This window comes from Manihot esculenta, chromosome 18 (genome assembly GCF_001659605.2).
Source record: "Manihot esculenta cultivar AM560-2 chromosome 18, M.esculenta_v8, whole genome shotgun sequence".
Lineage (NCBI taxonomy): Eukaryota > Viridiplantae > Streptophyta > Magnoliopsida > Malpighiales > Euphorbiaceae > Manihot > Manihot esculenta.
The window spans coordinates 11,902,638-11,963,585 of NC_035178.2; the positions used below are offsets into that span (position 1 = coordinate 11,902,638).

General features: G+C 30.1%; 4 protein-coding genes across 4 annotated transcripts; 2 read left to right on the forward strand and 2 right to left on the reverse strand.

Annotated features, from left to right (window-relative positions):
- The first annotated feature begins 16,282 nt into the window (after positions 1–16,282).
- LOC110606467 (wax ester synthase/diacylglycerol acyltransferase 11) lies at positions 16,283–18,526 on the forward strand. The gene is made up of 7 exons (XM_043953177.1): positions 16,283–16,576; positions 16,639–17,217; positions 17,288–17,354; positions 17,491–17,606; positions 17,714–17,923; positions 17,991–18,113; positions 18,240–18,526. Exons 1-7 carry the CDS (start codon positions 16,283–16,285, stop codon positions 18,417–18,419), a joined length of 1,569 nt encoding a protein of 522 aa, XP_043809112.1. The 3' UTR covers positions 18,420–18,526.
- Positions 18,527–25,099: 6,573 nt separating this feature from the next.
- On the forward strand, positions 25,100–27,647 carry LOC122722470 (wax ester synthase/diacylglycerol acyltransferase 11-like). Its single transcript, XM_043953176.1, has 7 exons — positions 25,100–25,341; positions 25,404–25,982; positions 26,053–26,119; positions 26,577–26,692; positions 26,796–27,005; positions 27,095–27,217; positions 27,344–27,647. Exons 1-7 carry the CDS (start codon positions 25,135–25,137, stop codon positions 27,521–27,523), a joined length of 1,482 nt encoding a protein of 493 aa, XP_043809111.1. The 5' UTR covers positions 25,100–25,134; the 3' UTR covers positions 27,524–27,647.
- Positions 27,648–39,085: 11,438 nt separating this feature from the next.
- Positions 39,086–47,590, reverse strand: LOC110606669. Its single transcript, XM_021745587.1, has 2 exons — positions 46,525–47,590; positions 39,086–39,591 (listed from the first exon to the last, which is right to left on the reverse strand). The coding sequence occupies exons 1-2, from the start codon at positions 47,437–47,439 to the stop codon at positions 39,460–39,462; spliced, it is 1,047 nt and encodes a 348-aa protein (XP_021601279.1). The 5' UTR covers positions 47,440–47,590; the 3' UTR covers positions 39,086–39,459.
- A 7,731-nt stretch (positions 47,591–55,321) lies between these two features.
- Positions 55,322–57,787, reverse strand: LOC110606945 (probable protein phosphatase 2C 74). The gene is made up of 5 exons (XM_021745962.2): positions 56,921–57,787; positions 56,651–56,833; positions 55,902–56,072; positions 55,604–55,783; positions 55,322–55,514 (listed from the first exon to the last, which is right to left on the reverse strand). Exons 1-5 carry the CDS (start codon positions 57,509–57,511, stop codon positions 55,365–55,367), a joined length of 1,275 nt encoding a protein of 424 aa, XP_021601654.1. The 5' UTR covers positions 57,512–57,787; the 3' UTR covers positions 55,322–55,364.
- Between the last annotated feature and the right edge of the window lie 3,161 nt (positions 57,788–60,948).

The window sequence follows — 60,948 nt, forward strand, 5'->3', positions numbered from 1 at the left end:
ATATGTCATGCATCATAAGATTATAATAATAGGATGATTGCATTAGTTTCACGAAGATGACGCATTGCATAATACGATGTATATGAGGCTGTGGATAGACCAAGGTGACTTCAATAGCCCAAGCTCTGTTATAAGACCTGGCCGGGCCAGGCAGCCATCTGTAGGTAAGACCTGACTAGATCAGGCAGCAGAGATAGTAAGACCTGGCTGGGCCAGGCAGGCAGAGTTGTAAGACCTGGCCGGGCCAGGCAGACTGAGGTTATAAGACCTGGCTAGGCCAGGCATCCTTTCATTGGGATTTTTGGTGGTCATGTCTATCCCTGAGATGATGTGCTGTAATGCATTTCACGAGATCATGTTTTCAAATTATGGTTTATAGTTCTGCTCATTGGGCTTGTATAGCTCATCCCTCTCCCCTATCCCCCAGGTTTGCAGGTTCAGAGTCCAGAGGGAGTGCAGCAGGGTATGGAAGAAGAAGAGTTATGTAATAGCTAGTGTGGACATGTACATGTAAAGAGATTGTAGTTGTGTAATAAGATGTATAGACTTGTGCTTGATCAGGTAGAGTAATCCCTTGTTGTAGACACATGATCAGTTTATGTATGTTTCTTTTATTGTTAATGTATATGAGAAAACCAGGCTTAACATTATGAGTTGATAGAACAGAAATAGTGCATGCACAAGTTAAGCCCTGGAGTAAAGAAAAGTTTTAATGGTTTGACAGAAAATGTATGATCATGTATGGGATTTCACAGGTACACAGACAGTATAGCAGGCTTACTACGGGTCCCGGCGACCTTAAGTCGATCTGGATCCTAGTGCCGGTAGCAGTTCGGTTTCCGGGCTGTTACAGAGACATAGAGACCTCAGGAAGGTAGAAGACCGGGATCCCCAAGATCTCCCGGAGCTACAAGTAACCGAACTGAGACATAGAGACCTCAGGGAGGTAGAAGACCGGGATCCCCAAGATCTCCCGGCACCAACATAAACCGAACTGAGACATAAAGACCTCAGGGAGGTGGAAGATCGGGATCCCCAAGATCTCCCGGCACCAACATAAACCGAACTGAGACATTCCCCAAGATCTCCCGGCACCAACACCAACACCAACCGAACTGAGACATAGAGACCTCAGGGAGGTGGAAGACCGGGATCCCCAAGGTCTCCCGGCACCAACATAAACTGAACTGAGACATTGAGACCTCAGGGAGGTAGAGCACCAGGATCCCCAAGATCTCCTGGCATAACAAGACTAGGATCCCCAAGATCTCTCAGTGCGGGAAGTCGAGCGAAGAAGACAAAGACAACAAGAGGCCAAAAGTGCCGACCTGAAAACACGAATTCAGAAAGCCAAGCAAAAGAGAGCCGAGCTCAGAAAGCTCAAAAACAAACTAAAGAGAACACACCTCCTATAAGCTAAGAAGAAGTTCAATGGTGTAAGCAGATAAGGCCTCAATTTCAAATCTTGTCATAAAAATAAGAAGGCCATCCCTGCTCACCAAGTTAAAAGGTACATATTTTTTCTTATCATTGTGATATGAAGGCTCTAGGCCCTAGATTACATCTTAATCGATTTTTAGGAATTTAACTCATGATGAAAATCTGATATGTTTGAGTCCTGCGGGAGATTAATTAAACATTTTACTCTTAAGGTTAGTCCAGCTCAGAAAAAGCTTACAGATAAGAATGGCTTAGTGAAATAGATAAATTTATAAGTTAAAAGTTCAGTCAATTGATAGAATTTTAGTTCTGATGGGCTTGAAGGCAAAAAGGAAAAAACAGTATAGTGGATTCCTTAGAGAAATTACGAAGCACATAGTTTAAGTGTTTTATTCTTGACAAGTTATATTGTTTAACAGAATAAGTAGCCCGATGAAGCTGAAAAAGCAAGCAAAGTAAATGAAAATGAAATTTCATTAAAAGAAAAGTACATTACAGCCTATTCTAATTATCTACACGGGATGGAGGGAAAACTGTCCTTAAAGGACTTACACGCCTAGGGGCATTATCATCTACCCTAGCATCTGCATTGTCTACACCAACATTATTTACACTGCTGCCCATGGGAGGCCCAGCACAAAGATCTCCCGGAGCAAAAACGGCTGGCGAAGATCTCAAAGATCTCCCGGAGCAAAAACGACCGACGAAGATCTCAAAGATCTCCCGGAGCAAAAATGGCCGGCGAAGATCTCAAAGATCTCCCGGAGCAAAAACGGCCGGCGAAGATCTCAAAGATCTCCCGGAGCAAAAAACGGCCGGCGAGATCCCCAAGATCTCCCGGAGCAACAAAGACCGGGATCCCCAAAGATCTTCCGGTGTCACATGCTCACAGCAAACAGTGGTATACAATGACAACACGCAAAAAAAACTCATAAAAACATAGTTCCGACCTCACATAAAAGATTGGGGCACGAGACCATAAATGAAAAGCTAAACTCCGACCTCCCAAAGGAGCTCGAGTCATAAGGTAAAGAGACTTTGATCTCGCACAACAGCCAAAAGTGCCAAAGTGCCGTGCTAACCTCAAGAGGGTGCTGGAATAGAAATAAAAGAATTTGAATCCAACCTCTCGAAAGAGCTCGGATTACAGGCTAATAAGACCCCGATCTCGCAAAGTAACCAGCATATAACGAAATTAAACTAAGTCATCCCAACGCCTGTATCGTGTAACAATGCGACCTGCTAAAGGCCGATGCAACGCTCACGGCGCCAAAGCGCCAAAGCACCATACCGATCTCAAGAAAATGAGCATGGTACTGGTAAATCCAATAGGCAGACCGAATTAAGGCGAGGCGAATTCTAAGCAAAATGCATACCAAAATACAGAACCAAACAAAGAATCAGGGACAATCATAAGAGGCACCGACCTTGAAAATTGACCGCTAGCACTAAACCAGCTCAATTAGCCTAGACAGAGGTCTAAGCAGCAAAGAGCCCGCAAAACGCTCTAGGGTAGACAGCCCAGAGAACACTCGGGGGGAAAAAACCCAACTAACCACGAGAGCCAAATGCTCAGATAAAGAATCAAGGAGACAGGAGCAACGTAAAAAGCCAAATAAACCATTCTGAACGACCGAATGGGGCAGTAGAAAGCCCTGACTCATTAGGATACAAAAGAATCGAGCTCCCTCTATGAAAAGGCCCATGAATGCAGGAACGCATAAAAGGATAAACGAAGGTAAAGGACCGTACTCACAGCTCGGATTAATTTGCAATAAACAAACATCTAGCAAGAATAACCCAGGAAGAGGAAAACGACAAAAGAACGAGCTCTCTATCCCAGTGGAGCACACAGCTCAAACCGTACTGACTGCCAGAAGGTTATCTCAAGAGGAACAAGGTATCCGAGCTCGTAACAAGAACAAGGTTTAAAATCGTCTAAAGTGGGGCACTTATACAACTAAGACATTTCTCTAGGTATTATATTTCCGAGCTCGCAACACTGACGAGACCGTGAGTCAAAAACAGAAATGCCCTCATGAGAATAAGAAAAACTCGCAAGTCAGAAGCTTAACCAGACTCCGAGCTCTTAGCTCAGATCAGTTCGACTAGCAAAGTCTCAGTAGAGCCTGCCTGGTCCATCAATTAAGTAAAATTGACAAAGCCAGAAGACAGTCTAAGTGAAAAATAATGATGAGGTACATGCTGAGGTGAAATATCATTCATCATCGAATACACATCTCCATATCGCCATACGTTCAAACATCAAAGTAAAGAGACAAAAAAATAAAAAGGCAAGGAAAGGACACTTTCGACAAGAGCAGTTCTCAGGCCACACGATCATGAATAGAATTTAAGGATTTACCCCCTCGCCAGTCATAGAATAACTGCCGAGGAGGTAAAGGGGCAATTGATAACCGCCTGGCTTTCCTGGCTCAGGAATAAGGACAGATCCAAAAGAAGGCCACAAGTCCAAAGCCCGTCAGAGTATACGCTCGAAAGACGGTCCGATTTCACAAGCCCGGGACCAGCAACCTAGGTCAATTCGGATAAGATACGAGTACAGGCCCAATAGGGAAGCATGCCCAGTCACTCACCAACCCTGTTCGCATGCATGACAGGGAGAATTAAATGGCTGTCTGGCGTGGAGAAGGGATCTGACACGTCCGTATGTACGGGCCTGAGTGACATGGACAGGTAGCACTATAGACTGGGGGGTCTTCTCTTTCAAGGGGGCTTCCTTCCTGCTCCTCTAGGGACTCCATTTTTTTTATTTTCTCTCTGCAGCTCTTGCCTAAATATACTACTCTAATCCATAAAATCTGACTTGAACGTCGGAGGGTCTCCACCGGGGGCATCCCCGGTAGACCCCTGACCATTTTTCCCTATTTTGCAGGTCCCTTCGTCAAATAGAACATTGAGAGACCCCTTTGATGGACCCATATGATGGACCAAGAAGAAAACCAGATCTATCATGGAGAAAAAGATTTATCAATTTTATTAATAATAATTGTGAAATTATTATATTAATATTATTAAAATATTAATTTAAAATTATTATAAAAAATAAAATTTTCTTATTATAAATAATTATGTATTATAACAAATAGTTTATTTTATACTATAAAAAATAAAATTTTCTTCTTATAAATAATTACGTATTATAATAAATAATTTATTTTATATTTAATAAAAATATAATATTAATAATATTTTTTATCTATTATAAAATAATAAATAATTTATAGTTTTATGTTGTGTGATGTTACATAAGAATAGCTCAAAGTAAGTCATGAGTTGTCACTATATGCAAGAATCAGATAAGTGGACAACGCGGTCTCACTCGAAAAAAAAAGACTCGAACACCTCAACACCCGATTTATTATCAAGACTCATCCAGCGTGCCCACGTTACGCCTGTAATTACAGAATTCCCGACCAGTTAACTGAGCAGAATCCCTTATCAGATTATCCGGCCATATCATCGGCATATCATTAGAAAATGTTATATTTATCTTCATTCTCTTACAATATAAAAGGGGAACAATCACAAAAATAAAGGTGCACAATTCTTACACAACTACATTTGAGTTCTAAACAATTCATTACATTTCCTCTATTCTCCAGTATACTGACTTGAGTGTCGGAGTGGCTGCCGTGGGTACCCACCACCTCACGTTCTCTTTCTTGCAAGTCTAGCCAATCATAGCACAGCTCTGTTTTTCGGCCGCATCATTTGGTTCCATTACCGGGAGATCCATTAAATTATCTATGTTCATTTGGATTACGATCGGTCTTCTACTCTTTTTCTCGTACAAAAAAATCTCTCTCTTCTCTCTCTCAAAATGGCCTGTAGTTCACGAGTTATTACTAGAGGTGAGCATTCGATCAATTCGGTAGCCGAATAAATTGCAAATCAAAATTTTAGTATCTATAAAAATATAATCGAATCGATTTTAGTTAGAAATCAAATCGAACTGAACCGGTCTAATTCGATTCGATTACATTCTGTTTGATCGGTTTTGATTTTTAATAAATTTTTTATTTTTTACACTTTAATTTTAATATTTTAAAATTTAATTAAAATGTTGACAGAAAAAATTGATAGAGAACTTATAAACGTGCTGAGTAGAAAAGTGAAGTAGCTATTAAAAACTCGGGGGGAAAAAAAACAAACTTTAAAAAATCATAATAATAAGATAAGGCAGTTGCTACCTACTCTTATGAATTGTAGCTGCTACCTACTCATAAAAGATAATAGCTACAATATTTAATAATAATAATAATAATAATAACAATAATAATAATAAATACTGATCAGTATTTTGAGTAATAATAAATAAATAAATAAATAAATAAATATATATATATATATATATATATATATATATATATATATATATATATATTAGTTTTATTTAAGTTGTGTTACACGTTTTTATATTTATTTGATGCGATCGAAATGAAACTGTACAGCAATTGGTCACTTTGCAAAAAAAATAAAATGTGAGGCAGTTGACGTCTATAACGGTAACTCTGACGTTTAAGTCAAAAAATTGAAAAAAAAAACTGTAAAATAGAATTTTTTCAATTTTTTAACTTGAACGTCAGAGTAATTGTGTAAGATTGTGTACCTTGATTTATGCGATCATTAACTTTTATACGATAAAAAAATAGAGTTAATTATTTCATCTTTAGAAAATTGCTAATTGATAGGGGATTTCATAACTATAGGCGTAATGGAGATCTGCTGGATTGTATCGGATAACAATAAGTTTATGTGAAGACTCGATCTATTCAAGGAATGGCAAGTCTTGATGAAAAACTGGATGTTACGGTGTTCAGGTCTTCCTTTCTACAGGTGGGATCGCGTGTCGACTCATTAGACTCTTGCGACGTGACTCTGACTTATGGTCACAACTCATGACTTATTTTGAGCGATTGTTGTATTATATTAGAAGTCTCTCTGTTGCCGTTCGATACTTCAAATTCGAATGTGATAGTTGTCTTCATGATTTTGTACACATGGCATATCTAGATTAACTTTCCACACTCGTATTGCTCTGCCTGCCCTTAATCATAAATGATAATAGTCCTGTTCTTCAAGTCGCATTCAAAACCAGTTGTCGAAACCGTCATATAAAAACCCTTCTTCTTCTTGAAAATTATTTTTGCTTACAACTGATTTTTATGCTTTAAAAAAAAACTCGATCACTCCTCATATTCTCTTACTCAAGGTAATTCCTTTTCGTATTTCCTCTTCTTCTGCTTTTGGTAGAAGCCTAGTCTCAAGCTTCTCCTCCGGTAGTCCTATTCGCGCTTCTGCTCCCATCATTCCGTTTAGGGTGGTCCATAAGAATAAAAGCACCCTAGTTAACAACATTCCTTCCGTACTAACTAAGAAAGATGTAGACCGCCTACACGATCAATACCACATTTCTCGAGAAATCTTTTGTGTTTTCGCTCTATCTTCAAGCGTTCGTGTGGATGACCAAATCTCCATAGAGAATACCATCATGGTTTACGCGGAGCAATTAATAAAATTATTATCTTTTTATTAAATTTAATTCATATAGAATAACTAAAATTATATATTAAAACAATTTTATTAATAAAACTATAAAAAAAAATTAAGTAACATGATATAGTAATTACGTTAAATATTTTTTTTATTTTTAGTATTTAGATAATACTAAAATTAATTTGAAATTAGGATAATTTTTAAAATTAAAATAATATTTTTTGAATATAAACTCTAAAATTAATTTAATTAATAAAAGGGAGATTTACAATTTAGTCCCTGAGTATTGCCACTATTAACAAGTCAGTCCCTGTATTTTTAGAAACCTATTAAAATGTTCTTATCTTTTCTTTCCGTCAACGAAATAGTCCTTCGGTCATCTTTTCAGTTAAAATTAGATAAAGGAGGAGAGAGAATTTTTAAAATTCAATTTTACCCTTAAATAAAACCCCTTATTTAGTCCTTGGATATTGCTATTATTAACAAGTCAGTCCCTACATTTTCAAAAATCTGTTAAAACGTTTTTATCTTTTTTTTATATCTATTAAAACATCATTATCGTTTCTTTCCGTCAATGAAATAGTCCTTATCTTTTCTCATATCTATTAAAACGTCTTTATCGTTTCTTTCCGTCAACGAAATAGTCCCTCCTCATCGTTTCTTTCCATCAACGAAATCGTTCCTCCCCATATTTTCAGAAATCTATTAAAACGTCCTTATCGTTTCTTTTTGTCAACGAAATAGTCCCTATCTTTTCTCACATCTATTAAAACATCCTTATTGTTTCTTTCCGTCAACAAAATAGTCCATCCTCCTCCTCCTCCTCCTCCTCCTCCTCCTCCTCCTCCTCTTCAAAAAAGAAGAAGATGATGAAGGAGAAGAAGAAGAGGAAGAAGAAGAAAAAGAAGAAGGAGAAGAAGAAGTAGAAGAAGAAGAAGAAGAAGCAGAAGTAGAAGAAGCAGAAGCAAAGAAGAAGCAAAAGAAGAAGAAGCAGAAGCAGAAAAAAAAAGAAGCAAAAGTAGAAGAAGAAGCAGAAGAAGGAGGAAGAATTGATGAAGAAGAAAAAAGAGGAGAAAAAGACGGGGTAATTTGATCTTTTACTATATTTTTAACGGCAAAAATAGACGGAAGGACTATTTCGTTGACGGAGAGAAAAGATAAGGATGTTTTAATAGGTTTGTAAAAATACAGGGACTGACTTATTAATAATGACAATACTCATGGACTAAATTATAAATCTCCCTTAATAAAATTTAAATTAAATTAATTTGAATTTTTTAAAAATTATCTATCTAATAAATTTTTTTTATTAAATCTAATCTATATTGAATAACTAAAATTATCAATTAAAAAAAATTAATCTGTAAAACTACAAGGATCACAATATTTAAATAATATGATATAATAAATATGTTAACTATTTAAATAATATTAAGTTTAAAATTAGAATATTTTTAAAATTAAAAAATATCTTTTAGATATTATTTTAGACTTATAAAAAACTAAAATAATCACATCAAGAAAATTATAAAAATATTTAAATAAATTTGGGGTAAAATTATCTATTAAAACAATTTAATTTATAAAACTATAAGGATCTCAATATTTCACTAACATGATATAATTATTATGTCAAGTATTTGGATAAATATTAAGTTTAAAATTAAGATAATTTTAAAATTAAAACAATATCTTTCCAATATTATTTTAAATTCATAAAAAAATTAAAACAATCTCGTCAATCAAACTATAAACACCTCAATCCTCATCCACTTATTAGTCTCCAGTCCATTTGTCTCAATCCCTCTGCATAGGGAAGTATAGTAATTTTCTCGTAAAAATCTTTTATCTGAGAAAAAATTATAATTAGAAATTGGAAAAGAGAGAGAGAAAGGGACGGGCTTCTTTGTTTGTTGTCCTCGTAGCTTTGCAACTTGATTTGAAGATTAAGAAACTTTAGATTTTTCTTAAAGCTCCTTTGAAGATTCCATTAATGTGCATTCCCTGATGTGTGCTCCAAGAGTCATATATGTCCTTACCATAAATTACTAATTTTCTACATTGGCAGCTTGAGTGACCTGAGTTGCGATATAATTGTTGATACGGAGCAACGAGTCTTGAATTTTACGGCAGATTTAGACCGGATCTAATTTTGTTGCCGACGTCTGATGGAGACCCATAATAACTTTTAAAAAAAAGAATTTTGAGATGCACGATTTTAAAAAATATGACAAGGGCCATAAATCTAGTCACAAAATTCGACATGAAAATTTCACTGTTTAGAGGGTGAATTTTGTATTTTAATTATTTTTTTTAATATTTTTATAATTTTTCATATTAGAGTTTTTTCTATTATAAATAGTATTTTCTTATTTATTTGAAACTCACTTTTCAATCTTTGAATAATTTTAATAAGACTTTTCGACTTCTAGTCTATTATTTCTTTTATATTGTCTTAACCAAATGATATTGGTTAAAACTCCTGAAGAAATCTAATCAGTCTTTTATCAATTGTGTTACTGTTTATGCTACTTTCTGCTCCTCTTTGAAACAAATGATCTTCAAGACCCAATTGGCATACCTTTTTTTATAAAAATAAGAGCAAAATATCTATAAACACTAAATATCAAATAAATAAGTAAAATTAGTTATTTACATGAGCAAAATGAATGCAAAATGTGCTTAAAAAATATATAAAAATTGAGGTTAACAAATATCCCTAAACTCAAACATTTTCCAAAGCAAATTAAAACAAATATAAAAATCAAAGATCTTGTCTCAAGAATTGTAAAATTACTAGCCACCAACATACTAATATCCCTCGTTCAAGGTAACAAAGAATAAGTAATTGCTTTAGTAATCATCTCTTAGATAAAGATTAAGATAATTAACTCAAAATATGCAATCATTAATAAGAACAAGAGGCAATTGTACCAAATAAACTCATAAGCAATCAATGACCAAAGTGTCTCAAAATAAATAATGGATAAGAATAAATTAGATGGAATTCCAAACTCATATGCAAACCTCATATCCTAATCTCCACTAATGGAGCAAACACTATCAAGAGATTATTAGGACTTTAAGGGTTAATAATGGGGCTAAGGGGTTTGATGTAGTTAACAAGAAAAGGAAATAGATTCAAGCATGAGAGCATTAATTTATAAAAAAAATTCTATTCTTTTTTTTTCTCCCTTTTTTTTATTGGCAGAACTTTCACTTTTTTTTTTTTTTTTTATATATATACTAGCATATTAGAGACTTGGAAATTTTTCATCTAGTTAGAAATTAAATGTATTAGTCCCCACTTTGATTCCACCCCTAAACTCATTTCTTGAACACCTGGATGGATTTTTTTTTTTTATATATTCATGCAATACTAGCTTTTTTTTTTTCCTTTTTAATACTTTCTTTTCTTTTTATTTTTTATTTTCTTTCTTTCACTTTTTTCTTATAAACTAATACTTTTATGAGAGTAGATAAACAATGATGTATTAAGGCTCAAAATGGTTGCTAGAGAATTGTTATAGAAAAGGGTAGGTAAGGCTATTTAAGTGAGTTTAAATAAAAAATGCCTAAATTCTATCTCTTTTCAAGTGCAAGTTAAAAATTTCGCCTCAATAAATCTATGAGATTTGTTCTAGGAATGGTGAAACATCAATTAATCAAATATTGACTAGAGCACTCAAAATAATTTGTTACTCATTAATAAAAAGATACCTAGATCAATTCACTAACCTTTAATCAAGAAATAAAAACTAAAACAATCACTCAATATCTTTGCACCTATTAGGTGCAATCAATCCGACTAATCCCGTAAGAGCAAGAAAGATTATATTTCAAAGCATTTAAACTCTTCTAAAGACAATAAAAACAATGAAATCTATCATGAAATGCAAGTCTAAAAATAATAGAGAAATAAAATTGTAAAAAGAAAAAACTATATGCATGCATGTGTAAAAACATGAGCTGTGATACAATTGTATTGCTACTTATGCAACTTTATGCCCCTATTTGAAACAAATGATCTTCAATATCCAATTGGCATGCTATTTTTTTATAAAATAAGAACAAAATATCTATAAAATACTAATTTATAAAAATTAATTAAAATTATTAAAAATATTAAATAAATGAGCAAAACGAATGCATAATGTGCTTAAAAATTATATAAAAATTGAGGTTAACAGGACGATACTGTTATAATACTCTATGTTTAAGGATGACGAATAAAATTTATCCCCTTATCATTTGATCATTGCCTTCTTCCCTGTATGAGACATTGTAGGTTATTTTCCTTTGAATGATGATACTCTATGAGACATTTTATAAAACAAAATCAAAGATATAATGCATATATATGGAGTAAAATACATTTGCTTCTTTGCTTCTTTATGATGATAGTACCATACAAGGTATTTTGTATATTAAAAAAATCAAAAAAGCATGTGATTTAAGAGGTTTATAATTAATTGATTGTCATGAAAAAGTAACAGAAATCTATTTGGGAAGAATCACTAAGACATGTGATTGAAAGAACCTTCCTAGCATATCAATGACCAATTCTCTATAAATACATCAGAATTGAAGAGGAGAGAGATCAAAAGACACTTTCCTAATTGTTTAGAACTTCTAATAATTAGGGATGTATTATTAATATTCAAAGGACATTATCTTCTACTTTCGATTAATTTTGGGAGGCTGAAAATGTTCTTCTTCTTATTGCATTTCAGTCATGAACATGTATGACTAAATTCTCTTTTCGAATAAAGCCACAGAAGAGAGTTTCTACGAGATAAAATTCGAAAAAAAATTTCAAGACCGACGTTGTCGTTGCGATTCTAAAACTCATAATAACTAGTAAATTTTCATTGAACATTACCTTCTAAAACAATTAAACCAATAAAATTTGAAGAAAAGAAACAGACCCATGACTCTTTCACATTAACAAAGGCATCCTCCCAATTCTTGTTTATTGACTGAGAAGCAACCATCAAAATGTAAAAAGTTACAAAAAATTTTCATACGAGAACTAAAAACTTTTGTTTCCATAAAAAATAAAATGTCCGACTTGTAACTAGGAACTAAATCCTTCAATCCAATAACTGTCCGAGAATTGCCGCCATAAATCTGTCAAAAAGGTCTGTATATTCTGAAAATTGATTGAATTGTATGTGAGAAACATCTCCACCGTACAGAAATCATAAGTGACGATCGAAATATCTCTGGAACTCTTAATAGGGACAACATCTTCTTTATCGATAGTCAATTGACGCAGATCGTCTTTCATGGAGAAGGGGAAAGAAGAAATTAGATTTAAAAAAGAGAAAAATGCGAGAATATCGAGACACAAAGGAATTACAGAAGAAAATTTGCGCCAATTATCATTATATTTTACTATGGTTAATAATTATAAATTAATTTTTTAAATATTTATAATAATTTTTTATTATAATTTTTATTTAGAGTAAAAAATATTTATAATATTATATAAATGAAATTAATTTTCAATGTTATTATTTTAAAATTTAGGAGAATTAAGTTACTTATTATATTGAAAATAATTTATTGAATTTAATAAATTTATAATTAAAATTAAATAAATTAGACTTTATTTACTGCTAAAATTTTACTATTTAACAAATTGGTTTCTATATTTTTAAAACCAAACGTTTAAATCTCTAAATTTTAAAACTGCTCAAATCCGAATTCCTTCAATCATAAAATCTGTAAAGTTAATATTTAAAAGGGAAATAAATATTTTGAATTCCAAAAATGCCCAATATAGCATTGCAAATATTCTTTCTTTTTACTTTCACCCGTATAAATCAACCTTCACCAAATCCTTCTTGATGAAATTATTTTTTTCAGATACCAATTCAAAAATTCAAATAGCCCAACTGACTTGTTCTTCTCTAAGAACGACGGTCATGAGCTAGGTTATTGGCAATGCAGTTGACTGTGTGATAGATTATCTTAACTTCTTTGTCTTCCAAGAAGCATCTGACATTGGGAACCCAAAGAAAGAGTTTAAAGCTCCTTATGCACTGATATGTATAAAAACTTGCAATTATTAGTCTCCAGGGGTTCTTGGCTTTGTCTCACCATTATTTGCAGCTTTGTTATAGCTTTTTTGATTTTACAGTAGCAGTTAACCACAAGAGAGATTTCTCACAGCAAAAACTTAGACCATGAGTAGCTCTTTCGATGGTCATAGTATTGCTTTTTCTGTTTGGGGCTTACATTGCCGTTGATATGAATCCTTCTTCTGTCGATAATCATGGCAGTCCCAAAAAAACTCCATGAAAGATGTGAAGTCGAAAGAGAGAAGGTGATGGCAGAATAGGCCCAAAAGTGCTTGTAGGAGAACTGCTATAGTACTTTAATTGCTATGTAGAGGATCGCCGGCCGGCAATCATTTTTTTTCCAAGATCAGATGGAGAGAGAGAGGATTCAAGGAGAGGGGAAGAGCAATTAGATTAGGATTTAAATTAATTTAAATTACTATTAATTTAATCAAGGATAAGATAGTAATTTTATGTACTACTAATGATCTCTCGTTGATGAAAAGATCTCGACTTTTGACGGTTTCAAAATTTTGGGAATATGGATAGTAAAATTTAGAAATTAAAATGTAATTTATTTATTAAAATTTAATGAGATAATAATTTTATTATTTAAATTAATTAAAAGGTAATAAAATTTAAAATTTTTATATATTTAAATTTATAAGTGGATGTTAATTTTATAATTAAAATTAAAATTTGAAATAGATAATAATTTTATTATTTAAATTAATTTACCATTAATACAAATTTGAATTTAAAGTTATATATAAATAATAAAAAGTTAAATTTATGGCATAAAATTATTAAAATAATATATTTAAATTTAAAAATATTAAAAAATAAAAAATAATTATAAAATTATTAGATAATAATAATAATTATATATAATAAATATATAAATATATTGCAACACACATTGAATAAAGTTAAACTTTTTAAATATTTTCAATATTAAAAATATAAAAAATATTTTTCTCAAAAATATTTTCCATAAAATAAATAGAGCCTTAAAATTATATATAAAATAAATATAAATTATATTATGTATTATATATTTGTAATACACTAATTAAGAACTATAAGCTTTAGTATATTCATAACCAAAAAAATAAAAAGAAGCGCATAATTATTAATCAAAAAATAAAGTTAATTATTTTTTTTTCTAATTTGATTTGATTTTAATATAATTTGTTCTATTTTTTTCTACAGTGGTATTCTTTTAGATGTTTGCAATCAAAATTTTTTAAAAAAATGCAATTTCATCGCTTATTTTGTTGAAAAAAATTATTTTTTTATTAAAGTATTGTTTTAAAAGAAATAGAAATTATATATATTTATATAAAATTTTTTAGTTAAAATTAATTATTAATCGGTTTTTGAATTTGATTTGGGTTGAAGAACCGGGCGCCCACAGCTTTTACATATGTACAATAGAAAGTGGAAACGTTGTGCTCAAAGTTGAAACAAGGGGCCGACATCCTCATGACCAAAATAAGACCTAGAAAGCAATTAGCCTCGCCCAGATGTAATTCATTTTCATCAAATCCAAACAGCGCCTTCTAGTCCCCTGGCGTCATCTAAACCCACGTCCTGTGATAACTCCAGTAGTTTATTGCTCAATTTTTAAAAATATATTAAATTATTTTAATATTTTAAAAAATATAAAATTAAATATTTTATTATTTAATTTTATATTATAAAAAAATTATTAATTAATTATTTAATTTTATAAAAATATATACTAATCTTCCTGTATTAATAATTAAAATTAATAAAAAAATTAATTAATATATTTTTTAAAATCTTAAAAATATTTAATGTATTTTTTAAAATTAAAAGAGTTTTCCATATAACAAAATTGTATATAAGTCTTTTACCCCATTTAACTTTTTGGCTTTTATAAGTGTGATTATTTAATTATTTAATTATTAAAAAGTTATAGTACATATAATTTATAAGTTAAATAATTAAATTTTTATAAATATTAACTATTAAATATTATTATAAAAAAATAATTAAAATCTCAATTAACTTTTATATAAATATTAAAAATCGAATAATGTATTTAACTTATATTTAAATAGTGGATCACATATTTAAAAAAAAATAAATTTCATCAATAAACATTCAATAACTTAATAATTAGTATTTCAAATCGTGGATGAATGATTGGTAATTTTATTTTTTAATATTTTTTATAATTTAATTAATAAATTTAATTATTTTTTTATTTTAATATTAAAACATATCTTTATTTTTATATTTTAGCTGAAAAATCACTTATTAATTTTACTCGTAATTGCATCGTATTTGATATATCAACTTTATAAATTTAAATTATTTAATCATTATTGATGGATGAATGTGAGAATGTAACTTACAAACGCTATTTTTTTTAAAAGTTAATAAAATCAAGAATTTAATATTCACACTACTATTACATAAACATATTTAAAACGTACTTTAATTATATTAGTAAGTTAATAATAATGATTTGAGAATTATTGTCTATTCTACTGCTGAATATAAAGTAATAATTTAATTATTTTTTATAATAAATTAAAAAAACGATTAAAATTATAATTTTATTAAATAATAATAATTAAAAGAGTTTTCATCTTCAAGAAAAGAAAATTTTTTAATTATGAGTATATAGTTTTTTAATAAAAAATGTGAATATAAAATCTAAATTTGAGTCTATTAAATAAATAATATATCTTTAATTACTAAATTAAGTCAAGTTTATCGACAGTAAATATATCTAATTGAATTATATAAAATTTGGATTAAATATATATAAAGTAAATTATATAAATTAATGTATATATGCACTCACATGTTTGATTGGTGGTAAGTGCATCTGAGTAAATACGAGAAGTTTCAAATTTTACTCTTCCAATCTCTAATCTCTATTTAAAAAAAAAAAAAATATATACATATATTTATTGCCCCTAATTTCTGAAACCCATTTATAAAAATGTTAAATTAAATATATAATCGTTTAATAAAATCTAAATAAGAAAACTATGAAATTGATTTTTTTTTTAAATTTCAATTGCATTAAGAATTTAATAAATTTGATCTAAAATTTTGAATAAAAAAACTAAGTTGAGTTCAAATTCACCTTCTTAATCAATTTAAATAAAAAAATTACAAGTGGATTAAATAATATATATATATATTATTTTCTTATTTTAGTTTGACCCGTTAATTTATTTTTTAATAGTTTCATTGATTTACCTTTTCAGTTTCCAATGTGTCTTCTTCAGTGGGCATCAATACACAGTAATTCTTATTCTATATATAAACTTTTTTTTCAAATTGCAAAGCACACTATCACTATGGAAGGCCTCAGACCAATTCGAGTATCGAAGGAAGACAGTGAGGATGGCCAACCCTTGAGCCCAATGGCTCGCATGTTTCATCAGCCTCACTCCAATGTCTACATCATCATCATTCTAGGGTTTAAGACCTCCATCAACCCCCTTGCTTTTAAAGCTACCTTGCGCCATTCTTTACTTAAACATCCTCGTTTCTCCAGTTTGAAGGTAATTAATGTATAATTTTTCAAACCTGGGACATGCATGCTGACTAAGAAACTTATGTGCAGGTTGTGGACGAGGAAAATGGTGGGGAAATGAGATGGGTCAGAACAGAAGTAAACTTAGATAACCATGTAAGAGTTCCAAAGCTTGATCCATGCATGGAGTCTCCTGATAATTTTGTGGAAGATTACGCTTCCAATCTCAGTACAACTATAATTAGTAAGTCCATGCCTTTGTGGGATGTTCATCTGCTCAACGTTCAAACCTCTGAAGCTCAATCAACTTGCATCATTCGCGTCCACCATTCCCTTGGCGATGGCATCTCTCTCATGTCTCTTTTACTCTCTTGCACTCGCAAAGCATCTGATGCTGAGGCACTTCCATCCATCCCAACTATTAAGAGAAGCAACACTAGTAATAACTCTGGAGGGTTTTCGCAATTTCTGCTCAAGCTATGGTGTTTGGCGTTGCTGTATTGGAATACTATTGTCGATATAGTGATGTCTCTGGGGACAATTTTCTTCTTGGAGGATACTAAAACTCCTCTGAAAGCTACATTGCCATTGGGAACTCCTCGTAAAAGATTGGTGCATAAAACAATCAGCTTGGATGATGTGAAGCTTGTGAAGAATGCCATGGGCGCAGTAAGTAACAAAACTTTACCCACTTTGGCAACATATCATATTCATTATTTGCACATCTTTGTTTTTATAGACAATTAATGATGTGATGGTAGCAATAACACAAGTGGGTTTATCTTCCTATATCAACAGGAAGTTTGGTAAGTATCTATGAATACGCAGGAAATTCTATTTAGACTATGGTTTAGGTAGGTTTTTTAAATTTTGTTTTGTTTTTCCTTGGTATTAGGAGTTATTATTACATTCAAGCACACTCATTAAGCTCTAATATGGCAGGTGATAATAAGAAAGACAATCAAGGAGCAAAAGGGAATGCTAGCAATAATCTTCCCAACAACATTCGTCTTAGAGCAGCTCTTTTCGTCAACCTAAGATCATCTGCAGGAATCCAAGTGAGTGTTGTTACTGTAACACCATGCTTTTAAGTTTTATAGAATATTAATTATTAAGTGATACCTATATTAAAATTCTATAATATAAATTGGAAAAACAAAAAAAGGCTTTTGATGACATGACGAGAAGAGACAGTAAAGCCAGATGGGGTAACCATATTGGATATGTTCTGTTCCCCTTCACCATGGCAATACGAGATGATCTATTAGATCATGTACGTGAAGCTAAGCTCACTGGAGACAGAAAGAAAGCTACCTTTGAAGCTAAATTCAATTATTGCATGGCTAGGTTTTTCCCCAAATGGTTCACCAACAAGGTATGCTTCTCACTTATATATATCAAAAGCTATATATTTTTACTTATTTTTAATGAATTATGGGCAGATGTCGAGCTTTCCAAGTCGAACTACACTGTGGTTTTCCAATACACCTGGTCCAGCAGAAGAAATATCATACTTTGGCCATCCTGTGAGCTTCATAGCACTCAGTGTTTATGGCCAACCTAATGTAAGTACCATTATCTTCTTGTTTAAATATATTTAATTTTGATAATTCTTTCAATTCACATGGAATTATCTAAGTATTCATTAATCAAGCTTATGATAGATTAAATCTCAAAAACCCATGTTACAGGCATTGATGATTCATGTAGTGAGTTACGAGAAGAAGATGAAGATTATCTTATCAGCAGATGAAAATGTAATTTCTGATCCGCATCAACTCTGTGATGATCTTCAAAATTCTCTTGAGCTCATAAAGAATGCTGTGATAGCTAGAAAAAGGGAAGATCCACAGTTATATAAACACCACTAGTATGTGTTGTATATGTTAATAAATACACGAATATGGTTATTGGTTAAATAAACGTTTTATAGCAAAATAAAAATTGTAATGATATTCGAAAAAAAAAAAAAAGGAATCTCTTTTTTTTTTAAATATTATTAATCCAGAAGTCAAAAAAAATTAATAAATAAGACTATGAAGATCAATATAATAAGTAGTTTCTTCTTTCATTCCCTTTCCAGAAGTTGGTTGGTGCTCCATGTGTAGTCTTTTGACGGGCTGCATAGGGCTCTGGGTTGATTGCTTTTCTAGGTTGATGACTCTTCCAGTTCAACTCTGAATTCGTCTTTTTTATTGCAAGCCATTGGAAGATTGTGCTTAATTGGAAAGGCTTTGAAATTCACCAACTCTTGTTGTGCGCTTCTTCTCCTTACTGGACTTGTTACTAAACAAAAATGACCTTATAGTGTTTTCGAGTGCCCAGCCGACAACATTGCTATCGTCAAAAGAGTACAACACCAAATTGACTACTCGTTAAGGTGAGGCTAAGACGAAACCTTAAGTTTAATTACTAAAATCCAAAATAAATAGAAAAAGAGTATTTTGATTTCTCTAAAATTCCTCTTTAATTCTAATGATTTTTTTTAATAACCCATTCTTTAGAATAAAAAATTTTACAAAAATTTAATTCAATTTAATTTTTTTATCAAATTTCTAGCATTAGAATGAAAATTTTATTTTTTTTAATCTATAAAATTTTTATTTTTAATGAAAAAAATCATATACAATTTTATAATAATTCATGTATGAAATTTTAAATTTGTCTGATATGAATAGTATGAAAAGTAGACACTCCTTTATTACTACTGTAGGCTAAATCTGTGATGTATGTCATTTTGCTAAACAAAAAGTAATATCTTTTTTAGTAAGTCAATCAAAATGCTCTACAAATTATGACTTGATCCATGTTGATATCTAGGACCATTCAAGATCATATTCATATATGGTCATTGTCACATAGATATTTTTTTAATAGTAGTAGATGATTTTTCTAGACATACTTGAATATTCATGATAAAATACAAGTCAGATTTAAGTATCATCCTTGTTACAGTCTTTTGTCCAACTCAACGACACTCAATTCTCTATCAAAGTTAAAAGCATCTGAAATAATAATAGACTAGAGTTTAAAATGGCATAGTTTTATGCAAACAGAGGAATCATATATCAGATAAGTTGTGTAGAGACTCCAGAATATAACTCTATTGTTGAGAGGAAACACCAGCACATTTTAAATGTGGCAAAAGCTTTATTATTTCAAGCTAATCTACCAAAATTGTTCTGGTTCTATGTTGTTTCCCACTTAGTTTTTTTGATTAATAGATCACCAACACCAGTGCTTGGGAACAAATCACCTCATGAATTACTTTAACTAAAGTTACCTGATCTCTCATTCCTTAAAACCTTTGGCTTCTTGTGCTTTGCTACCATATTAACTGCTACAAAAGCTAAGTTTTAGTTTAGAGCAAGGAAATGCATCTTCTTAGGATACAAGCTTGGAACCAAAGGATTCATTATCTTTGATCTGTTATCTAGAGAAATTTTGATTTCCAGAAATGTTATATTTTATGAATATGTTTTTCCTTATAAGCATCAAAGATTCAACCTCTTCATCTCTATCTAAAGAGTCCATTGTTCTTTCTCAAGACTATATTATTCTTGGTGATTTTTTCACTTATCCTACTGTCCCTGATTGTAGTGTCGATTCCCAAATTCATGAGTTGCCTGCTCCTTCGTAGAATTCATCTACTCGCATGCACTCTACTAGAGTCAAAAGAAGACCTTTTTGTTTAGAGGACTACCATTGCAACTTGCTAAGTTCTATTCCATCTAGCTCACAGTCTGGCTTTATTTATCCTCTTTCCCAAGTTCTCACCTATGATCATATCTCTTCCTCACATACGCTCTTCATCATGTCTGCCTCAAATGTGACTGAACTAAGAAAATATAGCAATGAGTGAAACCATAGACTCTCTCCCAAACCACATAGAAATGGCTAACTAGTGAGTTCCACAAGAAAACAAGAATAAAAAAACTTCAATAACAAATAATAATAATAATAATCATCTTTCTATCTTCTTATCATTACTCATTCATTTTCCAAACTTTTTTGCTCATCTACATGTCACCTATGCTGTAAGTAAACTGGCTGAATTTTCACTTGTAAATAAAATCTTGAAGTACACTCCACATGGATGCCAATTGTACCTGTAATTCTAACTGTAACTTGATTTCTAAATCAATTTAATTTGAATTTAATTTTTAGACTCGTTTAGTAAACGAGTGAATCTTAAATTTTATAATATTCAGCTCGTTAAGATTTGTGAGATCGGCTCGTTTCTGAATTTACGAGCAGACTCACGAATAATTTTATTAAGTAGGTTGAGATTAATATCATAAAAAAATTAATCTCAAACACCACATATATTTTTATGAATCAAATTTAAAATTTTAAAGTTCAATTTTATATAGTTTAATTATACTATTAAAATTTATACATATTCAAATTGTTAACTCTTTACAAGTTTACAAACTAATTTTTATATGTAATTATTTAACTAAAATTATTTAATTTTAAATTAAAATATATTATACATATAAATAAATTAAACTGAATTACTATTTAATCTCTAATTGAATAATATTATCAAATAACTTAAGCAGACACTTTCAAAATTTGAATTGGTCAAATATGCATATTTTACGTTGTAAACTTCCTATAAGAGTGCCTTGTAATAATTTTTCCATTGTTTGAAATTCAAAATTTTGCAAAAAGTTAATTCATTTAATTTCTTTTACCAATTTTTTTTATTTGAAAGGACTTCTTTTTAATTTTAAAAAAATTCATTTAAAGATAAATTGAAATCATTTATGTAATTAAAAATATAAATCAATCATGTATATAATTAAAAATTATAAATCATTTATAATTTTATAAAAATTTGTATAAAGTGATTTTTTTTTCAACCAAACATAGCATATAGTATTATAAGGCTTTTCTCTTAATTATGATTTCTTCAAGTGGCTCCAAATCCAATTCTTCTTCTACTTCCCCTATCTCTACTCATTAATTTTTTTTAATCAAGTTGAATACTAAAAAATTATCTTGCTTGGAAAATATAACCCCATTACTAAATTATCAAAAATAATATGAACCTAATTAATACACCACTTATTCAAGGATACATTAAAAAAAATATTTAATAAAGTACTAAAATCATAAATTGACATTTATTTAGAAAAAAAAAAACTCCTAAAATGAAAATGAAAAAACAAAAGAAATATATTTATTATTCTATTGATTGGTGTATAAAAATCTCAAACAACAAATAAAAAATAAAAGTTATCTGTCAAAAATAAATAAATAAATCCGAAGCACAATTTACAAAAATAGGCGACTACAATAAACTATTATTAAGAATTTATTCTTTAAATAAAAAAAATATGTGAAGGGTGGAATACTATAAATAAAAAAGCTATTTTTATAATTGAAATATATTTTGTTAAATCACTCATTAAAAATCATATTTTATACAAAAATCTCAAACAAATTGATAAAAAATAAAACATGGGAGTACTATTTTAATAACAATTTTATTATTCATATTAGAATAAAAGTGTATATAATTAAAAAGTTAACTGAAAATATTTATTCTTAAATTAAAATAACTATTATTTCTTAATATATTTTAAAAAATAATGAGATAGGGTGGGAACTTCTTCAATTTTTTAAAAAATAAATATTACTTAAAATTGGATAATTTTTTTAAAAAATATTACTTAAATTTCATTGTACGTGGATCATTTGCGGACCACTTATTTTGCATGGTGCAAAACTGAGGTGATTAATTCTCATTAACTCCAGGAGTACAGGTGGTTGTAACAAATTTATAATTTAAAGGTATGTCTTAAATTTATAACCACTTTCTTACTCATTATAATAACTTCATTTTATCCATTTACCATTATTTAATATTTTTCGCTTACATGTCACAATCATATCACAATCATATTTATGTCACAATCATATTTATGAAATTTAAATTTAAATTTATTCACAAAATATTCTTATATGATTGTACGTTTCGATTAGATCTTTGAATTATTTGATAAATGTAATTATAAACTTTTTTTTCCTTCCCACCTAATGTTGAAACATTAAATTAGAAATCAATAATAATGCACACGTTAAAATAATGCACATGTTAAAATCATTACTTGCAATACTTACATAGTCTTTTAACCAATTAGTCAGTTCTCACTCTCGTATTCGCTCAATTTGTTGATCGCTGATATTTGGTATTGTTTCTCGTAAATGAGAATAAAAAAATTCTACACAAAAAAATAAATTTTTTTATCATAATTTATTTTATATGATTAATATGTTAATACTTAATTTAAATCACTCACTCAATAAACGGATCAATTTCAAAACAATTCAACAACACATATAAATGTGCTACGCAATGCTCTTCATTTGACAATATTCTGGCCGACCTGCATGAATAAAAATCGAAAGGCGTCCTATAGATTTTACATGTCCACCATCATCATTTCTTAAAACTCTATTTAGCCTTGTCCAGATAGACGGCTCAAAGTAGTGTGAGCAAAAAAATAAAATTTTCTCAATAAGATATACATCAACAATTAAACCCTCAATAATTGAACCCTCAATAGAAGTTTTATTTTTAACTTTTTTCTTCAAGTCATAGAAGTATCTAGTAAAAGAATAATTTGATTGTTAGTTGATTTATTTGACATTTATTTACAATACACTGTATGTAAAAAATTTAGCATTGCATTTACCGTTCAAAGGGTACATCCAACGATATTTCACAGGTCTACCTTCTTTTACCTCGTATGCTAGGTGAACAGGTAAATGTTCCAATGAGGCAAAGAAACCGGGTGAGAATATCTTCTCTAACTTGAAAATGCTCTCAACAATATTTTTTTTAAGATATTCATATTTTCTTCTAGTAGTTTCAGTTATGTCTCTAAAAAAATGACTCAACTCAGTTTAATTAAAAAACATAAAATTAATTATTTCATTAATCTTTAAATATTTTATTATTTAATTTTTATATTATAAAAAAATTTATTAATTAATTATTTAATTTTATAAAACTATATATTAATCTCTCTATATTAATAATTAAAATTAATAAAACATTAATTAATATATTTTTTTAAAATTTTTAAAATATTTAATATATTTTTTAAAATCAAAATACAAAGTAATGAATTCCCTGTATGACAAAATGTTATATAAATTTTTTAGTCTTTGGTCTTCACAAAGTTATGTAGCATTTTAATTTTTTGTCCTTAATATTTAATTTCTAACTTTTATAAAAGTACCACAATTTAACTTTTTGGCTTTTATAAGTGTGATTATTTAATTATTAAATTATTAAAAAGTTATAGTACATATAATTTATATCCGTGTAAAAGTTAAATAATTAAATTTTTATAAATATTAACTATTATTATAAAAAATAATTAAAATATCAATTAATTTTTTATATAAATATTAAAATTCAAGTAATGTGTTTAACTTATATTTAAATAGTGGATCAAATACTTAAAAAAAAAATCAAAATTTCATGATAAACGTTAGTATTTCAAATCGTGATAAATGATTAATAATTTTATTTTTTTTATAATTTAATTGATAAATTTCATTATTATTTTTTATTTTTCTTTTAGTATTAAAACATATCTTTATTTTTATATTTTAGCTGAAAAATTACTTATTAATTTTATTTTTAATTGCATCGTATTTAATATATCAACTTTATAAATTTAAATTATTTAATCATTATTGATGGATGAATGTGAGAATGTAACTTACAAACACTATTTTTTTTAAACGTTAATAAAATTAATAATTTAATATTCACACCACTATCACATAAAAGATTTAAAACGTATTTTAATTATAATGGTAAATTATAAGTTAATAATAATAGTTTGAAAATTACTATTTATTTCAGCTACTGAATATAAAATAATAATTTATTTTTTTTAATGAATTAAAAGAGTAATTAAAATTATAATTTTACTAAATAATAATAATTAAAAAGATTTCATCTTCAAGAAAAGAAGGTTTTTTAAATATGAGTACATAGTTTTTTAATAAAAAAATGTAAATACAAAATCTAAATTTGAATCCATTAAGTAAATAATATATCTTTAATTTATCGACAGGGGAAATATCTAATTCAATTATATAAAATTTGGATTAAATATATATAAAGTAAATTGTATGAGTTAATGTACATATATTTATTGCTCCTAGTATCTGAAACCCATTTATAAAAATGTTAAATTAAATATATAATCGTTTAATAAAATCTAAATAAGAAAACTATGAAATTGATTTTTTTTTTTTTTTTAAATTTCAATTGCATGAAGAATTTAATAAATTTGATCTAAAATTTTGAATAAAAAAACTAAGTTGAGTTCAAATTCACCTTTTTAATCAATTTGAATAAAAAAATTACAAGTGGATTAAATAATATATATATATTATTTTCTTATTTTAGTTTGACCCGTTAATTTATTTTTTAATAGTTTCATTGATTTACCTTTTCAGTTTCCAATGTGTCTTCTTCAGTGGGCATCAATACACAGTAATTCTTATTCTATATATAAACTTTTTTTTCAAATTGCAAAGCACACTATCACTATGGAAGGCCTCAGACCAATTCGAGTATCGAAGGAAGACAGTGAGGATGGCCAACCCTTGAGCCCAATGGCTCGCATGTTTCATCAGCCTCACTCCAATGTCTACATCATCATCATTCTAGGGTTTAAGACCTCCATCAACCCCCTTGCTTTTAAAGCTACCTTGCGCCATTCTTTACTTAAACATCCTCGTTTCTCCAGTTTGCAGGTAATTAATGTATAATTTTTCAAAACTGGGAAATGCATGCTGACTAAGAAACTTATGTGCAGGTTGTGGACGAGGAAAATGGTGGGGAAATGAGATGGGTCAGAACAGAAGTAAACTTAGATAACCATGTAAGAGTTCCAAAACTTGATCCATGCATGGAGTCTCCTGATAAGTTTGTGGAAGATTACGCTTCCAATCTCAGTACAACTACAATTAGTAAGTCCATGCCTTTGTGGGATGTTCATCTGCTCAACGTTCAAACCTCTGAAGCTCAATCAACTTGCATCATTCGTGTCCACCATTCCCTTGGCGATGGCATCTCTCTCATGTCTCTTTTACTCTCTTGCACTCGCAAAGCATCTGATGCTGAGGCACTTCCATCCATCCCAACTATTAAGAGAGGCAACCCTAGTAATAACTCTGGAGGGTTTTGGCAATTTCTGCTCAAGCTATGGTGTTTGGCGTTGCTGTATTGGAATACTATTGTCGATATAGTGATGTCTCTGGGGACAATTTTCTTCTTGGAGGATACTAAAACTCCTCTGAAAGCTACATTGCCATTGGGAACTCCTCGTAAAAGATTTGTGCATAAAACAATCAGCTTGGATGATGTGAAGCTTGTGAAGAATGCCATGGGCACAGTAAGTAACAAAACTTTACCCACTTTGGCAACATAACATACTCATTATTTGCACATCTTTGTTTTTATAGACAATTAATGATGTGATGGTAGCAATAACACAAGCGGGTTTATCTTCCTATCTCAACAGGAAGTTTGGTAAGTATCTATGAATACGCAATAAATTCTATTTAGACTATGGTTTAGGTAAGTTTTTTAAATTTTGTTCTGATTATGTTAAATTTGGATCAGGTCTAACTCACCCCAAAAGCTAGCTTAAGAGGAGAAGTACCTATGACCCATATAAAAGACACATTATCCCTTTCCATAACCGATATGGGATTCAACACACCCCCTCACGTCCAGAATTTTTACTCGTGCGTGACACATTTATGGGGGCCCAATATCGGATGGGGAGGCTCTGATACCATGTTAAATTTGGGTCAGGCCTAATTCACCCCAAAAGCTAGCTCAAGGGGGAGGAGTGCCTATAGTTTATAACCTTAAATTTAAAAGAGTTTCGTATGAGTTTATTATACCATACATTGAATATTTTTCCTTGGCATTAGGAGTTATTATTACCTTCAAGCACACTCATTAAGCTCTAATATGGCAGGTGATAATAAGAAAGACAATCAAGGAGCAGAAGGGAATGCTAGCAATAATCTTCCCAACAACATTCGCCTTAGAGGAGCTCTTTTCGTCAACCTAAGATCATCTGCAGGAATCCAAGTGAGTGTTGTTACTGTAACACCATGCTTTTAATTTTTATAGAATATTAATTATTAAGTGATACCTATATTAAAATTCTATAATATAAATTGGAAAAAAATAGGCTTTTGATGACATGACGAGAAGAGACAGTAAAGGCAGATGGGGTAACCATATTGGATTTGTTCTGTTCCCCTTCACCATGGCAATACGAGATGATCTATTAGATCATGTACGTGAAGCTAAGATCACTGGAGACAGAAAGAAAGCTACTTTTGAAGCTAAATTCAATTATTGCATGGCCAGGTTTTTCCCCAAATGGTTCACCAAGCTGGTATGCTTCTCACTTATATATATCAAAACCTATATATTTATATTAATAGTTAACCAAATGACTGATTTATTTTTATGAATTATGGGCAGATGTCGAGCTTTGCAAGTCGAACTACACTGTGCTTTTCCAATATACCTGGTCCAGCAGAAGAAATATCATACTTTGGCCATCCTGTGAGCTTCATAGCACTCGGTGTTTATGGCCAACCTTATGTAAGTACCATTATCTTCTTCTTTAAATATATTTAATTTTGAAAATTCTTTCAATTCACAAGAAATTATTTAGGTATTCATTAATCAAGCTTATGATAGATTAAATCTCAAAAACCCATGTTACAGGCATTGGTGATTCATGTAGTGAGTTACGAGAAGAAGATGAAGATTATCTTATCAGCAGATGAAAATGTAATTTCTGATCCGCATCAACTCTGTGATGATCTTCAAAATTCTCTTGAGCTCATGAAGAATGCTGTGATAGCTAGAAAAAGGGCAGATCCACAGTTATATAAACACCACTAGTATGTGTTGTATATCGTAATAAATACACCAATATGGTTATTGGTTATATAAACGTTTTATAGCCAAATAAACATTGTAATGATATTCGAAAAAATAAAAAGGAATCTCTTTTTTTTTTAAATATTATTAATCCAGAAGTCAAAAAAATTAATAAATAAGACTATGAAGATCAATATAATAAGTAGTTTCTTCTTTCATTCCCTTTCCAGAAGTTGGTTGGTGCTCCATGTGTAATCTTTTGACGGGCTGCATAGTGCTCTGGGTTGATTACTTTTCTAGGTTGATGACTTCCAGTTCAGCTCTGAATTCGTCGTTTTGATTGCAAACCATTGGAAGATTGTGCTTAATTGGAAAGGCTTTGAAATTCACCAACTCTTGTTGTGCGCTTCTTCTCCTTACTGGACTTGTTACTAAACACAAATGACCTTATAGTGTTTTCGAGTGCCCAGCCGACAACATTGCTATCGTCAAAAGAGTACAACACCAAATTGACTACTCCTCAAGGGATGCTAAGACGACACCTTAATTTTAATTACTAGAAATCTAAAATAAATAGAAAAAGTGTATTTTATTTTCTCTAAAATTCATCTTTAATTCTGATGTATTTGTTTTCCAAAAGAGATCAACCGATTAGTTGTTGATTTTGATAGGAAAGTTTTCTTCAATTTATGTGTCTTATTAATTATTTTTAAATAAATTTTTATCTTAATTTATACTCATAACCTAACTTATAGTAAAATGCATGTATCGATCAAATAATCAGAGTTTGAAATAGACTCTATTTTCTCATATATTAAGTTATATCCACGTCTTTTTTAAATTAAACATAATTTTTACTCTCTCCTATCATTACTCAATCTATTAAAATCAAAATATCAAAAATAAAATTGCTCAAATGATATTTTGCTTTAATCCAAGGCAATAAATTTTGCTCATAAAAATCTGGTGAACATGGTGAAGTACATGTTTGGAATATGCAAAAAAAATACAAAAATAAAAATAAAAATACAAAAATAAAAATTCAGGATTAAAACACTAATTTTTATTATTTATTATTTGACAACTATTATTTTATTGGATATTAAAAAGCTACTCTTCTTAACGTTTAGCTGTTCACCATCACTAATTATTTTTTTTATATTTATATCTTTTTATTTTTTATAAATTTATATATTTATTCATATATTTTATTGTTATTTTATATTTAACAATTAATTTAATATTTATTTTGTACCGAATTCTTCTATTTTAAATATTATATAAACAACTAGCAAATAATTAGTAAAACAGCTAATCAAATCACTGATATACTGAACATATAGATAGTTCACTCAAACTTTTATATGTATTTTTAAAAATATTTTTGTATTATATTTTTTTTATTTTTCATTATTATAAATAAAATTTAATTCGTATATATTTACTGTAGACCTTTTCATGGTTATTTTTAAACTTATTTTAAAATTATTTTTTTAATTATTACTCACGATATTTTTTTGGGTATATTTATTTAGAAATTATTTTTATAAAAAAAAATGAATGATTTGGTCGGTACACTTTTTAAATTTGTTGCTAACATTGTTACTAATATTTGATGTCAAGATTAACCATGCAAATATATTAGTTAATAATATTTTTATCAATATTTTTTTTTTATATTTTAGTTTTTCAATTACCCTTTAAATATTAGTAAAATACCAATTAAAAACATTTATCATCAGTAATTTTTTTAAATAGTGGTTTAATAAGTTAAATCATGAAATATTCATATTTCCATATCCAATATTTAATGGAAGTAATAAATTTGATAAATAATTTTTAATAGCAGCAAATACAATCTTATAGTATAAAAAACAATACATTTTGATCCAGTAAAGGCATTTATGCCACTAGGGTTCCATCCTTAAGGATTAATATGCTGATAGTAATACAGTTTTCATAAAATATTTTAATATATTTTTTAAAATAAAAAATCTATTAATGAATTTTTGAACTATTTAATAATTTTTGTTTAATATTTACTTATTTTTTTTATTTTTAGCCGTCTCATAACAAAAATATCATATCAAAATTTAAGTTATTTTATTAATAAAATAAAAAATAAATCATATGTTATAATTTTAAAAAATATAATTAAGGTTATTTTAAATATTTAATCAATAATTAAAAATAAATTCAATTAATTAGACTTAAATCTAGTGATAATTTTTGTTCACATAAATAAAATTAAAAATAATTCATTTCAAATTTAAAATAAAAACTTATTCAATTTTCAGCATATTTCGAAGATAGATGTAATATAATTTATTCATAACTTATTGGATTATCCTGGTTTAATGCTCGATTTTAACCCTGTATTTATTGGTAATTTTCAATTTAACTTAATTTTTTTTTTATAAACTAACTTGAAAGTTTGAATCTAAACTCAACCTAACCGAACAATGAAGAAAATTATGAAATTTAACACTTTAATTTTTGGATAATTAAGAAATTTAAAAAAAATCTAAAAATTAAAAAATTAAGCTTTTATTTTGAGTTAAATAAAAAAAATATTTCACACATAAATTTTATTCTTTGACAAAATTGAACTTAAATTAAAAATTTTGATTAACTTAAAGAAAAAAAAATTAAGAATAGATTAAATATCATTATTTTAATTTGACTGACTCATCCAAAAATTTATTGTATTATTTTAGTTTCACCTTGAAAAGAAGTGAATTCACCTGCTTTCCTTATGCTCGCTTAAATTGTGTATCTCCTCATATAAAATTCTAATACTATCTGTTTGATACATCACGATGAGATGATACAGAAGCGTCCAATAATTTCTAGCCTTTGCCAATTAAATCTTATCCTATTAGTAGAACTGCTACTCTTCTTGAGTTATTTAGTTATTATGCTAGGTAAAAAGGGAGAGCTTAATAAATTTAATATAAATGGTTAGCTCGCTAGCCTTTCCTTTCCTCTTTCAACCGTTACGAGGAAATATTCCGTATCCCCTTACGTCTTTGCACGGCTTTCGACCCAGAAGAGTTTCCTCGTTGCATCTTTCTACACAGCCTTACCTTATCTTTATCGCCCGTCGAGCGTCACGGTCCCAAAATCTTCAGCTGGAAAATAGAAGTCCTCGTGACCTTGATGCTGTGTTCCCCAGGAAGAAGTCATACAGTATAGCAGAAATCGATTGGTGTTTATATACTTTGGTTTAGACAACACTTTTTCTATGATCACAATACCAATTTTTCACACCTCAACCCTTATTTGTACAAGTAAGAATTATACTGACAAGTTGCAAGTCGCAGAAATATTTTCGTCGCAATATTTCAAGGCTCCATTTATTTTTAGAAAAATAATTTATATATAGAAAATATTATCTAAAAAATAATTTATTTTTTATTATTTAATTGTAATATTAAAAAATAAATATGTTATATATATATATATATATAAATTCAGTAATATTAATAAAATTTTTAAAGTCAAAATATTTCTTCCGAAAAATAAGTCTTTTTTTTAAAAAAAAACAAGTTAAGTTTGCTTGTAATCAGAAAAATATTTTTAATTCATTAATTTTCTTAAACATCTCAAACATAAAAAAATATATATAAAATAAATAGAACTCAAATTATATTAACATAGTATTTTTTAAAAAGGTATTCTACATATGAGAAATTTAAAATTTAACGTAGCTAAAACTTATTGATATTGTATAAAGAAAAAAACTTAAGGTGAAATAATACAAAGTTTCAGTACCTAAGGTGATAATAGAACTTAAAAGTTTTTTAACCCAAAGTTTTAAACCCCAAGGGTTTCATCTTAGAATTGAAACCCAAGGGTCTCAGTACTCATGGTGCTGAAACCCCAAAGTTTAAACCCAAGAGCCATGTAAAGAATGAAGTAAACCAAGATCCAACACGATGACCTTTTTAGGAGATAAGTTAAAGCGATGCGTTTAAAGCAAAATTAAAACATATTATTTTAACTAAGTTTAAGAAATTACCCATACATTTTTTTCCTTTTTTGGTGTATAGTTGTATGGTAGCTAGCGGGTAATTTTTTATTTGCTTTTCCTTCCAAATTCATCTATTCTTTTGTATAAACAGGCGTACAAAGAAATAAAATATCAACATTTACCAATTACTATTTCTTCTTTTTTTTTCATGGTATCAGAGCAGGATAAACCTAATACAATTTTTTTTTTAACCTTACAAAGTTAAAATGGCTAATACTAATTATAAATCCGATACTGAAAAAGTTCTCAATGATTTGATAAATGATTTGATAACCCTTCAGAGTGTTGATAACCCTTGAATGCAATTAGTTAGTGTGCATATGGATGGCACGAACTATCTATCTTGGAGTAGAGCAGTCGTTATTGCTTTACAAGCCAAGGATAAGTTGGGATTCATCGATGGAAAGGAAAAAAGGCCAGAACCAGACTCTCCAATTTACAAAAAATGACAAAAGGATGATAGCATGGTAATTTCTTGGATACTAAACTATTTATCAAAAGAATTAGTTGGTGCTTTTGTATACACACCATCTGCAAGATGTTTATGGAAAAATATTAAAAGAAGCTTTCGGCAAAGTAATGGGCCTTTAATTTTTCAGATCAAAAGAGATATTAGTTCCTTAACATAGACCGGAATATCTGTTACAGTCTATTTTACTAAACTTAAAAGATTGCAAGATGAATTGGATTGAAAAATTTATCCTACTTGGATTTGTGATTTTGCCAAAATCAATACTGAATTGAAAAATGGAAATAAAGTTATTCGGTTTTTAATGGTTCTCCTTGATTCTTATGGTCATGTCAAGAACCAAATATTGATTATGAAGCCCTTGCCTAATGTATACAAAGCCTATTCAATGGTTCTAAGTGTTGAGAAACAAAAGGGAGTACAAAATGTGGGAAATCCTGATTTTAATAACACTGCTATGAATGTGAGAGGTCCTACAGACATTAGAGCCAAATCACATATGTGCCATGACTTAAAATTGTTCTCTCAATATACCAAACCTAAGCTAAACCTTACATTTAATCTATCAGATGGAAGTATACAATCTGTCATGCATATTAGGACTGTTACTTCGAGTCCCAGAATTACCCTTTACAATGTTCTACATGTCCCTTGTTTTCAACAAAATCTCTTATCTATCAACAAATTCACACAAAATTCACAAATCACAGTCCAGTTCCTATCTAATAAGTGTCTTTTGCAGGACCTAGTGAGTAAAACTATTATGACAGTTGCAAGAATGCATGAAGGTCTCCATGTGCTCTGAATCCTTTGTTAATCAAGAAAACCTCAAGTATATTCTTAGTAATCAAGTTTCTTCAAACGCTTATTTTCAATTGTATTCCTTATGGTATTCAAGACTTGGCCATGCCTCTAAGTGAAAATTACTCCATATTGATGATCCAAATATCAATCATGATATTTTTCATATTTATTATATATGTCCTCTAACCAAACAGCAAAGGATTGGCTTCCATAAAAGTCACATTTCAACTAAAGTTTTTTATTTAATTCAAATAGACCTATGGGGACCATATTCAACAAAATCAACTATTGGTGCAATTTAAATTTTAACCATTGTAGATGATTTCTTTAGATTTATTTGGACATATCTTTTAAAAGAAAAATCTAAGTGTTCATATGATTTTAAAGGATTTTCTCATCATGATTCAAAATCAATTTAATAAATGTGTCAAAATAGTCTGATCAGACAATAGTACAAAATTTCTAAATAATTTGTGCACAATATTTTTTAAAGAAAAGGAAATTTTACACCAAAAGTCATGATCCATACACTCCACAACATAATAGAGTAGTTGAGAGAAAACACAAATACTTCTCCAAGTGGTAAGAGCTATCATGTTTTAGTCCAACTTACCTAACGTGTTTGGGAGTGAGTCATTTCTTTTTGCTACACACATCAATAATTCACTCCCTAGCAAAGTTTTAAATTGGAAAATGCCATTTGAAGTTTTATTTCAAAAAAAAAACCCAACTATTCTTAGTTTAAAGTGTTTGGGTGTTTGGGCTTCGCAATAAACACAATGCTACATAAATAAAAGTTTAAAGAAAGAGCTTTCAAAAGTATTTTTCTAGGTTTTGTTCCTGGTTCTAAGGCATATAAAGTATATGGTTTGAAAAATCAAAAAATATTCATTTCCAGAGATGTGGTCTTTTATGAAAACACTTATCCATACCAATCACATGAAGATCCTTCACCCAACCCTACACTACTACCTAAACTCATACCAGAAATAGAAACTAATGACATAATTTCAGAAACTTCACATGAGCAAGAACACTAAGAACCAGAAATAACCATACCAAGTCTAGTACCAATAGCACAACCAACAATAAGAAGGAGCAATAGACATGTTGGAAAGCCTCAGTAGTTAAATGATTATGCTGCCCAAATTACAAAAGAAAATTTTACCTTAAGTCCTACAATAGACACTTCACCTTGTCTTTCATTCACTTTCTTCACTGATTCACCTATTTTTAATCATGGATATATTAATTTTATGGCTGCTTTATCTACTATAACAGAATCTAAGGCTTATTTTGAAGCTAGAAATGACAGTAATTGGGTAAATGTCATGCAAAGTGAATTGGAAGCATTAGAAAACAACAATACATGGATTCTAACTGATTTTCCTGCAAGAAAGAAAGCAATTGCATCTAAATGGGTTTTCAGGATTGTATATCCCAAATGGTACTGTAGAAAAGTACAAAACCAGGTTAGAAGCAAAAGGGTACAATCAATTGGCTGGGGTTGATTATCATGACAGCTTCTCTCCTGTCACCAAACTGGTAATAGTGAGAGTGTTTTTAGCTATAGCAGCTGCTAAAAGATAGCAGGTACATCAATTGGACATCAATAATGCTTATCTTCATTGACACATAGAGGAAGATCTATATATGCAAGCTCCTGAAGGCTATGCAGTGCCCAAAGAGCAAGTGTTGAAGCTTGTGAAGAGTTTATATGGTCTCAAACAGGTTGGAAGACAATAGAACATTGAGCACCTCTAAACAGTGTTCCTATGGTTTTAAGCAATCTTAGACAGATCACTTTTTTTTTAACTGAGGGGTCCGGTGCTACTTTTCTAACCCTAATTGTCTACGTTGATGACATGTTGATTACCGGACCAAGTGAACAATTAATCAAAGACACAAAAACTTATTTGCATAGTGTCTTCACAATTAAAGATCTCGAACATGTTCGCTACTTCTTTAGGATTGAGATAGCCAGATCCAATTAGAGTATGTTTCTGCATCAATGAAAATATGTTTGTAATGATCCGGGAACCGGACCGCTACCGGCGCTAGAGTTTAGATCGACTTAAGGTCGACGGAGCCTGTAGCAAACCTACTATATATCTTGCTACATCTGATATAATCTCATACATAATCACACGAACAACAAAAATATAATCATTACATGAACCAAGACTCGACCTGTGCATGCATCATAACTGAAAACATAAAACTCATACTAGAGCCCTCATCAAATGCTCCAGTATGGTCAACATTATGTGCCTTAAGCTCGGTTCAAATATAACTTATACTTAAAAACTTTTACATAAAAGGATCATGAAGCAAGGATTACAAGGAAGAACTCAGGCAAAGCACAATTCTAATCCACAAATTAATACATGTCCACAACTATACTATTACAACAGGCTATACCAACAACTCAGCCGACTTTTCGAGCTAACTCTGATCCTGCAAACCTGGGGTTAGGGGAAAGGGGATGAGCTACAAGAGCCTAATGAGCAGAACATAAGAAAAACAGTTTAATAAAACATATAATCATATGAATGCGCCACAACACAAATAATTCACATCAAGATGGACTTGTCACCAATAACCCTCTACCAATTCTAATAGTGTCCGGCCCTCGATGGGTACTCCTCAGGACTTTCTCTTAAACATAACATAACATGTCCATAGTGTCAGGGGCGTAGAATGGGCAGCCCTGATCTTTCCCTTACATAGTGCTAGAGGCAAAGAATGGGCAACCCTGATCTTTCCATATCCATTATAACATATCATAATGTACTCGAGGGCTAGTGGATCATCCAACGTCCATCCACAATAACAATAATTTATACAATGCATCATATTTATGAACTCCAATGCAAAATAACCTAATCGTATATACATGGCATTCGTGATGCATGAGCATATTTAAAAAGTTTGATTTCTTTAAAATAATAGATCAGTTCAATTGTACTCACCTCTGGCTGACACACGCCTAACCCTGAAGCAGTTATCTCACTGCAAGCCTCTATGGTCTCTCAAGTCCGATCCTACACAGATGGACTCAGATGAGGGACCAAACATAATTTTTAGAACACTTAAAACAACCCTCCAAGAAATCCCTAAGAACACACAAGAACATTCGTAGGAAATAAGCAGAAAAGGCTGACCAGGAGACTTTCGGCGGCAGGTTCAACTGCCAAAGGTCCCTCACAGATCCGAAAGGCAAAACCTTCGGGGGCAGGTTAGGTGACCAAATGGCTACCTCCATAGACAGGTTCAGTGGCCGAACCTTGGTTCTCCAGCAAGGTAGAACCCGATTCTACCTTAAGCTCACAGTCCCAAAACGGTTTCCTAACATACATGCAAAAGCTTAAAACAGCCATACTCACTTAACACGCATAAGGAACACCTAAAATTGACCTAAACTCAACATGCATTAATCAAGAATCCAAGAAAAAACATCCATCATCAAATCTAAACTCAAACCTATAAACTTAAAATAACAAACTTGCATGCATCAATAACCCCTTAATCACCTATAAATCTTGCTGAAAACTTTCAGAAAACAGAAGAAAAGGCAAGGATTGAACTTACCTCTTTGGAGACACAAGGGTGACAGCAACCAAGATTTGGAGAAGAGGGTAACCGATCTCCGAAGGGTCTCCAAAAGCTAAAACTTGAAATTCAAACTCAAATCTTCAAAATCAAAGTAAAAGCTAATGAATTATTTAAGGAATTTGAAGAAACTCCACAAAAACATCAAGGAGAGTGCATGGACTCACCTCTGCCCGAAAATGGAGAAAGAGTTCTCACATTTTTGGGCTGAAGACCTTTTATAGGTGGTTGGAGAAGCCACCTTCGGTGGCCGAACTTGAAGATTCGACGGCCAAACCTTCAAACTCCTCTAAAACCCCTTTGTTTTTTAAAAAAAACATACCAAAAAAAGCTTCAAATTCATTTTATGAAAATCCTATTTTACCCTTCTAAAGATTCCAGCTTCGAGATTCCGGATTCCGATGGAGATTCCATTGGAAAGTTAAAATTCTGACGCTGGAGTTTAGCCAGGTATTACAATGTCAATGATATTGTGCGAGACATTAGATTACAACATGCCAAAGTAACTCACTTTCTCTTTCCTACTGGTCTCAAACTTGACATAGATTTGAGAGAAATCTTACCCAATCTTGAGCAGTACCGAAGATTGGTAGGATGCCTGTTGTATCTTGCACTCACGCGACCAGACATAACCTATTCCATACAGCAACTTAGTTAGTACATGCAAGTGCCTAGAAAACCTCACCTTGATGTCACCTTACATATGGTCTGATACCTTAAAGGGAATCCAAAGAAAGGCCTTTTCTTTTCGGTCAACAACGCCCTTCAACTTTCTGCTTCTTGTGATTCAGACGGGCGGCTTGCCCTATCTCCATGAAATCCCTCACAAGATTTTGCATTTTTCTAGGCTCATCTCCAATTTCATGAAAAATAAAAAAGCAGATAACAGTTAGTAGGTCATCAACAGAAGCCAAGTATAGAAGTATGGTTGCTACCGTTTGTGAGCTTCAGTAGATCTCGTACCTCTTACGAGCCTTTCAAGTCAATCTCGCCCTTCCTATTCCTCTTCACTGCGACAATAAGGTTGCTTTACACATTGCGTCAAACCCAGTATTCCATGAATGTACGAAGCACGAATTCCATGAATGTACAAAGCACTTGAAAATCGACTACCATGTTGTTAGTAATCAAGTCACCAAAGGCTTCATTGTCACTCGCCATGTTCCCTCTAAGCACCAAGTCGCAGATCTCTTCACGAAGGCCTTTGGTTCTAGCAGTTCCATCGTTTGCTTTCCAAGATGAAACTCCTTATGCTTTTGTCATGTTCATCTTGTGGGGAAGGTGTAAAGAATGAAGCAAACGAAGATCCAACACAATGACGCTTTTAAGAGCTAAGTTAAAACGGTGGGTTTTAAGCAGAATTAAAACGCACCCTTTTAACTCAGTTTCGGAAACTACCCACACATTTTTTTCCTCTTTTGGTGTATAGCTTTACAATAGCTAGCTGAGAATTTCTATTTTTTTTTCCTTCCAGATTCATCCATTCTTTTGTATAAATAAATGTAAAAAAAATAAAAAATTAACCTTTACCAAACACTATTTCTTCCTTCTTTTTTTTCGGGCCAAAACCCTTGAGAATTCTATCTTGTGGCCAAATCCTCAAAGATTATGCCCACAAATCGAAAGCCTCAGATTTTGACCCACAAGTCGAAATACACATTGACGACATCGAAAGTCCTATGATAACAAGAGTTCCAAACATATAAACCAAAACTCCATAGCCTAGGACTAAGACGTGCTTCAAAAATGAATCCTAATCCCACTAAAAATCAACCAACTTTGGATATATAAAAAGGGACATCTTAGATATATCAGCTCACAATCTTTGCTCAAATTATTCTCTTAAGCTTTTATTTGAAATTCTCTATAAATCACTCATTAACGTAAGTATGAAGAGGTTGCCCACAACAAACCGCCTAGTATATTCTTATTTTACAGATCCACACTCGACATCGTCCCTGTACGAAAGATAATGACAACGTCACTAATGATAAATTTTGTTTATTATGAATACAAGAAGGGCAGATCCACAATTATAAACCCCTTGTGTATGCGATAACATACCACTGATTGGGTCTGACTACTTCATTGACCAAAGATCTTGGTGGGCAAGAAGATCATCCACCAATACCTATAATCATTTGCTTCACAAAATTTCAGCAAATATACCCTTCCAGGCGAAAAATTAGGATATCTGAACATGCAGCTCCATTTTTCAATTTTTTTAAAAATATTTTTCTAAAAAAATTCCAATATTTCACGAGTGGAGAAAACTACGAATTTAACTCCAACAAGTAATATCAGTTCTCTGTTATAAAATAAAAACTAATATCATTCCTCATGGAGCCCGCAATTCCATAGGTTTTTCTTGCTAAGTTAGGTTGGCGGGTCATCAGAAGGAAATACATCAATTTTCGTATTCTGGCTTGTAAGAAATTCATATCTGGAGAGATATTAACAGAGGTGCCACATTAAACAGTAAGCTTAGCTTGGAGCAGTTTGAGACTTAAATCTCGAGCTCGAGTTCTAATAAATGTTAAAAGCATTAAAAAAACAAAAAATAAATAAAAGAAAACTATAGCTTCTCTGCAAAAAACGAGGTAAGTCTGGACATCAATCCTCTCTAAAATAGATCTAATTTTTTAAGAGGTATAACAGAACCAAATGAAGGAATAGAAATTACCATATGCTCATTTTAAAGTACAAACATTACAACGCTAATTACACATACCCAACATGATAACAAGAATACATAATAGCTTCTTTGACCTTGTACCCAATCAGGCCATTTGACATAAATCGGTTTGGCATTTATACACGAACAAGTTTACACACAAGAACATCTTAAACACTCACGTTACTTACAGAGCAAAGCAAGATGGATATTTAACTCTTAAGCATGTTTACTTGATGCTTCCCCATGCTTCCCCATTATACCTACTCCACAACAATTTTTATCTCAAAAATCATCACTTAACATGAATTCACCCAATCAGCAGCCAATCATTGTAGCTACTCCACAACAGTTTTCGTTTTTTTTCACCTCAAAGTTGTTATAGGCCATGAACTCGTCCCAGCTGCAGGCAACAAAGGCCGAACAATAGGCACCCGCCTCACCACTGAGAATGCTTCATTAAGTCGTGCAGCACGACTCATGAACTGAGACACCTTCTGCAAACAGGCAAAAAAAAAAAATGAAAACATGTATATAGATATCAGAAATAAAAAAAACGATTTTTACTTAACTTTTGTTTCCTGAATTCCCCACAGGAAACACAAATTTATTTGCAAAATAGAATCTTCAATATCTTTTTCTTGATTTGGGAAAACTGACCCAAAGCCCCCTCCCCCCCCTGTGGAAATGAACAACTTTATGCTATATGTTAAACCAAAAAAAAACATCTTCTCGGGTGTACACTCAAGATTTAATCAGAATCTAATTATAGTTGAGAAGCAACACAACTGAATAATTATTATGGTCCACAATGTCTGACGGCCTATCTTAAGATCTTGAATAGAACTAGTAAAAATAAGCATACAATGAAGGCACTTATAAAGCAAAACTATCTTTATTATGTGACTTTGACACAGGTGTCAGAAGGCATAAATGTGTCACGGCACACAAGCACTTGGGGCCTAAGACAGAAGCAAGCTGCCAGAACACCCCCGAGTAATCCGAGGTGCGCATTTATCAAAGATGGTAATGGTTCACTTGCATAGTTACGTATAACATTTCAATTTGTATGTAGTAATAACTAAATGCAATGGCATCCAATACTACAATGATAACCACTAAAACTGGTTCAACACACGTTTGCTCACAACAGAGTGCAAGAAAGTAGCAAACACCAAACACGGTTGGAGAGGAAGGGAAAGAAAAAAAAAAGAAGAAGAAGAATAGAAAAGATCATAATAGCAAACCACAGACTCCACTCTCCATGCTAGTACTGAAAAAACAAAATTGGTAACCCTCTTAAGTTGTTCTTCTATTAATTTTAATTATGAACTCAACTTCTTGTTCCTTCTCCTTGGTCATTTATATATTAATCATCTCCTTGTGTATAATATATTAATTGTTTCCATGTATATAATTTCTAACACCATACACCTAAACCAATGTGCAGAGGACTTGTCAGGTCTAAGCAAAGACAAAGCACACTCTGAAAGCAAACCACCCAGTATGCGTAAGCGTACAGAACAGCAGCAATAGCATCACACTCACCAGTAGCAGAGCCAGGAATTTCAGTCAAAGGATAATATTCGTATTTTTTATTTATGAAGTATTCACCCATAAAAAGTGAATTAGCACAAATTCAGTGAAGTATAATTGTCTGAAACTTGAATTAAATATTTAAATTCAACTATTAAAATTTGTGTTTAGATAAATATTATTAAATTTAATTACATAAAAAGAATGTAAAGTTAATTCATTATTATCTAGAGAAAAATAGGAAAACAACAGATATATTCTCATTTGAAGTATCATCACTAATAAAAATAAGATTAATAAATTACTTATCAAAATATGTACAATAAATTAAAAGAATATAATTTCATTTTTATTAACTTTATCTGTTACATCATAGCCAAGTGCATGTTAAGTGTAATTAAGAGCTCCCGAAGCTTTGGCTCCATCTTTGACTCTTGCTATTAATTGATGATAAAATGCATGCCACATGAATGCTTGAAAATTAAAAAGATACGCAAATGATAAGGTTACACACCTTGGCAACAAACTCAACTTGGTTATTAAATAATCTCTAGAAATGAATTAGAAAAAACATTACCATTCTATGTGCAAGGGGCATCGATAAATATGAAAAATATTTGGGTTTGCCATATGAAAAGAAATTCAAGAGTGGGAAGAAATTTTGCAGGAGCAAAAAGATGCTCATTAAGCCTATAACCCAAGTATCCAACACGTCCATAGGTACATGACCACTTTTTACTGCTTCAACACCTTTGTGAAAAAGTTAAATATTGAATATGGAGGTTTTGAAGCGGCCAGAAGGAGAATGAACAGAAAATTCATTAGTTAAGATGGAGAGAAATGTTTCCATCTAAAGCAGATGAAGGCTGGATTTTCAGGATTTCAATCCTTTAGCTTAAGACAGCCAGGGCTAGGGGTTAAATACCTGTCTTTGATGGCTGTTTATAAAGGACGTTATTGCCACAGTTAGGATTCCCTTACTATAATAATGTAGGGTTGAATCCAAAACCCATCTAGAACAGAGTATGTTTAGCAAGGGATTGAAGCAATGCATTGTCTGGGATATTGCAAAAAACCAGAACATTAAAGTTTGGAGTGACAAATGGATTCTCATGCCATGCAAATATAGTAATAAACCCATCTCACATGTTCAAAGGCTAAGACAAATAGCACTTGGAGTTTGAACACTAAGCTAACGAACCAAGTGTTTTTATTACAGGATGTTGAGGGAATCTTTACGATTATTCTTATAGCTTTCACACACATAATAAAATTAGGAATGCGCACAATTCAGTTTAAACCAAAATAACAACTGAATCAAAGAATTAAAAATTCAGTTCAGTTTATTTTTAAGGAAAATCACTTTACTTAGTTGGTTTTTAAAGGGATCTTTTTGGAAAACTGAACCAATATGAATAATTTATCAAATACCTATTACATCAAGACTACTTACAGCCTGGCGGTTAACGGCTTAAAACATTAATTGATGGTTCTGTGTTCAATCCTCACCTCCAACAAACTTCTTTATTTTTTTTTTTCACAAATCAATTGTAGCATCCATTATAACAATTGCAAGTCATCAATTAGACCTAAGTCAATTAAAAGACCCCAGCCTATTCCTTCTTTTCTTATCTGTCACTGTTCATCTCTCTCGTGCTCTCACACACTCCAATAGCCTCTCTCACTTTGACTTTGTAACCTTCTCTGTCAGTGTCTTCCTCAGTGTCCAATGGATTCCCTTCTCAACCCACTGCCTCACCCCAAATGGCTGCAACCTTCATTGACTGTATGATGTCTTTCCTACCTTACAGCTAAAGCTAATTTTGATTCCTAAGGTGATTAGTTGTTGAAGCTTGTCTCCATATTGGTGGAACACCCGCACTCTCTATCATTTGCTTTTTGCTACATGTTTAGTAGCACTGAACTTTCTATGGGATTGCAAATCAATGTATTTCTTTTTTTTTGTTTTCAAGTCATGAAGTGTTGAATGATTAGCTTTTATATGTGTCGATATGTATTAAACTTCATTTCAATTCTTCCGCACTAATTTTCTAGTTTTCTTTTGACAAAAAAAAAAAAATTCTAGTTTTCATCCTCTTGATTCTTTTTTCCCCTTTTTCTATGAATGTCACTGTCAACTATCACCATCTGTGCCTCTTCCTTTAAATCATTTGTCTCTCTTGCATGGTTAAAAAAAATGGAAATTGCAGGCAGTCAAAGAATCAGATTGTAGCTGTATGGTTTCATCATTTTCTACACGGTCTTCAGTTAATTTTTCGATTGTGGAAAAAACGTTTGATTGGGATATGATCAAGTTCAATTTTCTAATGTGTATTTACATTAATTGATGGTTCTGTGTTCAATCCTCACCTCCAACAAACTTCTTTATTTTTTTTTTCACAAATCAATTGTAGCATCCATTATAACAATTGCAAGTCATCAATTAGACCTAAGTCAATTAAAAGACCCCAGCCTATTCCTTCTTTTCTTATCTGTCACTGTTCATCTCTCTCGTGCTCTCACACACTCCAATAGCCTCTCTCACTTTGACTTTGTAACCTTCTCTGTCAGTGTCTTCCTCAGTGTCCAATGGATTCCCTTCTCAACCCACTGCCTCACCCCAAATGGCTGCAACCTTCATTGACTGTATGATGTCTTTCCTACCTTACAGCTAAAGCTAATTTTGATTCCTAAGGTGATTAGTTGTTGAAGCTTGTCTCCATATTGGTGGAACACCCGCACTCTCTATCATTTGCTTTTTGCTACATGTTTAGTAGCACTGAACTTTCTATGGGATTGCAAATCAATGTATTTCTTTTTTTTTGTTTTCAAGTCATGAAGTGTTGAATGATTAGCTTTTATATGTGTCGATATGTATTAAACTTCATTTCAATTCTTCCGCACTAATTTTCTAGTTTTCTTTTGACAAAAAAAAAAAAATTCTAGTTTTCATCCTCTTGATTCTTTTTTCCCCTTTTTCTATGAATGTCACTGTCAACTATCACCATCTGTGCCTCTTCCTTTAAATCATTTGTCTCTCTTGCATGGTTAAAAAAAATGGAAATTGCAGGCAGTCAAAGAATCAGATTGTAGCTGTATGGTTTCATCATTTTCTACACGGTCTTCAGTTAATTTTTCGATTGTGGAAAAAACGTTTGATTGGGATATGATCAAGTTCAATTTTCTAATGTGTATTCTTTAGAGCAATTATTGATAAGAATTTTTTTTTTCTTTTGATTTGATATTGAGAATTGAGAGAAGGGAAAATTTATTTTTCCTATATCTACTTCATTGCTTGCACCTGTATCATGATTGAGTTTTCTCTTCAAAACTGAACTATCAAAACAAATTGAACCACAGTTACTTCAGTTTGATTCAGTTTGGTTTTTAATTAAATCGGTTTCAGTTCAGTTTTCTATTTTTAAATGATTGATCTAGTTCAGGTCACTTTGACTGAACCTAATCTTTTTTAAAATGTGTGTAAGCTGACAGCAACTGTAACATCCTTACCTGTCTGCAAGATAGCTAGCTGAGTAAAGAATGCCACATGCTATACTATATGCAATTACACATATGGACTTAAATTAGCTTTTTACATTATTAGTTGTTATTATTTACATCCCTCGTGAGGTAAAAATCAACACGCTGAACTTATGCTCAGTGGAGTAATTGCAAACAAATAATAATATGGAGCAAGCATTTACAAGCATACACATTGTTATGCATATAGTAAAATGCAATTAACATAGTACATAACATAATTGTTAAAATTCTAATATAAGATATTAGTTCAAATTTGCACCATTGTGCATAAGGGTGAGCAAAATTCGGTTCAAATTGAAATAACTGACCGAATCAAACCAAATTAAATTTTTAATTTGGTTTATTAGGAAATTCGGTTCGGTTTTAAAAAATAAAAATCTGTATAACTAAACTAACCGAATAAATATAAGTTGAAAATATTTCTTTTATGATTGTGGCATTTTTATGACCGTTGAAGGTCATAAATTCAATTCTTAAGATTAGCAAGCTCTCTTTTACCTTTTTTTTTTTTTACTTAAAATCAATGAAATCTTAATGGTCCATTTTAGATGGAAAGATTTTAACCACTCAAACTGGTACTATAAACTTATAACTTCCAACTTTATACCCTAACTCTCCCTTTCCTCTACACCGATGACCCTTTTTCTCTCCAACTTCTCCTTTGTGTTGACTACCGATTGACATAGCCAACTCTTGCTATCCTGTTGACTCGCTCTCGTTCTTGCACCTGTGCTCGCTCTTGCATGTGGAGCTCTCTCTTTCTCTCTCTCTTTCTCTCTCTCTTTCTCTCACCTCTGTTTTCATCTTTGCTCTTTCACTCGCGCCTCAGCTTTGATTTTTCACTCCCTTCTCTTCTCTGTTTTCATTCTTCTTCTTCCCGCCTTCGGTTCCTCTCCCGAATGACCGACAATGGGCCCGTGATGCCACCTTCTGCCATCAAAACTCATGAGTGGATGTAGCATTCAACAGCCATGTCAAGTCACAAGTGGATCTAGCAACGGTGACAGCATCCATCACAGTGGAGTTCATCACGACATCGCACCCAGTGACTGACTGACGAATATGTGATTTTGTTTCTATTGGAAAGACTGAGTCTTCCATTTTACATTTTTGTTGTATTGCAAAATTGATTTCACTTCTATTATGAAAAGATAAAATAGATTGATGTTTGTTTTGAGTCAAGGATTACTTTATTGTTTTTCTTAGCATCTAGGTAATTGTTCATGGGTATAGATAGTATTGATTTACTATATTTCTTTGCATCTGGTAACTGTTGCATATGGCTGGAATGAGAATGAAGATGTTCATAAATATTTTTGGCTTATGATATTGTAGCATAGGTGTGAATCATATCATCAAGTTTTTTAGGGTGCTCACCCCTATATAAATGCAGTGGAAAAAAATCTTTTAACCTCAATTCTTCCTTTCTCTAAATGAAAGGGAAGAAACCAAATGACCAAACTAAATCGAACTGATTTTTGACGATTCGATTCAATTCAATTATTTTTTTAAATCGGTTCAATTTGATTTTATAATTTTAATAATTTGGTTTTTAATTTATTCAGTTTGGTTCAGTTTTTAACCGAACTGACCGAATACTCGGCCCTACTTGTGCATATCAAATATTTTCTTCAGAATCAATAAACCATCATCTTTTGCCATAATTGCAAATCTTATGTTCATAGCAAATTATCATGTCTTAAAGTATGCAATAAATGCAAATATATTAACATTTACTAACAGGCTCACAAAAATATAGCATCAATCTTAATACATTCTCAGCCCTTATAAACACAGAGTGGAGTCGACTAGAAATCAACATCATACATCAAGGCTTTTATCATAGCTAGTTGTTAGAGTCTCTGAGTCCATGTATAGTTATAATACATATAACTTAATTATATTATCAAATTTACATGATTCACCTAATAACTCGAATTTCTATATATTATTAATTACAATGAATAGTTTTGCAAAAATAAAAAAGTAAAGTTTGTGTCAGTCCTACTCAGTAAGGAGTGTTACAGCAACTTCTATATTTCTGCAACTTTTATATTTCATAAGAAATTATGAGATTTTGCTGAAATTGTTCCTTTGGAAATTTCCAGCAAACCAACCGATTCCTCACCCCAAATAATAATATGGCTTGGTGCTAAATCGTCAAGTAGCGAGCTAAAATTAACAGCAAGGACTTTGGCTACAATAGAGAAATTGTCTAATCTCCATAAAAAATCTAGAGTCTGACATATTGCAGAAACTACTAATGATAACTCATACTTACAATTAGAACTTAACAAATCTAACCATATTATCATCAATTTAAATTGTCCTGTTAAATAAAATCGACTGACCTTGTCATCCAAAGCAACCTTAAGTGGCAAGCTCCTTGTCTTGCGCTTCATCTTGTACAATCTCTGCCCCAAGATAACAAATCCCAATACAGCTGCAGCCATAGAGAAAGTCCAAACAGGACTGATCCTGAAAACACAATATTTCAACAAATCAAAAGGAACCTTCCACCAAACTACCTTCCTCTTCTCCTCATCACCTCCTGGTTTTCTGTCTCCAACTGCAACAACGCTCAAATTTTCATCTTCCCGAGCATTTCCAGAGTTGGACTCACCCAAAAACTCAGAACCTTCATTCATCTTCCCAGTATCACCAAAAACCAGACTATCAGCACTTGCATCCGACCAGAACTTGCACAAATCCTTATCCTTAGTACAGTTTTCTTCAAATTCTTCAAAACCTGTCTGGTTTTTTACATTCTCCTCCAAGCTTATTTCAGTTTTACCCTCCAAATTATTAAAAGTACCCTTATGAGACTCGAATTTCCCTTCCTCACCATTATCTTTATATTCTCCAGTCCCTTCAGAACTACCTTCGGTTTTCACGTTCTCCACAAAACCCACCTCTTTTTTCACATCGAAATCACTAGATTTCCGCTCATCAGACCGATCACTCCGCAAATCGGACCAGAATTCACCAAAATTCCTCCTCTGATCTCCACTCTCCAAACCGGGATCAATCCAACTGGGATTATCAGACTCAACGGAAACCTCTTCACTGGCATCAGCAAAAGTTTTGGCATATCCATTATCATTTTCAGGGGAGAAATAATCTAACCTGAGCACACCTTCAGAATCAGCCTCAACATCATCAAAATTCCTTGAATTATTGGCGGAATTGGGGGAATTAATCACGTCGGTATCGGAGTTTACTAGGAGCTCCCAGTCTTGAAACTCAGCTGAAGCCTCTCCTTCCATGATTGCCCTTTATTGCAGGATCAGAAGTGAATCTATCAGACCCTAGAAAGGAAGGAAGCAATTTGGGAACAAGAGTGGTTAAGAGCCGAGGTTGGTTTTAATAGGTAACCCTCACACAGTCAGTTGGTCCCCCACTTAATTATTCACCTCCAGTATGGCTCACCTTCACTGTCAGGTACAATGAGGTATTATTAGTCAGTGTTTAATCCCACCAATGATTTATTAACGCGTAGCTAATAATTGTGGATTGTGTTGCATTGGATCATTTTTTTGGGCGGTTCGCAGTGGACTGGGGATATGCTTACCCAAAAAGAGGAAATCTAGAAGATAACAAATTTGACAAGTTGCTGTTTTAATTAATTAATTAATTAATGTAGGTAAGTTGGGCTTCCCTTTTAGGAGTTTCAAATATAATTTACTTCAAATTAATTTTTTAAATTAATTCATACATATTATTTTTTATAATATTAAATCTGAATATATTACACTTTAATTAATAATTTTAGTATAATTAACATATGAATTTTAATATTTTAAAATTCAACACTTATTATATTTTCAGTCCATTTAAAAATTAATACTTCCATCCATTTAAATAAAATTACACAATGAAAAAAAATTCTTTATTTTCTTTCTCAAAATAATTTGAGTGTTTCGTTTAATTTCAAAAAAAAACATTAAAGAGAAAAACTTTTTAGATTTGATGAAAAGAAATTATTCAGAACCGATGATCTTCTGAAACGAATTCTTTCAATGATATTCACATGAACGTTATATCCATTAAATCTACAACCCATAAATCCATTTAAAAAACTTTCCTTATGGAATTTAAAAAATATATTTCATGTTCAGGCAATTCAAAACTTAGGATCAAATTATTTTATAAATAATAATTAAAAAATAAAATATTTAAGACTAATTAAATTTAACAGTTTGGATTGCAGTTTATATTATAAATTAATATTATTAAAAATTAAAATATATTAAACAAGCACTATTCAAATTAAATTAAAATAATTGATTGATTTAAATAAATTTAAAAATTCAGTTTTTTTTTCAATTTTATTTTAATTTTTAAAAATTTAATTATTTCGATTCAATTTGATTTTAATTATAAGAAATTGATAAAATTAAACTAAATTAATTTGTTACTAATATTATGTTATTTTAATAATATTGAGATAGTATATTATAATTTAAATTTTAATAATATTAAAAATAAAGTGTAAAAAATAAAAAAATTCAATCAGCCAAATTAAATTAAATCGAATCAAATTAATCGATTTCATTCATATTGATTTTTAATTAAATTTGATTCTTTTCGATTTTTATGAATATTAAAATGTCGATTTTTAGTTATTCGTTTCGGTTTGATTTAAAATCAAATCAAAAGAATGTTAACTTCTAATACAATAATAAGTGAAGGATTAAAAGTGTTTAATATTTATTAAAGTTATTAATTAAACTAAAATATATTATGAAATGATAATTAAAAAACTAAATTGTTTAATAAGAATTATAATTATAGTCAATTTTTTTAATTTAAAAGGGAAAATAAATGTATTTCAACTCATATAACTACATTAATAGATAAAAAATTAATTTTTAAACGTATTAAAAATACAAAAGTTTTTAAATATTTAATTTTAAAAATATATAAATTTATCCATTAATTATATAAAAACTCAAAAATCATAATATAATTTATTCTATTATCACATAAGCATCCATGTTATAAATTACAATAGGAATAATTATAAAAAAAAATATATCATTTAGTTTAGTGCATTTTTCACATAGTCTTCTATAATTTAATTTATGATTAAATAAAAAAAATATATCATTTAGCTTAGTGCATTTTTCACATAGTCTTCTATAATTTAATTTATGATTAAAAAAATCATATAGTTTTACTCTATTAAGCCACAATATAATTTACTCTATTGAATCACATACGCATCCATATTATTAAGGTGAGCATTCGGTCGCTTCGATTTTGAATTAAATAAACTGAAAATCAAAATTTTAGTGTTTATGAAAATTAAACCGAATCGATTTTGGTCAGAAATCGAATCGAACTGAACCGGTCTGATTCGGTTCGATTTGATCGGTTTTGATTTTTAATAATTTTTTATTTTTTACACTTTATTTTTAATATTTTAAAATTTAATTAAAATATTTTAATCTTAATGTGATTTAATTTCTCTATATTATTGAAAAAACATATTATTATCACTAATCGGTTCGATTCGGATTTTTCGGTTTTTTCTGATTAAAACCAAACCGAACCAAAATAATCGAAATTTCTTAAATTAAAAACAGAACCGAATCGAAATGTATAAAAAATCAAACTAAATTTTTAAATCAATTTGATTCAATCAATTTTTTCAATTTGAGCCCAACACTGCACGGCCAACATATTATAAATTACAATAGAAATAATTATAAAAAAAAAATCGTGTAGTTTAGCATATTTTTAAAGTAGTTTCCTATAATTTAATTTATAATAAAAAAAATTATACAGTTTTACTCGTTTAGTAAAATAAAATTTTTCTGTTACAACCTTAACAAATACTAACACTGAAATTTAAAGATCAATAAAAAATCCTTAAAGGAGGACTAGTATTGGCAATCATCATCAAGGCAGAACTAGGTAAGTAATCTACACGGCAGTCTCAACACCAACTATCTTTTCCATGTAATGGATGATCTATTATTAAGGGTGAACAGTATTCGGTTCAAACCGAATTGAATTGAAAATTTAGTTTGATTTTTTTATATATTTCAGTTCGATTCGGTTTTTAATTTTAGAAATTTTAGTTATTTTGATTCGGTTCGATTTTAATCAAAAAAAAAATCGAAAAAATTGAACTGAATCGATTAGTGATAATAATATTTTTTTTAATAATATAGAGAAATTAAATTATAATAAAATTAAAATATTTTAATTAAATTTTAAAATACTAAAGTGTAAAAAATAAAAAAATTATTAAAAATCAAAACCGATTAAACCGAACTGAATTAAATCGAATCAGACCGATTCGGTTCGATTTGGTTTCTAACCAAAATCGGTTCGATTCAGCTTTTATAAATACTAAAATTTTGATTTTCAGTTTATTTAAATCGAACCGACCGAATGATCACCCTATCTATTACAACCCTTGTCAATCGGTATAGGTTGAGATGCAACCTCCTTCAAACACATGCCAGCTAGCAAACAAGGGTCAGTCCAGAAATTGATAGCAAATATCGTCACCCAAGGCCTAGTGAACTCCCTCTCTAAAATTCTTCCATATAGACTTTATCCCTCTCCAAATGTTTGAACAAGAGGAACCTTTTAGCTCAAGCGGAATGCCTACTTTTGGGGAACTTATATTTAGACCTGAGTACTTGAGCCCACAAGGTAGTAGTATCCTTAGCAACCCCTTGTGATATTCAGAAGGAAAGCTTTACTCATGGTTCTAGAATTTTGAAAACCAAGACCTCCATGCTCCTTCAAACATTGAATGTCCTTCCAAGGGACTTGGGCAATGCATCTCTCCTTTTTAGAGCTACCCCAAATAAATAGTCTACATATTTTATCTATCTCATCACAAACAGATCCTCGCAAGAGAGTGCTCTCCATGGCATAAATGGGAATAGTTGTTGGGACTAATTGGGCCAAGGTCACCTGACCAGATAGAGACCGTCTCTTCGCATCTTAACTTGTGAGCCTACTATGAACCTTGTCAACGATATAGTGGTAAATACTATTAGTGACCCTTAAATGAATGAGAGAGTCTCCCAAACACTTTCCAGATCCTCAGTGCTTTTGGACTTTTAGTTTGCTACTTAGGAGTCTCCTTTCCTGCATATAGATATTATTAGAGAAGAAAACTCTAGTTTTGGTTAAATTAACCTTCTAGCCTGAACTTGAGTAGAAAGCCTCCAAAACTGAAGAAATAACATCAACTTGGTCATGGGCAACTTCAGTAAAAATTACAAGATCCAAAGAAAAGGTGAGATAGTGGCGGTCCGCCTCTACTCAATCTAATTGGTTTCCACCTACCAATGTCAACAGCTCTGCTAATGCCATGAGCAAGCTTCTCTATACATAACACAAACAAATAAGATGATAAAACATCTCTCTGTCTTATAGTAGGGATGAAAGGAAGCGTGGATTGGTGACTAAGGAAGCATGGGGCGAAGGTTTTTTACTGGCCGATAAAGTCGGTGCAACTTCCAAAACCTTTTTTGTTTGGATCAAAGAAGTCTTGGCAATGTCTTTACACAGAAAAAAGAAGCTATTGGCTAGAATTAAAGGGATCCAACGTCATTTGGAGCATTCTTATTCTAGAAGCTTGGCAAAGCTTGAAATCAAGCTTCATAAGGACCTTGATATCATTCTTTCCAGAGAGGATATATATCTGGTTTCAGAAAGCTAGGACTGACTAGATCCAATATGGTGATCTTAATACAAGCTTCTTCCATGGGAGAACCATGGCCAGAAGAAGAATCAATAGAATTGAAATTCTATCAAAAGAGGTGACTAAGGGGGTGTGGGGCGAGAAAGAGTTTGTTTTTAAGCTTTTCTAGGCTTCCAGAATAAGAATGCTCCAAATAACATTGGATCCCTTCAATTCTGGCCAAGAGCTTATGTTTCTATGCAAAGACATTGCCAATGACTTCTTTGTTCCAAACAGAAAAGATTTTGGAAGTTGCACTGACTTTGTCAGCCAATAAAGATCCCTTGCCCCATGCTTCCTTAATAGTTTTTGTTTTAGTTAATTATTTTTAAAAAATAACTATATTGATTATTTATAAATTATGTCCTTATGTCTAAGAAGACATTCGGTGTCCGCACAAATATTTTTCAGAAGTATAATATCGAAGAGAGTTCTTCATGAAAAAATACCCCATAATCCACCAAAAATTTTTATTTTAAAGAATTTAAGGTATATAATATATTATGCATTTTAACAAAGACTTGCATATGTTATAATCTATATTAATTAAATGTGTTAATTAATTAAATAAATTTGCAGAAAGAATTTTACTGGGATGAGGGGAGTGCTGCAATAGTAAGAAAGGTATGGAATAAAAAAGTAGCTACATGGTATAAATATTTCTTGACAAATGAAAAAATAAAAAAAAAAGAGTGCTTATATATCAGTTGAAGTATGGGATAAATGGAACTTAGATTGAAGCACTCCCAAATATATGACAAAGTCAATAAAGTATTCAAAGAATCACCTAACAAAGAAGGGAAGTGATGGAGATGGTCCTTCTGAATATACAGGAGAGTCCATTATACATGAGGAGCATGCTAAGCGTATGCAAAATGCTTCAACAAAAAAAGTTCCTCGAATAATAGCTTAGTTGTTTCTCCATACTCATACAAAGAAAAGTGACCGCAATAAATTTGTTGATAAATAAGCTGAAATTGTTTATGTAAGTTTCTATATAAATAAGTTATTTTTTAAAACAATCAAACTTATTTATTTGATAGTATTTTGTAATTATCGGGTTATATGATCAATTTTGGTTATATGTATTTGATTAGTACTTGAAGTTGTATTTTAGAGATATAAAATAATACACTTTGTAATTTGGTATGCACATTAGACTTGAGTTGCTACTCTTAGGATTTAGATGATAATCCTTCAATCTAATTATTGTATATTGACATTTCAGGTAATTATTGTTGTGTTATTAAATATTCATTTGATGTTTGTTAAGAGAGTCCTGCTACTTAAGAAATCTACACTACCCTTTAAGATTTTGCTATTATGATATCTTAAAGGTATTATAATTATAATATCTTGCATGTACTATGATTGCTGTGTCTTACGGATATTAGCATATTTTCTTACTTTAATATTCAAATTAATCTATTATTGTGTGATTTTATAGGGAAATTATCTAAAGTTAAAAGCACAGCATGTGGGATCAGATGTGAAAGAAGGTTTAAGACCTGTTAATGAGAATGAGTTGTTCATTGAAGCAGTAGAAAGCGGCAAGGAAGCTGAGCTTATGGATTAGGCAGTGTTGTCTCTTCTGTCTTCTATCAAATAGGATCAGGGGAGATATCAACAAATGTGTCATCATCCCAATTAACAGAATGGAAGAGAAGTATAATAGTTTACATAAACTTGTAAAGGACCAAAATTACATGATAGCTGAAATACGTAAAGAACTAAGAGTATTGAAAATAGGACAATATACTTCCTCATCTGATGTCCATCCAGCCGATGGGTCCCCTCACGATTCACAAGTGGATTAGGATGAGACCTGCTTCTAGCCAATTTCATATGTTTCATGATATGAATATGTTATTTAACTGTTGTATTTTTGAAACTGCTTTAATACTTGAGCATCCTAACATAATTTCAAATGATTATGTATTTTTTGTATTTATGGTTTTTAATGTTAATTTATGTTAATGTGTTTTAATATTTTATATTGAAGAATTGTGAATTGAAATATATATACATGTTATTAAAACAGGTTTAGGAATACAATAGAAAAAAACAGAAAAATTAACTTCAGATAGAGCCATTAGTGACCAATCAACTATAATTTTACGACCAATTTAGTGACCAAATTGTCAATGACAGTTAGAAATTTTCTTTCATTTTACTACCAATTTGCAATCACACAACGATCAAAATAGCTATCATTGCGACTAAATAGGGATCAATTTGCACTCACTAGTCAACGATCCCATTGCGACGAATTTAACGATCAAATTTTCGATTGTCTACTTTATTTAAATGCTTGATTAGCAACTAAAATGAATTTAGTCGCTAAATAATTAGCGACAGTCCAAATACCGACCATTTTTTTATAGGTCGCTATTTACAAATAGCGACTAATTTTTGCCGTTTAACAATCAAAATTTTAGTTCATATTTTACGATTTTTTGAATTTTAATGAAACTCAGTTAAAAATAATTAAACCTTAACAAGTTTGATTGGTATCAATATAAAAATTATTTAAGTAAAACTTCATTAAATTAAGACTGTATGTTTCATATTTTTTAAAATTTTTAAAATACAATTTATTCTATTTTTTTATTGCCATATTAAAAAATAAAACATGCTAATACGATTTATATATAGAAAATCCTATAATGTTATCAAGATTATAATTTAGAAAATAACTTTCTTGTGAAAAGATAAAATCATTTTTTCAAAAAATAACTTAATTTTTTGTTTCAAAGAATTATTTTAAATATAATAATTTTTTATTGACTAAAACGCTAGAACATACCAAAAAAAATCATGTTAAATAATAGTTTTCATAAATAAACAGAGATTAAATTATTATATTTTTTAAATTTTCACTTAATATCAATATATTATTATCAAACTCAAATATAGTTTGAAAAAAAAAATTATTTAATCTTAATTAATGTACAAAATGAACTCTCATTATTCCTCAACCACCCCCTCCGTTTTCTTTCCACCTCCGACCAAATAAAAAATACAGAGAAAAAAAAAATCTTTCTACACTTATATAAATCATTAGCCCTCACTGTATAATCGTATCTAAGTAAATCTGAAAAATTTCAGATTCTATTCTCTCATTTCTAAATTTCATTTCAAAAAAATAAATAAATAAATCATTGAAATAATTAAATAAATTATTCAAACTCTATAATTTCTTGCCTCTTCCAAAAAAAAAAAATACATCTCTCCTATGTATTGTAAATTACCTAAAAAAAAGAATGAATAAATTCTTCCTCCCAGCTATGTCTATATATATATATACACATTTTGGGATGAAAGCAACAATATCTATTTGAGTAATTCTTATTTAAATCTAATTTATAATAAATTTAAAACATAAACAAATTAATTTTCTTTCGATTTTAGAATTCATCGTAGATCGAATCTAAATTTTTCATAAATATGTACCAGAGATAATTAAGAGGTAGCTAGCCATTACTTAGGCATGAAATTGTGGAGGTTTATGACCATCACAGTTATATCATCCATATTGCCTCTGCTAAATGACATATCTACAAGCTTTTTGCAACTTTCCACTGAATTCCTGTCTCTTAATACTACATCAACTGCTTCTTGCTCATTTACCTGCAATGCAAAATTATCCATAAATCAAATCATTTTAAAACTCTTAATAGTCTGAATTTACTTTAAGATCTGTATTTTAATTTTATTACCTTATCCCACAATCCATCAGAGGCCATAATCAAGAACTCGCAATCAGAAGTTAATGGAACCCTTTTAATTTCTGGATCAGAAATAACCCAATCTTTCAAATGCATGTCTCCAATTGCTCTAGAGATTGCAAGTGATCCTTGAACTCTCCAAATTCCACTTCTGCAATTCACATATCCTCCCTGAAAAATATTAAATAAGCTTCACTAATCAGTACAAATATTCAATTTTTAAAAAATAAAAGAAGATTAATAAGCTTTTTTGTTTTTTTTTCTGTATGTTGAAGCTTCATGAACTTACAGAATTCTCAATGCGAAGCCTCTCATCTTCTCTGCTGAGTCTGTGATCAACTGTTAATGTATCAGCTACTCCTTTTCTACTCAGAACTACTTTACAATCTCCTACATTTGCAACATGTAATTCTCCATCTTTCAACAGCACACTAGCTACACAAGCTCCACTGCATACACCCTGCTAAGTGTAAATTCATTATGACCGAATAAATATTAACTATAAAAAAAACATGCTGCACTTAGAGACTTAGTCTGATAATAAGTACGTCTAAGTAAATATGAGAGATCTCATATTCTACTTAGCAATCTCCAATCCCAAATTCAAAAAACAAAAAAATATATATATTCTTAAATTATAATTAAACCGTCTTCTAAATTATAATCAAACCGTCTTCGTCGAAGAGATAATCATTGAATTTTCACTATTATGTTATCATTATCTATACTAAAACTGAAAATGAAATGTTGTGTTTCATGATATGTATTATAAGATAAATAATCGATCACTATAATTTTTTTTTTCCAATTTGCCTAAGGGAATTTGTAAATTGAATAATTAGTGCTAACCCACCTTTTGATCTCTAATTAAGTTCATTGTTTCTGGTCAACTGATCAATCCTTGCCATATTTTTATATGTAAGAATGTGAATGCCTGGTTGTATTACAACTTCAAGCTGAGTAATGGTTCAAATAAAGACTGGGTCAATTCTTTTTTTTTTTTTTCCTTCACATGTAGAAGTTGAAAAATTCAATTACCTGCTGGCTAAGAAACTCCCTATCTGTAATCAGGTAACCTCCACGAATGGCTTCTTCTAGTTGATGATCATCTTCTCCCTTTCCTGCATTTTCCAGGAATCTTAAAATGTTCTTTCCTAAATTTTCTGCTACATAATCAGCTGCTGCACGGCCTCCATGCCCATCAATCACAGCAAAAAATGCCTGTTGATCATTGCAAATTTAATCTTAATTATTGCTCAAAATCCTTATATATATAATCAATGACCAAAAAAAAAAAAAATTATATACCTGCTTTGTATCTCCTAGAATATCAGTCATGACACCATACCCATCTTCCATGCACTGTCTTCTACCTTTCTTGCTAGCCAAACAGAAATCTCTACCTTTAACTTCAAATTCCATATTCTCTAATTTCCTATCTTTCTCACCAAATTCTAATTTTGGATAATATTCTGGCAAAACCAACCTTGCAGGTCTCTTCTTCAACTTGGTAGAACTCTTATTTTTATTATTATTCTCTGCTGCAGCCTTCTCCATTACCAAAGAATCCGATTCTTTAACAAGCAAGAAACCTGCAGGATTGATCTCTTGCAAGAACTTATCATCCAAACCCAGGTTTTCTTGCATGGATTTCTCTTCAATCTGGGTTTCATGATCACGTAATAAATTCACATCTCCTGAAACAGTACCGTCTTCTTCTCTTCGACCAAGAACAAACTGGGTAACCCATGAAGGAGAAGTAGAAGCCAAAGAAGAAGAAGAAGAAGGAGAACTAAGACACAGAGAAGCCATGGAAATGGCCCTTCTAAGGCTTTGAAGAAAGTATAAGAAAAGAGAAACAATAGAAAAACCCCATAAGAAATCTTCCAAGTGAATCATTCTTCTTTGACGAAAACTTTGTAGGCGCAGTATTTTTTTTTCTGTCAAAACTGCATGAAATTAAGAAAATGAAATTTGTAAGAATTGGTGCAAGAAGAAAGAGCTTGAAAGATGGGAAAGGGATATAAAGGGGAAACAAGAATGGGCGATAATTTAATAATGATAGACGGGTCAAATGGAGATGGTCTTGTACTTAACGGCTTCTTTAGATTATAGTGGAAAAGGACATAGAAGAAAGAAACAAGACAAGTTTCAGAAGATTTTGACACTTTCAAAGGTGAGGAAATGGTCTAACAAATGATGTTGGGTTTAGAATTAATGTGAAATATACATTTATGGGTAGGAAGAGGCAGCCTGTGTGCATCTACATCGGAATAATGTGTAATTTTTACAGATTTACAAGAACCCATGATTTAAATCCATATATTTTATATTTTATAATTCATTTTATACATTCAGTCGATTCAAAAATATATTTAAATACTTTTCTTTTTTCAATAGGTATTTAGAGACATGGAGGAGAAATAAAATCCAACGTTAAAATTCTCTTACCGATCTAGCTAGTGAGTACTAATTATAATAGTTATATGTTGACTATTATGTATAGTGAAATCTACATAAAAATAAATTTTATTGTACAATTATTATATGTATACCCATTATTATAGTAGTGTCACATATAAATTATATCACAATCGTTTTATATACATCCATTTATATATTCAATTTGTTTTATATGTTCAGGCTTTTTTAATAAATTATTCAGTGTCTAAAATTTACTAATTCGAGTAATTCATATTCGCGTCGCACAAATTTCATTAAGAGGACAAAACGCTACGCTCTCTCATTAAGGAAGAAAGGACTCGCATCATTAGGGGTGAGTCGGTTCGATTCAAAATTAAATCGAATCGAATAAGCCGAAAACTAAAATTTTAGTATTTATAAAAATTGAACCGAAATTATTTTGACCAGAAATCAAATCAAACTGAATCGATTTAATTCAGTTTGATTCAGTTGGATTTAATTCAGTTTAAATTTTTAATATTTTTTTTATTTTTTACGCTTTATATTTAGTATTTTAACCTTAATATGATATAATCTCACTATATTATTAAAAATAATATATTATTATTACTAATCAATTCAATTTGATTTTTTTAATTTTTTTATCAAAATTGAATCAAATTAAAATAATTAAAATTTTTAAAATTAAAAATCAAATTGAATCGAAATGAATAAAAACTCAAATCAAAATTTTAAATTAATTCAATTCTAAACTGAATAACGATCGATTCTAGACATTCCCTCATCCCATCTCATCCCTCGAGAATATACCTTTTTCTATGCTTACCCAGGTGGGAAAGTATATAATAATGACTTGGTGAACACAATTGTTTTCTTGAACGGTTTGAATTTGTCATCCTTTCCTTTCCCCTTAAGCTTAATCAGTGCATATTTATATATGTCGACTCTATAGTGACGCCTCAATATTCCCTCGGTAGATAAAGTCAAACAAATACCAAAGAATTTAATTTAATTTCTAATTAAAATTAAATAATTAAATTAATATATATTATACATAATAAATATGTTTATTTTATTTTGTTAAAAAAATATATTTATTTTATGATACAAGAAATTAATAATAATTAATATATTTTAACGAATTATAAAATTTTTAATTTTAGTTGTTATCCAAGTTAATAAAGCAATCAATAATAATTTGATAATTTTTTATACGGAATTTTTCAATTAATGTCAATGAAAAATGAAATTGTAAAAATATTAAATTTATCAAGTTAAAAATATTAAATTTTATTTTTTCAAATCATATTTATTAGATAATTTTCAATATGTGAAAATGTTAAATGCTAACTTTTAACTAAGCACATAAATCAAAGAAAAGGAAAAAAAAAAACACTGGGAACTAAAATGTAGTTCATATTTTATTTATTTATTAATTATTTTTTTAATTTTTAAATATCAATATTAAACAATATTTTAACTAGAAAAAAATTAAAATTATATTTAATAATGTTAGTTTATAATAACAAAATTTAATATAATAAAAATAAAATAAATAATATTTATAGCAATATTTAAAATATTTATGAATTATTATAATTTAGTTAATATTTATTTATTTAATATTTAATTTTATTAAAAAGTAAATGGAAGAGAAGAGTAAAAAATTTTAATTTTATTTAAAAGAATTAATATAAATATAATTAAAAAATTATATTTTTTAATATATATAAATAAAATAAAATAAATAAAAAAATATGTGATCGAGAATATTAATAGTCTACCGTTAACGAGTGGCTGCCACCATCCTCCACCAACTAAAAAAACTCATCGTTAAAAAACCCTCGATTTTGGTGCAAATTATGTTCCGGTTGAATAATTTGTCTGGCCCTGACGTTGACGTTGACGTTGACGGTGGGGTCGTTACTTTTGTTGGGGGGAATGATTAACAACAGCGTCACAATAAATAATTTTATTTATATTTTTAATTATTATATATAAAAGTGAATAGAAAAAAATATTAAAAATTTCTAAATTATTCTTTCTATATTTCGTTAATTATAATTTTATTGTTATTTATAAATTTTAATTTAATTATTTAATTATATTAATATTTTATTTAAATTCAATTAATGAAAGAAATCTTTTAATATTTAAATTATAATTGATTAAATTTCATTATACAATATGTTTTTAACATTTAAATTGTATTTATTGAATTTTTACTATAAATTAAATTAATTTTTTAAATAATGAATTAAAGAAAAAAATTGTATATAAATTATTTAAATATATTAATATTTTATTTAAATTCAAATTAATTAAAACAATCTTTTAACTTTTAAATTATAGTTATTTAAATTATAATTGATTAAATTTCATTATACAATATGTTTTTAACATTTAAATTGTATTTATTGAATTTTTACTATAAATTAAATTAATTTTTTAAATAATGAATTAAAGAAAAAAATTGTATATAAATTATTTAAATATATTAATATTTTATTTAAATTCAAATTAATTAAAACAATCTTTTAACTTTTAAATTATAGTTGATGAAATTGGGATTTCCTAAATTATTCTGTCTTATTAATTACAATGTTATTTAAAAATTTTAATTTAATTATTTAATTATGTTATTATTCTATTTAAATTCAATTGATTGAAGAAATCCATTAATATTTAGATTATATTTTATAATAGAAGATGTTTTTTAGTATTTAATAAATAGAATTATTGAAATTTTATTGTAAGTTAAATTAATTTTTTTAAATAATAAATTAAATAAAAAATTATATATAAATTATTTAATTATGTTGGTATTCTATTTAAATTCAAATTGATTGAAAAAATCTTTTAACATTTAAAATTAAATTTTATCATGAAATTTTTTTTCTAATATTTAAATT

Coding starts and splice junctions, on each gene's coding strand:
- LOC110606467 (XM_043953177.1), top strand. CDS start 16,283: ATGTGTCTTCTTCAGTGGGCATCAATACACAGTAATTCTTATTCTATA. Junction 16,577..16,638: donor CTCGTTTCTCCAGTTTGAAG/GTAATTAATGTA, acceptor ACTTATGTGCAG/GTTGTGGACGAGGAAAATGG. Junction 17,218..17,287: donor TGAAGAATGCCATGGGCGCA/GTAAGTAACAAA, acceptor TTGTTTTTATAG/ACAATTAATGATGTGATGGT.
- LOC122722470 (XM_043953176.1), top strand. CDS start 25,135: ATGGAAGGCCTCAGACCAATTCGAGTATCGAAGGAAGACAGTGAGGAT. Junction 25,342..25,403: donor CTCGTTTCTCCAGTTTGCAG/GTAATTAATGTA, acceptor ACTTATGTGCAG/GTTGTGGACGAGGAAAATGG. Junction 26,120..26,576: donor CTATCTCAACAGGAAGTTTG/GTAAGTATCTAT, acceptor CTAATATGGCAG/GTGATAATAAGAAAGACAAT.
- LOC110606669 (XM_021745587.1), bottom strand. CDS start 47,439: ATGGAAGGAGAGGCTTCAGCTGAGTTTCAAGACTGGGAGCTCCTAGTA. Junction 39,592..46,524: donor AGGTTGCTTTGGATGACAAG/GTCAGTCGATTT, acceptor GCCTGTTTGCAG/AAGGTGTCTCAGTTCATGAG.
- LOC110606945 (XM_021745962.2), bottom strand. CDS start 57,511: ATGATTCACTTGGAAGATTTCTTATGGGGTTTTTCTATTGTTTCTCTT. Junction 56,073..56,650: donor GGGAGTTTCTTAGCCAGCAG/GTAATTGAATTT, acceptor TACACTTAGCAG/GGTGTATGCAGTGGAGCTTG. Junction 55,515..55,603: donor CTGATGGATTGTGGGATAAG/GTAATAAAATTA, acceptor TTTGCATTGCAG/GTAAATGAGCAAGAAGCAGT.